Source organism: Amblyomma mixtum, chromosome 10 (assembly GCF_055824585.1).
Source record: "Amblyomma mixtum isolate Tamu chromosome 10, ASM5582458v1, whole genome shotgun sequence".
NCBI classification, from domain to species: Eukaryota; Metazoa; Arthropoda; class Arachnida; order Ixodida; family Ixodidae; genus Amblyomma; species Amblyomma mixtum.
Genome location: NC_143021.1, coordinates 29,435,665 through 29,507,287, shown reverse-complemented (window position 1 = coordinate 29,507,287; position 71,623 = coordinate 29,435,665). Strand labels below are relative to the sequence as shown.

Here is a 71,623-nt window from a genome sequence, read left to right as displayed (position 1 = left end):
TTTTCGAAAATTTTGCTGGTGCGTCCTATACAAGGGTGCGTCTTATATGCGAATTTTTCATCTTTTTTTGCGCGTTCATCGATTACTCCAGTTCATGCTCAAGCTTTTTTCACCTAAAAAATATCACTACCAATAACGCGGTTGTAACACGGTTAATACTTCAATACCGGGACCGCCGTGCGCGACATTCTAGGTGATCTATATTATGAAACGGCGGGGATGACGACTTCCGGGATCACAAACGCGCGGCTATTTCGGAGGCCCCAAGCAAAAGTAGTGAGAAGCGCCAAAAGATGGTGACAATCGCGCTTCTCGCCATTGTCAAGACAAGCCGGCGTTCTTTTTTAGTCACCCTTTGCAACTTTTTTTTGCTCCGTGTACGTAGTGCATGTTTCAGCCGAGTTGCTTCCAGAAATGGGTGAACCTTTTGATAGCGCATCTGAAGATGAAGACTTCGAAGGTTTCAAGTAGAATAAAATGTTATGGACATATGGGGAGCTGTATCGTTTTTCCGTTCTTTTTTGCTAGAACGTGGACGAGTATGGCATGAGTGTTGCCTTTTTCGATCACTTAGCGTTGCTTAAGAATTGCTCACAGGTACGGTGCATTTCGCGATAGTCGCGCAAGCGTATTTAATTAAGCCTCACTGGCCTAACTGGGTAAACTGGGGTGCGTCTTATACACGGGTGCGTCTTATATACGAACTTTTCCAGTGACAGCTTGCATATATGGCAAGTGCGTCTTATACAAGGGTGCGTCTTATACACCGGAAAATACGGTACTTTGTTGATAAACTGGCGCACCACGGAGGCGACAAGGAAGCCCTGTTTGTGCTTATGGCCGACAGGAACGATTAGGAGTGCATGGGAATTGGAACTGTATGCTAGCCGCACACCTAATGCTTGATAGTCAACAAAAAGTTTTCTCTGCGCTGGAGCACCAAAACTGTAGCGATATAAGCAATTAGCGCGTTTCAAGCGTCGGCACAATTAACGTGAATGTCAAACTAAATGTCATTACAATTCATCAATGTTCTCCCTTTGACAACGTAAATACTTCCTGCAACACAGCCACGCTGTGGAAGTATGCTCGACAATGTTTTTTTAGCGACCGAAGCGCGGCTCTATGCAGGCGCGGCCGCGGAGCTACCGCAGCCCCGCAGTCCCCAAAGAAACGCCCGCACCATAGGGCGCCAGTCGGCGGAAAATGGCCGCGGCGGGGAGCGGCTCTGGTGCCACTCGTGGATGCTTTGGCCGCTCGCCGACAGATGGTGTGAGGGCTATTGGGGCCTTAAAGTCACTGGAACTCTACTTTAGGGACCTTCGGTAGCGCCGCTGGCACTTGTCGCAGCACGTTCGGGCGCCTCTCTTCCATGAGTCGTTTGCACGTTGCGTTCTTGACAGACATGCATACGTGAGTGCAATCGGGAAAAAGTGCTTCGTTCCGCGCTGCACAACGGGTTACGAAAGCTGTACCCAGAAACTGTCTCTCTTTTTTTTGCTCCGAAAGATGAAGAACGCTTGAACCTGTGGCGTCGAATTTTACTCCAAGAGAGGCAAAAAGGGACTAGAAAATGTTGAGGCAACCGTAGAGTTCACGCTAAGGCTTAATAATCTTTTTGATGCTCTGAACCGAAAACATCCAAAGGAGGGCATTACTGTTGGAAGCAGAGATTTAAGGGTCCTGGCATCATCGCTGCATTGGTTAAATAAATGGTAAAAAGACGTAGTATCAGGAAAAATATAAAGAAAAAGTTTCCTAACTGTCGTGTCCGGTCGCTGTGTTGAATGCAGCGAAGACGCACACGGTACTTTAAGACTTCGTTTATTTAAAGCCGATGAGGGTGCGACCAGCGTCGACCGAGGCAGGAGCCGAACTGGCCGCCCGAAGAAAGGAGGGAGCTGAGAAGCGTCCACGGGAGGGAGTGGCTTCCCAGAACAGGAGGAGGGTGCGGGGGCGCACCGTGGGGGGGCATCTGGTGACAGCGTGCGACGAGGGGCAAGTGTCGTTAGGAGGAGGATTGAGTGGTCGTTAGGAGGAGGATCGAGTGGTCGTTAGGAGGAGGACGCGGGGGCGCACACACACAAAAGCAATATGGGGACACAACACTTCCTTCCCCCTTAGAAAGTTGCCTGGTATCGTGCAGGGGGTCGGCGCTCACGCGTGGAGGCGCGCTGGCTTTGTGCGCTCGGGGGAGAAACACTTGTAGGCTGGCTGTTGTTCGCTGTGTCTCCTGGGTCTGTCCTGGGCGAAGTCTCTTCTTCCGGGAAGAGATGCCAGGCTATGTGGGAAGATGGTGCACGTGTTCTCTCCGCTGGCGGACAGCTCTCAGACGGCGTCGTAAATCTACGCAGCTGGTTGAGATGTCGGCGTGCTACTGTGCCATGTATGTTGACGAGCCAAGAGCGCAGGCCTATGCGTCTGACAATTGTAGCTTCCTCCCAGCGTGGCTTTTTCAGAAACTGTCGGGCGAGGACGCGCTGCCCCTCATTAAGCGTGCCGCAGCGCGGAATTGCTTTTTCTTCCCGGAACGTCTCTGCCTTTGGCTCGGGGAGGATGGCTGTGAGCTGGGTTCGCATTTCACGCTCGAACATCATTTTCGAGGGGGTCTCGCCTGTTGTGCTCTGAACCGTCGTGTGCTGCTTGAAGAGAAAGCGCGCAAGGCGGCGCTGCAGCGAGCCTGTCTGATCTCTTTCAAGGGCGCGTTTTAGCTCGGCTACGTAGCGCTCGGCTTGTCCGTTTGTCGCTGGGTGGTAGGGGGCCGATGTAACTGAGGAGATCCCGTTGTCGCGATAAAACTTGAGGATCTCCGCAGACACAAACGGTGTTCCGTTGTCCGACACTACCTTGCGCGGCAGGCCGAACGTTGCAAATAGTGATCGGAGGTTGTCAATGACTGCTGCCGAAGTCGTCTGTCCCATTTGCCTTATCTCAAGCCACTTTGTGTAGGCATCTACGACCACAAGGAAAGTGCAGCCCTCAATTGGTCCTGCAAAATCAATGTGCAGTGTGTGCCATGGTGTGTCTGGCTTTTCCCATTCTGGGACAGGAGCTTTCGGCGGGGCGCTCCGGCTGCTCTGGCAAGGCTTGCATTCTCGCACCACTGTTTCGATGTCGTTGTCAATGCCAGGCCACCACATGTAGCTTCTGGCACACTTTTTCATTGCAACGATGCCCCGATGTCCGGCGTGGATGAGAGACATAGCTTGTGCGCGTAGTTCTCTCGGCATCACAACTCGGGACCCAAATATGATGCAGCCGCGATGGGTGCTCAACTCTGTAGCTCGCCTGCGGTAAGCGTCGAAGTTGTCCCCTTTGAGTTTATGCACGTTGCCTTGTTGAACAGCTGTGTAAACTAGCCGGAGAGCTGCGAACTTCTGCGTAGATGCTGCAACTGTGCCTGCTGTAAGCGGAGGTTCTGGCAGTGCTTCGAACATCAGAACGTCTCCTGGTGGAAATGGTTCGTCAACAGTTGCGTCTAGTGGCAGACGGCTTAGCGCATCGGCGTTTTGATGTTTACTGCCATTGCGGTAGACCAGAGCGTAGTCGTACGCTGAGAGTTTGATGGAATGCTGCGTCGGCTCGATGACACCTTGCTGCTCCAGTTTGTCCAACTCTTTTTCAACTGAATCTCGGAGAGCAAACGGCACCGGCCTGGCCTTCAGAAATTTGGGTTGCGCGTTGTCCAACAACTCCAGTGTGACCGGGGGCCCTTCGTTTCCTGGAATCTCTTCCGAGAATACTCTTTCGTATTTCTCTTGCAGTTGCTCAACCATGTTCTGGCTCGGCGTCTGGTGTATGCCGCATATCATCACGCCTAGTGGAGAAAACCAGTTTCTCCCTAGAAGGCTTGATCCTGTGCCCTTCACAACAAGCAGAGGTAGCGTATGGGTCTGGCCGTTGTAGTTAACCTGCACGTTGGCAGAGCCCAATAGTGGCAGATTCTGTCCTGACCACGTTCGCAGGTGCGTGTCGTCTTGTTGCAGGGCGGGTGCGTCAGATGGCCATGAAGTTCGGAACGTGTCCTCACTGATCAGAGTACAGGCTGCGCCGGAGTCCACCTCGAACTTAATCAGCTGGTGATGTACGCTTACTTCTGTAAAAATCTTCGGTCGCGTGCCGAGATTCATGGTGTTCAGGTCGTACAACACAGATGGTGTTGCTGATGTTGTTCCATGGAGATCAGATAGCGGCGTATTCTCTGAGGTGTTGACGCTGTGATTAGGCTGGGAAGGTGACTTTATCTTGGCAAGTCTCCGTTTCGTAATGCATGCTCTTTCGATATGCCCTCGCTTGTGGCAAAAATTACACGTGGCTGACTGGAATCGACATCCCTGGGGGTTGTGTTGGTCGTCACACCGCCAGCAGCGTTGTGCCTTTTTGACCGATTTTACAACAACAGAAGGCTTGCGCACCTGGTTGCTTGTCTGGTGTACCGGCTCGGTGTTCCGGCGAATCCCTCTCTGCTGGTGACCGGCGCTCTCCGCTCGAACGGCGATGTCGTAAGCTTTGCTGAATGTGAGGTCCTTCTCAGCGAACAGGCGCTGCTGCAGTGACTCGTCACTCAGTCCGCACACAAATCTGTCGCGTAACATCACGTCCAAGGGAAGCATGGTGGTGTTAGCAGAAGAAGCTGCGTCTCCCTCCTGCCCGGTAGCTGTTGTCGACAGCGTTCCAAAATTGCAGTCGGCAGCGAGCTTCTTGAGCGCGGCTACGTAGGCGCTCACAGTTTCTCCTCCCAGTTGATCTCGTCGTTGGAAGCGAGCCCGGCTGTAGACCTCGGATGGCCTTGGGTCGTAGTGCTTTTGCAGCGCTTTTACGATGTCGTCGTAAGACACTGCCGCTGGTGTGCTTGGCTGAATAAGGGCGCAGACAGTATCGTAGGTCTGCTCCCCGCACAGCGTCAGCAGGTTGGCCCTCTTCAAGGCTGGGTCTGTGATGTTGTTAGCTTCAAAGTAGAACTGAAGGCGTCCAACCCACGATGACCACGATGAGCCGTTGAATTCTGGTATCTGATTGGGAAACCCTCGCGTAGCCATGGCTTGTCAATAGCGTTGCGTAGCGCGGGTCGAATCCACTTTCTCGTCGCCACTGTCGTGTCCGGTCGCTGTGTTGAATGCAGCGAAGACGCACACGGTACTTTAAGACTTCGTTTATTTAAAGCCGATGAGGGTGCGACCAGCGTCGACCGAGGCAGGAGCCGAACTGGCCGCCCGAAGAAAGGAGGGAGCTGAGAAGCGTCCACGGGAGGGAGTGGCTTCCCAGAACAGGAGGAGGGTGCGGGGGCGCACCGTGGGGGGGCATCTGGTGACAGCGTGCGACGAGGGGCAAGTGTCGTTAGGAGGAGGATTGAGTGGTCGTTAGGAGGAGGATCGAGTGGTCGTTAGGAGGAGGACGCGGGGGCGCACACACACAAAATCAATATGGGGACACAACACTAACTGAGCAAACCGCTGAAGGCCTCCGTGTGACTATTTTGTCCACTTTGGAATTATCGAGGCACCTGGTGGTCAGGCTTTTAAATCACGACTGATTGACAGTGTACAAATCTCTAATATGTGCCAATTCATAAGTCTGTTTTTCATGAGCATTTCACTTGATGTAGCGCAGAAAAAAAGAGTGTGGCAGCAGCTTATGCAATCAAAACTGTCCACAGAGCATGTTGAGCATAACGAGTCTTGATGAAAAAGAAGAAAAAAATATTGAGAAAACCTTTGCCATTGCTTTTTTTCTCTTTTTGCTTAACAGTGTTAAGTCAATATTGACAAATGCTTGGCAGTATTCAGTTTAAGTGGGATGTTGGTTTCCACTGCAGTCAGAAAAATACAGTGGTCTTGAAGCACCTCATAGGCAATGACAGTGTCTGTTGTTGATTTTGCGCATGGTCCTTTTCGATCCGGATATCAGTGGTACGAAACTGGATGTGTTCTCAATGCTATTGTTGCAGAGCTGCTCGCGAAATCGGCGTTATTGGTGTTAAGCGGTTGTTCAGCGGCGCTTCCTGGGTCAGCCGCAGCAGTTTGTTTAACAAGACATTCTCGAAGCTTTGAGAAGATCTCGTCGATGCACTTGCATGTGTCTGTCTGCTACCACCTTCATTTGCCTGTGACTGCTTGCTACAGACATGACTACTTGCAGACTGCAAAATAAGCCCCCTAGAGCTGGTAAAGCTACGCTAGGAACAAAGACGATGGTAACAACATCACTGCACAGGGTAGCAATTCTTGCTCCGTCGTCGTCCCTTAGCACAGTTTCGACATGCCAATTTGCCATCGGTGCACCCCACAGTACGCTATGATCAAGTTCTGTGAAATTTACAGAAAGCAACAACGGGAAAAGAAGCAGGTTGTATAGGCATATCTAGTGCATGCTGTACAGATAGCTTCCTGCCTTGTTATAGCCTGGCCCCTCTGTTTTTAGCCCTTCATCACCCAGCACCTATGGCCCTACTTGTGTAATTGGCATGTGCTGCAAATCACCAAACACATTTCATACGCTTGACCCTGCTAGATTATTTTGGCCCATGAAGTTGTTTGATTCCATTCGGCAAGGTTTTAGAAGACATAAATGCAATAGCCAACTTTTTCTTGTTCTTCACGACATGCACCTTGACTGCAACATCCCCCTATGATGCTTCTGTTCTTTGCTTTGAAAAAGCATGCGATTCCCCTATTTATGTAAGGCTGGTTCTCTCGTGCTTTAACTTGCATCCAATAGCTCTAATCTGGATCCAAGCTTAAACAGCCAGCCTTCGGCAGATTTCCCTTGCCAATTCTTATGTATCTTGCCTTTTCCTGCAATCTCGGACGTCCGCCAAGGCACTCCTTTGCGCCTCAGCTTTTTATTCCTTGCATTATTACCGTCCCTTCAGTGTTTTGTCACATGCCTTCACTGACAGCCATATGGGGTCTGCCATATTGCAATCAATACCAGCATTTCAGTTCTCCAAAACAACAATTAGCATGCCCTGCGTTGGCCTGTTTGCTAATGTTACTAAGAATGCACTAATATTGTTTTTTTATTGCCAGCATTACATTTTTGTTGTGTCCCCTTATTGCTTTTGTGTGTGTGCGCCCCCTCCTAACGACCACTCGCATTCCCCTCCTAACGACAGTTCGCATCCTCCTCCTAACGACCACTCAATCCTCCTCCTAACGACCACTCAATCCTCCTCCTAACGACACTTGCCCCTCGTCGCACGCTGTCGCCAGAGGCCCCCCCACGGTGCGCCCCCGCACCCTCCTCCTGTTCTGGGAAGCCACTCCCTCCCGTGGACGCTTCTCCACTCCCTCCTTTCTTCGGGCGGCCAGTTCGGCTCCTGCCTCGGTCGACGCTGGTCGCGCCCTCATCGGCTCTAAATAAACGAAGTCTAAAAGTACCGTGTGCGTCTTTCGCTGCATTCAACACAGCGACCGGACACGACAGTGGCGACGAGAAAGTGGATTCGACCCGCGCTACGCAACGCTATTGACAAGCCATGGCTACGCGAGGGTTTCCCAATCAGATACCAGAGTTCAACGGCTCATCGTGGTCATCGTGGGTTGGACGCCTTCAGTTCTACTTTGAAGCTAACAACATCACAGACCCAGCCTTGAAGAGGGCCAACCTGCTGACGCTGTGCGGGGAGCAGACCTACGATACTGTCTGCGCCCTTATTCAGCCAAGCACACCAGCGGCAGTGTCTTACGACGACATCGTAAAAGCGCTGCAAAAGCACTACGACCCAAGGCCATCCGAGGTCTACAGCCGGGCTCGCTTCCAACGACGAGATCAACTGGGAGGAGAAACTGTGAGCGCCTACGTAGCCGCGCTCAAGAAGCTCGCTGCCGACTGCAATTTTGGAACGCTGTCGACAACAGCTACCGGGCAGGAGGGAGACGCAGCTTCTTCTGCTAACACCACCATGCTTCCCTTGGACGTGATGTTACGCGACAGATTTGTGTGCGGACTGAGTGACGAGTCACTGCAGCAGCGCCTGTTCGCTGAGAAGGACCTCACATTCAGCAAAGCTTACGACATCGCCGTTCGAGCGGAGAGCGCCGGTCACCAGCAGAGAGTGATTCGCCGGAACATCGAGCCGGTACACCAGACAAGCAACCAGGTGCGCAAGCCTTCTGTTGTTGTAAAATCGGTCAAAAAGGCACAACGCTGCTGGCGGTGTGACGACCAACACAACCCCCAGGGATGTCGATTCCAGTCAGCCACGTGTAATTTTTGCCACAAGCGAGGGCATATCGAAAGAGCATGCATTACGAAACGGAGACTTGCCAAGATAAAGTCACCTTCCCAGCCTAATCACAGCGTCAACGCCTCAGAGAATACGCCGCTATCTGATCTCCATGGAACAACATCAGCAACACCATCTGTGTTGTACGACCTGAACACCATGAATCTCGGCACGCGACCGAAGATTTTTACAGAAGTAAGCGTACATCACCAGCTGATTAAGTTCGAGGTGGACTCCGGCGCAGCCTGTACTCTGATCAGTGAGGACACGTTCCGAACTTCATGGCCATCTGACGCACCCGCCCTGCAACAAGACGACACGCACCTGCGAACGTGGTCAGGACAGAATCTGCCACTATTGGGCTCTGCCAACGTGCAGGTTAACTACAACGGCCAGACCCATACGCTACCTCTGCTTGTTGTGAAGGGCACAGGATCAAGCCTTCTAGGGAGAAACTGGTTTTCTCCACTAGGCGTGATGATATGCGGCATACACCAGACGCCGAGCCAGAAAATGGTTGAGCAACTGCAAGAGAAATACGAAAGAGTATTCTCGGAAGAGATTCCAGGAAACGAAGGGCCCCCGGTCACACTGGAGTTGTTGGACAACGCGCAACCCAAATTTCTGAAGGCCAGGCCGGTGCCGTTTGCTCTCCGAGATTCAGTTGAAAAAGAGTTGGACAAACTGGAGCAGCAAGGTGTCATCGAGCCGACGCAGCATTCCATCAAACTCTCAGCGTACGACTACGCTCTGGTCTACCGCAATGGGAGTAAACATCAAAACGCCGATGCGCTAAGCCGTCTGCCACTAGACGCAACTGTTGACGAACCATTTCCACCAGGAGACGTTCTGATGTTCGAAGCACTGCCAGAACCTCCGCTTACAGCAGGCACAGTTGCAGCATCTACGCAGAAGTGCGCAGCTCTCCGGCTAGTTTACACAGCTGTTCAACAAGGCAACGTGCATAAACTCAAAGGGGACAACTTCGACGCTTACCGCAGGCGAGCTACAGAGTTGAGCACCCATCGCGGCTGCATCATATTTGGGTCCCGAGTTGTGATGCCGAGAGAACTACGCGCACAAGCTATGTCTCTCATCCACGCCGGACATCGGGGCATCGTTGCAATAAAAAAGTGTGCCAGAAGCTACATGTGGTGGCCTGGCATTGACAACGACATCGAAACAGTGGTGCGAGAATGCAAGCCTTGCCAGAGCAGCCGGAGCGCCCCGCCGAAAGCTCCTGTCCCAGAATGGGAAAAGCCAGACACACCATGGCACACACTGCACATTGATTTTGCAGGACCAATTGAGGGCTGCACTTTCCTTGTGGTCGTAGACGCCTACACAAAGTGGCTTGAGATAAGGCAAATGGGACAGACGACTTCGGCAGCAGTCATTGACAACCTCCGATCACTATTTGCAACGTTCGGCCTGCCGCGCAAGGTAGTGTCGGACAACGGAACACCGTTTGTGTCTGCGGAGATTCTCAAGTTTTATCGCGACAACGGGATCTCCTCAGTTACATCGGCCCCCTACCACCCAGCGACAAACGGACAAGCCGAGCGCTACGTAGCCGAGCTAAAACGCGCCCTTGAAAGAGATCAGACAGGCTCGCTGCAGCGCCGCCTTGCGCGCTTTCTCTTCAAGCAGCACACGACGGTTCAGAGCACAACAGGCGAGACCCCCTCGAAAATGATGTTCGAGCGTGAAATGCGAACCCAGCTCACAGCCATCCTCCCCGAGCCAAAGGCAGAGACGTTCCGGGAAGAAAAAGCAATTCCGCGCTGCGGCACGCTTAATGAGGGGCAGCGCGTCCTCGCCCGACAGTTTCTGAAAAAGCCACGCTGGGAGGAAGCTACAATTGTCAGACGCATAGGCCTGCGCTCTTGGCTCGTCAACATACATGGCACAGTAGCACGCCGACATCTCAACCAGCTGCGTAGATTTACGACGCCGTCTGAGAGCTGTCCGCCAGCGGAGAGAACACGTGCACCATTTTCCCACATAGCCTGGCACCTCTTCCCGGAAGAAGAGACTTCGCCCAGGACAGACCTAGGAGACACAGCGAACAACAGCCAGCCTACAAGTGTTTCTCCCCCGAGCGCACAAAGCCAGCGCGCCTCCACGCGTGAGCGCCGACCCCCTGCACGATACCAGGCAACTTTCTAAGGGGGAAGGAAGTGTTGTGTCCCCTTATTGCTTTTGTGTGTGTGCGCCCCCTCCTAACGACCACTCGCATTCCCCTCCTAACGACAGTTCGCATCCTCCTCCTAACGACCACTCAATCCTCCTCCTAACGACCACTCAATCCTCCTCCTAACGACACTTGCCCCTCGTCGCACGCTGTCGCCAGAGGCCCCCCCACGGTGCGCCCCCGCACCCTCCTCCTGTTCTGGGAAGCCACTCCCTCCCGTGGACGCTTCTCCACTCCCTCCTTTCTTCGGGCGGCCAGTTCGGCTCCTGCCTCGGTCGACGCTGCTCGCACCCTCATCGGCTCTAAATAAACGAAGTCTAAAAGTACCGTGTGCGTCTTTCGCTGCATTCAACACAGCGACCGGACACGACAATTTTGCCAACTTATAAGTCCTTCCGATAAAGGTATATTCACTGTATAGTGGTTCAAATACCTAATAATCCTCATACACCCACCCACAACCAATGATATTTACACTCGACGTGTCCTTAGTATCACCGTCTTCCAAGTTGCTTGCGTTCAAATCCCCTGTGTGGCATCAGCTTGTGTATTAGAATGGCACATGCCACAAAATCTAAATTAACTAGAATCCTAGAATGAGTTCAGACCTGAGGCACTTGTTTTATTCTCTCAGACTATTTTTGAAGCTCCAGTGTAACAGCACTAAAAGTGAATCTTTAAATTTCTGCATGTCGTGCAGAAACTGCAGATTTTTTTAAACTGTTTATTGTCACATAACCAACTAATCTGTTCTGAGTCATGGTTCTTTCTGCACTAGTCGCACAAGCAGTGTTGTGCCTCAGTTAGCTCATGCCACTGCATTTCAAGATTCATTTTTGTTTTTGCCACAAAATTCTGGAATGGCCTTCCAACTCACAGGGCTTACTAACCTCTTGTCCTTTGAGCTATTCACTGCAGAAATCCAAGCAGTAAATGATGATGTTCATCCACTGAATTAGGTAAATACCCCAAAGTGAATATTTGTGATAAGGGAGTAATTACTCATTAGCATCCACTCAAGTGAAGCCATAAAACTACAAAGAAAACATACAAAGTTTTCCTTCGTAGCGGTATGGCTGTACTTGGATGCTAATGGTTAATTACTTCTTATTAGTATAAATTAGTACTGTTCAGGTACAATAAATGTTAAAATAAGTTATTGTAATAAAGTGCTTAGCCACTTGCTCAGCTCATGAAACCAATACAATGCTATCTTATGTGTAAGAACTATCCTCACAATCTATTTCAAGTAATATTGGGGCAGATTTACACAACAGTTTTGTCGGACGGTATACAGTTGCATTTAGGCTAACTTGCACACTGCACAAGCTAGGTCTAGCCAGCTAAACTCGTGCACTGAAAAGCTAAGCATGCATTACTGTGCCTATCTGTGTCAGTCTTTCCTTGGCGTTTCTCTCTTATCGTATCCTCAGCTAAGCAAGACATCGACTTCATAACATGGCTCAGTGAGAATGTTGCAAATGCATACATATGCATGTTAGTTTTATACATTCAGGATAGTGTTTACAGGACTGCTGGTTCATCTTAAACACAAAAGCCGTCGACTTCAAGTTGCAGTATAGAGATGCAAGAAACGACAAAAGCCATCACTGCTTTTCTGTTTTTCTTCGGCATTCTTCGGCCTAACTTCATATTGCTATTTTCCAAATTTCTGTTGCCTGTCAATGCCTCAGTTAATTTCTTTTTTTGAAAGCAGACTGGCAGTGATATAGGTATATTTTGCTGAACATGTTGATAGTCAGCAACTAATAGCACTCTAAAATTCAACATATGTTAAGTGGTATGAACATCACTTAACAGTTAGCAATGTTCACTTTTGCTTGCTACCTTGGAAAGTGGTCATCGTTCCATTCAGCCATTCTACATTTTACTGATCAGTGAAAATAACTTTAGACATTGCTTTAAGGCTGTATCAGAGAACATAATAAGGGAGTAATTACTCATTGACATCCACCCAAGCGCAGCCATACGGCTACAAAGGAAAGCTATACAGCTTTCTCAGAAACCTCGCAGTTAAAGAAAAATTCGTCCTGGTCCGGGGTTCGAACCCGGGACCACCGCTACACCGGAGCAGTCGCTCTACCAATTGAGCTAACCGGGACGGCAAGCTTATGGTAGGGCGAGAGCGAATTGATCAATAACTCGAAGTGGGAACAGTGTTGGTCAAATGTTTAGGGGAATCCCCCAAGGTGGAGTAAATTTGTAATAAGGGAGTAATTACTCATTGACATCCACCCAAGCGCAGCCATACGGCTACAAAGGAAAGCTATACAGCTTTCTCAGAAACCTCGCAGTTAAAGAAAAATTCGTCCTGGTCCGGGGTTCGAAGCCGGGACCACCGCTACACCGGAGCAGTCGCTCTACCAATTGAGCTAACCGGGACGGCAAGCTTATGGTAGGGCGAGAGCGAATTGATCAATGACTGGAACATTTGACCAACACTGTTCCCACTTCGAGTTATTGATCAATTCGCTCTCGCCCTACCATAAGCTTGCCGTCCCGGTTAGCTCAATTGGTAGAGCGACTGCTCCGGTGTAGCGGTGGTCCCGGGTTCGAACCCCGGACCAGGACGAATTTTTCTTTAACTGCGAGGTTTCTGAGAAAGCTGTATAGCTTTCCTTTGTAGCCGTATGGCTGCGCTTGGGTGGATGTCAATGAGTAATTACTCCCTTATTACAAATTTACTCCACCTTGGGGGATTCCCCTAAACATTTGACTATCAGAGAACATATGCATATATACCTGTCAAATACTTAAACGGCTTATTTGTAATTTCATTTTATAGCACGACATATCTCCCTTACTGCAAAATCCAATTTTACAAATTCTACTTGAGGTGTTAGTGTTTGCTCGAGATAACCAGATAATATGACCATCGTACCTTGTTCCCCTGACTACACAAGTATTCTTTCTCAGCCTAAGCCGGGAGCCGTGGCCATGTAAACCCTCCAAATTGGTTCTTGCATTTACTGAACCTGTAATTCAGTTTACTGGCTCCGACATCTCATTATATTTATATTGATGAGAATGGCATGCACACACTTCTATGCAATACGAAGGCACCAACTTTGCTTTGCATTCACAGCGACATTTGAGAATGCTTTGGAGTTGCACAGAGTATATGCCAGCTTGTTTTGTACATGGCAACAATGATATGGCCTTCAGCAGAACTTTTCATAGTTGTTTTGAACACTGCATTCTGGCTTGTGTAACTGCAATATGAGCCCAAAGGAATGCTAAACCACAACTTGATGGCCCGCTGCCACTGTGCAGAACAAAGCAATGCCCTTTTAGCCCAGTGATGCACGTCTAAGCCCCTTTGCAGGCACAGAGTGCTATTTCTATGTTGGCCTTAATAAGGGCGTGAAAAACATGACAAAAATAAATAATTATTGTTGCATTTTCACTGTTCTGTGAAATGCATAACTGCTTTAATTACAACCGATTTTACCTGTTCCAATTAGCTGGAAACATAACTTCTCATGTCCATTAGCATTTGTGTTTGACAGCAGTGTTGTGCTAAGTTGTGAATGTTAAACGCATGCACAATTAACACACACCCCCACACGCACGCACGCACGCACCTTATATATTGAATAGGTAAGCATGTCTTTTGCAGTAACAGTATAGGGAGCCAAGGAGAAGGCCGTTGACATATTACAGTGACTGTGCAAATTGCTTGGGAAAGGCTGCAAGTGCAATTATTTTTTTTCTCTGTCAGCAATGCAAAAACACTGAAGTGTGCTGTTTTGAATAACTGACTAAAAATTTTAAGTATGCAATCGTAACTATTTTAAAAAGTGGGATTATGCCGATAGTAAGTACGGACGGTTGTTAGCAGCCTGTACTGCAGTGTGGCCCGATCGAGCATTCGCAGTAAGAATCGCGTCGTCGCAGCGAAATCGTCAGGGCAGCGTAACTTTCAGAGCAGGCAGCATTGTTATTTTGGGGCCGGAAATCGCGGTCCGTTGTGAGAACGTATCGTCGAACGGGGACGCGATGTGACGTGTTTTTCAATCTCTTGGTTAGAAATGATCCAAACACGTATCGTTTCCGACAGCATCGCTTCAGATGAGCAGACTCGCCTTCGATCTTGCAAAGTTTTGTCGCGAATTGTTTCGCGGCCGTCAGGGTCGTCTGAACCGAGATTCGTGCCGTTCCAGCCCGAATCACAGCCGACCACGAGTCTACCTTCGACGAAAATCCCGCAGCAAAAGAAACGTTGACGCAACGGATATTGTCTTGAATACGCCGCATTTAATATGGGTAATTTCTACCGCAAGATATCTGCGTGTTTCGCTACAAACACATGCCTGTACCGCTGCAGGCGATTAGGCGGCCGGCACTGCCGGGAGCCCCAATCGGAACGTTCGAACCATCCGTCTCGTCCGCCAGCAGCAACAGTGATCGTACAACACCATTCCGCCCCACGCCCGAGCGGAGGCTGAAAAAGAGCGGTTCGCTCGCTGGCGGATCCGCCCGAAAAACGATCGTACAACGGCCTTTAGACGACCTCGTCCAGCCACCTAGCTTATTCTTCCACCGTGTCTGGGACAGACCGCCCTCTCCATTGTGGCGCGGCTGGCTAGTGCAGGGCAATGAGAACCGGCCGAGGCCATTGGCTGGAAGGGGGTCCTTTTGGGGGAAAAATCCGCTGCGTTCTTAAATTGCATCCCTCTATAGTACTTCCACTTCACGTCCCGTGAGTGCAGAGCTTACGAATCAATAAGCGCTTTCGAAGACTGAACATTCGGCACACAACAGCGAGCTATGCGATCAAACGAATCACATCTACAGCAAATCGGCATAGGTCGGCACACGCACTCATGAGTGCACTAATCCACTCACTCACACTCACGTCTGTGAGTGGTCGTGAGTGGGAGTGGATGCGAGTGTGGTAGTTTTCAGTGCGAGTGTGAGTGCACATGAGTGTGAGTGAGTGGATGTGAGCGCGAGTAGAGGTGAGTGGACATGATTTATGAGTGGATGTGAGGATACCCGCTCAGCTATTTTCATGTTGTTGACAGCTGAGGGAAGCAAATATTCACTACTGAGGACTCTCTAGGCAGCATAAGGCATCTGCCAATGTCTTTGGACAACCGAAGCAGAGGATTCCGCTGGCACGGGATGGACAATCTTTCGTTGCTTTGGCAGTTCATCGTTGGCACCGGTGCAGGCCCTTCGCGAACGCAATGACCCGCTACAAGTTTTGTGAGATCCTTTATCGAATTTCGCATTGCCAGCCCTGAAAAAATAGATAGATGTCTCTTGCCGCGCTCCCCGCACGGCTCGATCGCATGCAGTGGACTCTTAGTTATGTGCCCAGGTATGCGCATTGCAGAGCTCTGCTCTGGTTGCAATTTGTTGATTGGGCCGGACCCGCGCGAAAACCTGACCTACTCGGGCCAGCTCTTGAACTGCACAAGCTCGGAAACGACGCGAAAACCCAGTGCGTTTTTCGGTAACTCAAGAGAGTTCTTGTTTCTGCCATGTACTTGAAGGAGCGCGTTGTCGCGAATTAAGCATGTGGTTTTTATTTTTTGTGTCCATAGCATCAGGCATGGTGATACCTTCGACGCCAAAGAGATGTGCAAAATGGTAATATTTTATGTTTTAATTTGCGCCAGAACTGGTTCTTTCGTGCCGATGGTGGTAGTGATGTTCTTGGTGCTGTGCATTGTCTACCGCGTCTGGGTTCACGATACAGGAATGTCCATTGAGTTTTTTGTTGTTCTGCCCTCTGGACAACTGCAGAGAAGCGGATGAGTCACACACGCTGCCCAGTGGGATAAGGGGAGCCGGACAGGGGAGGATTCCGAGAATACGGGAAAGGTCAAACCCCCTGCGGGAACGTACACGTCAGGCCGCATCACACTGTGCACGTTCTTGCGGCAAGGCGGATCAGCGTCGCGTGGCTTTTGTCCCATGTCTATGGCGGCGCGCGTTGACAGCTTGAGGTGCGGTCAACTGGACATTGCCAGGCTAGCTGCAGGCATGCAGACAGTTTCTAAGTGACGGTACTGAAAAGACGGGCCTTGAGATGACTTTCCTCGAACCTGGGTTTACCAGAGGTTGAAACAAACTATACCGTCGTAAAGCGAGAACGCTCGCGAAGCTCATGGGGGAAGGCAGAATCCTCCGAATTCTTGATGGCGGAAAGTGCACATATTTATACAGTGTGTGTCGAGATGAGTTATTTTCTTTCCAAAATAAATTATTGGCTGTTGTCCTTTCCCAATTGATGATTTCCATTCCCTAATGATTCACTGGGTGGATATTTGAGCAGTTACCTGATTGGTTACTGCCCCCAACGAGGCAGGAACATAGGGTTTAAAACCAACTGTTTAGGGCTGGACCGATGGCTGGTTTCGTCATGTAAAACTACAAATCAGTCAAATGTATATAAGTTTTCTCCTTGCTTGTATCTTTCTTTATTTAATTAATTGTTAATAAAATTATAACCTCACCACAAGTGCGGGAGCATCCTTCAATAATCGTCATCGACGCAATTTCCCTCTACATGATGGAGAGGGAAACCCCTCTGTGATGAAACGTTGCGGCGATTTTCGGCAGTGGATATTTATTTATTTATTAATTTATTCGATACTGTCAATCCCATCAGGGATCGTAACAGGGAGGGCATTCAAAGTACAGAGGCACACACAAAAAAATAGCAATGGTAATTAATCAAAGTACATAAAAAATATAACACGAGATTATACATTAGAAGATACGAATAACAAATAAACCAGAGTGAGGAGCATGTGACATGATTTTGGCGGACAATAATACCACAAGTGAAAACACAAACGGAAGGAATAACTTGGTAATGACATATATGAACTCAATAAATACTAAGATATAAGTAGTTGATTTTCCACACCTGTGCTAAAGGAATTCAATGATGAGGTGGCAACCAAATTGGCCGCACCCTCTTTGATTGGTTGGACGTACAGTTTGAACTTATTTTTATGTACGCTGGAAAGGATAATAAAAGAATGTCTCCGAGTAGTGTCACCGTTTCGCTCGAGAAAAAGAAAACTACGAAAAAAAGGGCGACAGTTTTCGTTTCGGTAAAATTATCGTGCAAGAGAGTGCTCCTGTAAACTGCCAATACCGAGATGGCAGCGAAGAAAAAAACGTCCCACCGACGCCACAGCCAAAAATGTGACCAGAGGAGAACAGAAAACTCAGGGCTGAAGAGAGAAGAGGGTGTGGGTTTCTAAGTGGACACAGGCCACCACCCACCGCGGGTTCGAGCTTCGCGCGAGCCAAGGGCCCCGATCAGCCGTCACCACACACACACTGGGACACCGATGCAGTGCACTCAACCTCCGCTGGGAGGAGAGCGATTCGCCGCAAAGAAATAGGCCTCCAAGTTCACAAGGAGACGTTTATTCACGTCGTCCTTCAGCAGTACACACACACTCAATCGTCACCCCGTCCCGGGGGCGCGCGAGGAGCAAGGCTCCGCTGCGCGCACGAAGCGACTCGAGCAATGCGCGCCGCTAGCACGCCGCTGCAGGAGAATGTCCCCGCGGCAGTACTGTGATCTCCCTCTCATGTCGACCGTTGGGCCGGTTGCGAGAGAGAGTGGGCAATAAACACAAGGTACGCCTGTCGGAGGTCGCTGGACCCCGCTGGACAGGCTCGAGCCGCTGCAGGTCAGAGGACACGTGCGGGCGAGCTCGAGTATATGCACTAGTCCGAGCGGCAAAGGCGGGCAGGGACAAACAGTAGCGTACGCACCTTACGCGGTCTCGGAGGGATCTCTCTCTGGGCCCCGCTCGGACGGTCGCGCGGTGCGCGGCCGCCCAAAGCTGGTCCCGAATTGCCGCCAAAAGGCGCCAATGGAAAAGGCCCTTGGGGAGCCGGGGCGGAGCTGTGGCCAAATGACAGTGATTAGTCACTTAGCCGCCTCTCCACCGCCTGAGGCGGGAGCAAGAAAAAGAGGAGAAACAACGCGGGAAGCCGGCACAGCCGCGCAAAGGCGACGGCGTTAAGCCAGGATTCCCACAAGGGGCAGGAGCTTTTCATAAACAGATCGAAGGGTGCTGGCATGTTCGGCACTGGACTATTCTTGTAGAACAGGAAAGCGTTGAAAATTAAGTACCCCACGCTTCCCCCGGAGTCCAATAAAAGAAAACTTTTTTTTTTGTCGTCATGAAAAGCTCCCGTCAGCGTCATGCAATGCCTCCTTAGGTGCCTAGGTGAGAGAAGGTTGGGGCGGGGGGCACTGCAGTTGAAATGGGCTCATTCTCATGGGGAACCCTGCGCACGCATATGGACACCGTTCAAAAACTTGTCTAAGCATCTTAGCAGACGCTGAACAGGCACTCATCGTCTCAGCAGAGAGCGCGGCAGCACACGTGCGTAGCATTCGGTGCACGGAATATCCGTGATGAGGGACCACTGTCTTCGAGCATCGAAACTGTGAAAACTAGCCAAATAGCCCGACAGAACCTGGGCGGCTCGCCACCACATCTTTGCGACCCAGGCTATGCTAGGGGAGCTGCGAAGGCATTCGGCCGCGGTAGTAAATCTCTCTTCTCCTCTCTTGTCAGCAAACGAGGAAAGAGTGGGTGAACGTGAATGTGAGTGAGTGAACATGAGGGGGGCTGAATGGTTGTGAGCGCGAGTGAGTCATTGTGAGTGCGAGTGGTAATGAGTGCGACTGGTAATGAGTGTTGCATGCAACAACAACAACAAAGTGGAGCAGGTTGACCTCTTAGAGACCTCGGGGTTGCCCCCTTCGGTTTTGCTGGAGGTGTGTGAATCCTTGGGGAAAAAAATGAAAAAGTGTTAAGAAAAGCCCGCACGCCCAGTGGAAGAGGATATGAGGAAGATCGAAGTGGTCCCCTACTTTCACAACACGTCACATGGGCCGAAAAAAGTGGCTCAAAAATTTGGTATCACTGATGCTTTCTGTCCCGCGAAAGCTATCCGGTTTTTGCGCCCAAATTTCTGGTGGCCAGCAGCAGACTGGCGCTTGCATCACAAAGCATCAGACGAAGTTCACGAAGCATCAGACGAAGTTACTCCATTCCGTTGCCCTGCGGCGAAATATGTATCGGGCAAACTGGAGCTTGCCTAAATGAGCGTTTAAGGCAGCACTGATCAACTTTGGGCTCGGGCACGGCAAGCAATTTATCCTTGCATGTGAAGGAGTGCTACTAATCCACTCGGTTCCAGCCAGTTAGTATTATCGATCGGGGGAAATCAAGACGTGAGCGTGAGCTGCTGGAGTATTTTTAATCAGGAAAAACAAGCAAATATGCGTAAGCTACCCTTCAATCATAACCACTGAAAAGGAGTTTTAATTGTTATCTTCATAAAGCTTTCCCTCACATTGTCCAATGTGTGCGCTTGCTTTGCAGGGAGTATGCAGAAATGCGGCTCAATTTCTAACAAAAAGTGTTCAGTTTAAGTTAAGGACAGCGCAGCGGGCTATGGAAAGAACAATGATAGGTGTAGCGTTAAGAGATCGGAAATGGGCGGAGTGGGGGAGAGAAGAAACGCGTGTTAATGATATCCTAGTTGGAATCAAGAGGAAGAAGGGGGCTTGGGCGTAATCCGAAGGCATTAACGGTAACGGAGTGGATTCCAAGAGAAGGCAAGCGTAGCAGGCGGCGGCAGAAAGTTAGGTGGGCGGATGAGATTAGGAATTTTGCGGGCATACGGTGGCCGCAACTGGCAAAGGACAGGGTTCATTGGAGAGACATGCGTGAGGCCTTTGCCCCGCAGTGGGCGCAGTCAGGCTGATGATGACGATGAAGTCCAGCGGTGTTGTTTGTGTGCCTCCTCTTTCTCGTCTTGCGTCTGTTTCGCTGGTTCCATGTTTGCGTATGCAAATCAGTCGTCCTTGTAGTTGTAAGCGACAAACCCCGGGTATATTCTAGCGCATTTTGCGGAACCGACACACCACTGTACACATCTACCACATTCAAACCTGTGGGAACGTGAGCTCTCGGCCAGTGCAGGCGAAGGACGAGTTCATTCAGCCGCTCCCGTCTTGAGGGCAGTCTTTTTTGTTATCCAGCTGATAGGATGTACAGCACCGAAGGAAAAGGCCTCAAAACCAGTTTGCATTGACCGCGGAAGTTGCGTTACCTTTCTCTGTCTACCCCTGCCTTGTGATGGAATATTTAACCTGGAGGAGTGATGACGTCATTATGAAGGGCCATATTTGTGCCAGGGCTTGTCTGACGAGGGCGAGTTTTTGCTGAACAAGCCAACTAATGGTGTCCGGTCAAAAAAGAAAGCGCAGAAGCCATACGCTGCTGGTTGTTGCTAATAGCTGAGCCTCTATATTAAGGCGGAAGCCTTTAATGTCTCATTGTTGTAAGCAGCAGTTGTCGACAGAAAATGTCACGCTTTTCAATTGGTGGAAACGGTCGTGACGTCACAGTGCGCGAATTTCAAACGGGGCCAATTGCACTTTGGCTAGTAACCATACAACCAATTGAAGGGATCGTATAGTGATGCTCCAAGTAAGTGGGACTGAGCTTAGTTAATTGCTTAATAACCCAATTAGTCTAATTAGCTTTACTAGTCAGGCCATATAAATAAATAAAAGCGATTAAGAAATTGGTCGAGCTCAGTAATCGAACCCCGGTCTTCGGCGTGAGAGAGGAGCACGCTATCCACTCCACCATGCCAGCTTTTTTTTTCTTTATTCTCGATGGTTTGGAATGAACAAAGGAGCGTCTAGTGAATACGGTGTCTTCACTCACTCTCATCCTCCTCCATTCCCTTCCGGCGAGGTTTAGGTGTCCACCGACAAATGAGAGACAGACACATTTCCTTTCCTCAAAAACCAATTTACCGACGAGCGAGGCGTAGAACCGAATGGGCGATAGCGTTCTATGGACTCCTTGGCAGCGTTGCAAGACGCTGTCGCGTTCCACTCTTAGGGGCGAAGCTTAACATCTTAACCACACATCAGTGACCGCACTTTAGGTCAAAAAAGTGCACCCCCCACCCCCTGAATTTTGACGGGTGTCCACCGAGATATGTGAGACAGTTACTGCGTAATTTCCTTTCCTCAAATACAATTTTCATTTTCTTCATTACGGCTCCTCTTTATCTATCTTCTTTCACTACCACCTCCCTTCCTCTACGGTGCGGTTCAGGTGTCCACCGAGATGACAGAGAATTACTGCGCCATTTCCTTTCCTCAAAGGCAAGGCATCACGCCGAACGGGTGGTGGTGTTCCGTGGACTCCCTGGCAGCGCTACAACGCGCTGTCGCGTTCCACTCCTAAAGGCGAAGCTTAAGCGTCATTAATTAGCAGTTAATTAGTATTCAGGCTTTAATCAGCAATTAACAGGTAATTAGTGATTTGTCATCACTTAGTAATTAGTACTCAAATATATGTGACGCCACCAGTGCCACAGAAACAGCGAAAGTGGTGCGGAAAACGCTTCCGCCTCTACCCCGCTTTAGACAGTCAAAGTGCCCCATGAATTTTTTTCGTATTCGGGAGGAAGGCAGACAGGCACAGAAGGGCGGACGCGGTGGTTGCTGCATCTCGAAACTCAACGCTCCATTTTTTAGCCTTCTGAGGCGACAAAATCGTAGAACCTCGTCCTATTGATGGTGCTCACTATCTTATCACACAGTATCACGACCGCCCGCTGTGAACTTGCAATCTCCGCAAGCTAATGAAGAACGCGTACTGGAAGCGGTTTAACAGTTTTCAGAATAGCCAAGGAATTGCGCACAGTGATAACTAAAAAATGAGAACACCCTAGTTAAGATACCAGGGTCTTCCAGCGCTCGTCGTCTCTTAACACTCGGAATAGCCCACTTGCTATCAGTTCTACGTGATTCACTGCGCAGATTAGTCGGACTTGGTCTAGTGAGAAGGCATAGCCGATCCCATCACTGGGGTCAGTTTTCTGTGGCACTGCAGCCAAAGCTGGGAAAGAGACCGGCCTTTGTCCCCTCTCCCTGTCAATGCGCCACGTAGCGCTCAGAAAACGGTGGTCGTTTCCGCTGGCTCCCGGCAACGAAGCTTCTGTTTCCGACAGATAGGTCACCGCCACATTTTCCTCACTTGTCTAATTGTACAATTGCAAGGATTTGGTGAGGTACTTCTCTAATCGGTAGGGAAGGGTTATAATCTCTTCTATAAACGTGTTGGCCTTGTCAACATCTTCACGACTATATTCTGCCGTGGAATGACATTTGTACTTCGAAGCTCTAACCCTGACTGCGGACAGCAGTACCCTGAATGGCTTTACGATGTATTTGGTATGCGGCGAGGTGTACGACGAACTCGCGCTTTTCTCTAATGCGTACACACGTAAGTAAGAGCGAACTGAAAAAACAAAAAAAACTCTGCTCTGCTACATTATTAAATGGCGGTATTTCTAGAACACACCCCTGCACAGGGCAACAAAGAACAAATATACCGGACAACGAACCATCGCGTTTTACCAACTAGTCTTATGCTGCAGCCATATAACCAGCAGAGCAGTCTTAAATAATCAACGCTGAGATAAAACAACAAAACTTTCGCTACGGTAGGAAGTCGTGAATCCAAACAAAGCAGCAGGCATACCAAACAATTCTCTACAAAAGCATTTTTCAACGGGCAAGACTTCTTGAACGCAATCTTTGCATACACTGCAAGATTTCAATGAAAAATAATAGGCGGACACCTCAGCTCCGCCTCAAGGGTATGACACGATAGCGTAGTGGGTTAGGCTTACCGCTCTGAGCTGTCTGACAGATTTTTCGATCGTTTAAATTAATTGTTCAATTTCAGTCAAAATTTCTTCCTCTAATTAGCATCAAGCTTTGCGTTTTAATTCTGGGCATTTTGACACCTTTGAAGCCCGTTTTCCTAATTTTTCGTTTTCTTAATTAAGCGGTTAATTATTATGATTTCATTAACTCGTCCACGCCTATCACACACGTGTCAATCATCAATCACTAGAACCACACACTGCCATGATGCATTTTTTTAATTTTTTTTTTCACAGCGCACGATTATTTTTGACACGCATTGCCGACTACGCGGACGGCTTTTCGACCGAACGAGCTGTATACGCTGTCGCGTTAAGGTGGCGGTCCCACTCTGACGGTGAGCGGGAACCATTTTTGGTGATGTTTGTACGTCGACTGTACCTCGCTCGTTCGCTTCATAAATATGGTTCAGATATCTCCGAAAAGCTAGTTTTCTCTGCTTTCAAAAGATGCATTTGGTTTAACGATAGCTGCAAATTTGTTTCAACTGTAAAAGAAAACGCAAAGGTGAAAACTGGCAGTTGAGCTCAACTTGTCTCAGGAAATGCAAAACTGTGAAAAACCTCTTGCACCTAGAAAAAAACCTTTCGAGATACTTAGAGATCTGATGCTAGTGAACGTTTTTAAGCATTTAGAAGTACCTGTATAGGTTAGTTTATTAGCCACGCATGCTTGAAAAGCATAGAAAACAGGACAATGTAATCTGCAATAACTTTTGAGATATGCATTGCACTGCGGCGACTTTTTGTACAGTTTGAGATCGTCTAATCGCTCTTCTATTCTGAAGATTTCATCCATCTGCCTTAACTAGTTTAAAAGTTATTACTGATCAAAGTTAGCGTTTTTTCGAAATAGTTAAAAACGGAATGCAATACTGTTCAAGTAACCAGCACGTGGCAGTTCTGAGATTTTGCGTGAAGAAACTTAATACTTCGCTCTACGCGGCTAAGCATCGCCTTTACTCTACGGCTTTTGGGGAATGTGCAATGTCTAGTTGATTTTAGCTACCTTTTTTGCTCTCCTTATCAAGGGCACAAAGTCTTGAAACGTTCCGCGGCTTCTTTTTTTCTGCCAAATATACTCTTAAAATGTCGGTCTCTCATTCTTTTAATCAACTTGTAACGATTACCAACAACAAAGTCCACAAAATACAAACAATAATAGCAATAACGCAGGGACATGCGATAAATGTAGGCAAATGTAGTAAGTAGCGCCATCTACACCAACGCACGTGTACTAAATAATCACAGTTCAAAAAAATAACGAGTGTGGCGCTGCTAAACATTTAAAATCAGGAGGTGTTCATGAGAGGGAACGATATCTCTACGATGTTTGCACGTTTCCCTCCATTTTGCCCTCTAGTGTGTGTCGAACTTCCAAGCAGATTTCCTCCATATTGCTTTGCTGGATTGTTTTGTAGAGTAAAGCCACACAACGCGGGTCAGAGCCGAGTTTTGCGTGTGTGCGCGCTGCCCGTTCTGCGCATGCGCGAAAACTGCGTGACGTCACGAGAGGCGCAGGTGCGTCGCCTCCTCGCCACAGCCGGTGCGAGCTCCTCGCTGCCGGCGCCGCCGGCGTGCACTCCTCTCCGACGCGTGACCTTTAGCCGGAGCAGCGCCTCCTCTAGGAGGCGCTGGCCGGAGCCGTGTTTACGACAGTTGCGCCGCGCGCTACTGCGCATGCGCGAGGAGGGTGCGCGGAGAAAAGACGGTCGCGCTCGACATGTAAGCTCTGGTAAGCTAACGAGAGTCGAGCCGCTGCCAAACGGCGCAGAAGACTGCAAAATTTAAATTCTTCCGTTCCCGAGCTTGTCGCCTGGCAATTCGCCGTCGAGCAGCGTATGAGCAATCGAGCCAAGGCGAAACGTGCGGCCGAAACACCGGAGCGCTTTACGCTACGTATATCCAGGCATAGCAGAGCTAAGCCACTGCCAATTTTTTTTCACCTGACGCTACGAAACGCATTCAGGGCGTCATATTATTTTTCGAGGGCAGCTTTGGCATTGCTAAAGCGACAGGAAAGGGAAAGAGACAGGCTTTCGCTTCGTGCTGCCGGTTGTTCGTTGTTCTGGCTAGCGCTGTGGAGGGGAAGTTGGAGAGCGCTCGATTTGCCTGCACTTACTGCACCAGTTCGGCAAAGTTCTGCGGTGCGGTGGTTGTGTACCGCTAGTTCCGGCACTTTGAGCGCAGTTTGGCACTGTCTGCTTCCAAAACGGATGGTCGAGTGCAGGCCTGGTCGTCGCTAGCCTTTGAGATGCCAGTGAATTGCAGCCAACTGTTTACAGCCTACATCAGCGGCTGCCAACATCTCGTATCTCATGAAGAAATGTTCAAACAGCACATCACAATAACATGTTGCCATGAACCAGCCTCGATCCGTTTCTTTGGAGAACTCGAGCAGCTTTCTAGCTTGTCGACGAGTGAAAATTACTTGAGTCTCCGCCGTTTATCACAACCAGCAAACCATCATCTGCTTCCATGGCGGCTGCAGCTGCACTATTTCAGCACTAGCCATCGAGAAGGTGCAGTTTTCCTGAACTAGACTCGCACTTTTTTCAAACGAATGCCGTGGTTCAGAGGGCGCCATGTTCCACCGCTGAAATGAATCCATGTGGCATATAAGTCGGGTACAACTCAAGAACGAAGCAGCACATGCCCATCAAAGGAGACCGCCCAGCCAAGCGCGTCGACCGAACAGTTTTCTGTTCGGTCTCCACAGGTGCGCCGCGACAGCACCGGTGGAGACTGAAGCCGCCACGGCCGTCTGATGCCGAACATGACCCACCGAGAGCACTCAGCGCTTTTGCGCAAAAAAACGCTCTCGCGCGGACATATGCGAAAGAGGCGCCCCAGCTCCCTCCCCCATGTAGTGGCCAGTGCAGCAGAGACAACAGACGGGGGCGCCACACCTACTGATTCCTACCACACCTACCTTCTCCTTTCTCCCTGTCTTTTCACACTTTTATTTCTATCCTACCTGTCAGCTCGTTATCCCTTTCCTTACTGGTGCCCCTGCTCAGGTGCTCCTAGAGACCACGGCAGATGCGGGGGCAGCAAAACCTTTTCCTTTCTTTTTGTGTTATTATTATTTTAATTAACTACTACTGGCTATGCAGCTAAGGCTATGCGCAGCCTTATCCCGAACAAAGGACATTCCACTCTCGGCGACACGGGGACAAAACGCCGTCTCCTTCCCTCTCTTTCGCAGACTTGGCTGCATGCACAGCCACAGAAATCGACGTGACTGGCTGGGGGGCTCCCCTGAGTTGTATGTGCCGCTTCGTTCTTTAGTTGTAACCGAAGTTCCCTCTTTCGGAACTGGCACAAAGGACCGCCCTCTTCTCTTTCCAGCTGAGCCAAAAGGTGCACGCCCCTCCTGCAGGTGGGGTAGACTAGCGCCGCAGGAAAAGGAGTTCTCGGAAAATGATTACAAGCATGTTATAAGCGCTGTTTGCATGACGGGTTGAGTTGAGGATTTTAGCTGAAAACCGGTTACTGGGTTCGTGTAAACACCTAAAAGTCGGGTCCGGGAGTCGAGGGAGCGAGTCCAGTCAACTACACTGCAGGGGGTGGGTTGACTCACTCGACGCCAACAGCAGATAGCATGTAAACCGGATGGAGTCGGAGTCGGGTTAGTGGAAGGGGAGGTGCTAAATGCGAACCTGTTATTCGCTTGCGCCGTAGCGCCTCCGCGGCAGCCGTGCATGCCGCAATCTTCCAGGTTGCCACTGCCCTGTCCCGCTGCACCGCTCGGCGCTTGGTGCCGCTACAGTTGAACCGGTCTCGACTCGCTAAAATCGAGTTCATGTAAACACGCAGTCGTCAAGTGTGGCTGACCTTTCTCAACTCGATCTCCTGGCTCGACCCGCCGAAGTCGGGTTCATGTAAACGAGGCTAGAGTTGCCAGACAATAGCTGGTGTGAAAATAGCAGCTGCTCCTTCAGTTTCCTGGTACGCGCGCGTGGAACGCACGCATACACACCCACGCGCGCGCGCGCTTTTTCCATCTTTGATTCAACTAAAATCGGGGCAAATCGACGCAAGGCAAGAAAGATATACATTTCAGCACGCGATGGAAAATTCTGGAGGGAATAAGCAACCTAATGATGTAACTGGATGCAAGAAAGACGTACGTCTAGCATAAATAAGAGCACGCAGTTGAGGGTCCAAACGGGAGAGGGGAGGGGGTCGCCCTAATGGCCTACAGAACTATCGCTTTGTAGCCGACCTCTTTTTTTTTTGGCAGCGTTCCTGCACATTCCCCCCCCCCCCCCCCCCCCCCCACTTTCTTCGTACAGCGCCTCGTGAATGGTATGCATCTCTACTGCATTTTTGTGAACCTTGGCAAAATTCTGTCTAAGTTGATCGGAATTGGTTGCAAGGTGCCCCCGAATGTACGACGAATATTTTCTTCTGAGGTGAACACATTCCGACACCCTGCGGTTCTAACCCTCTCAATAGCAATTCACGTCTCTTGCGCAATGTCGATTCATCTGAAGGGTAAACAGAAATTGACAATTGCCCACTTCTCTCTACCTTTTTCTTTACCAACCATAGTTTATAAGGTTGGACAGGCATCCGCCGAGTGTTGACTAAATTGTATAGCTGTCTTTGTTATAGTTTTCTTATCATAGATGTAATATCATTTGATAAAAAAAATATATTTTTTTGAGCGCTAGAGTTGGTAGGTCACACTCTAGACCAGGAGTGTTCCGACTACTACTAATATTACTATGCATCAACAGTGACGAAGTGATTGCACGCGCAAAAGACGAGGGCAGGCAGAAGGAAGGACACAAGAAAGGAACCGATTTCAACTATAAGTTTCATTGAAAAAAAAACAAAAAACAAAAACGCTAGAAATATATACATGGGACATAAACATAAATAATTTGCTTGATATCACACCTTTCTTATTTTTGGCGTCCGCTTTCTCTTTTCGCTTACTTAGTAATTTGCGCTGTGCAATTATGTCGACAATTATCACTAACTCTCCCAAGTTTCCACTGTATCGACGTTGTGCCTTTTGCGGTGCCGGCTGGACAGCATTATTTTTTTTCTTTTTCTTTGCTCCCGCTAATATATGTCACGACAGATAAAACTCAAGAACGAAACGGCACATACCCTCAAAGGAGGCCCTCCAGATAGTAACATCGACGGTACAGCTTTCTGTGGCTACTCAACCAAGGGAAGGAAACGGTCCTCTGTTCCCGTGCTGGGCATCACCCCACCTCTGACGCCGTTTAGACAAAGACGGTACCCTCTTTGTCCCGGCTCTCCAACTTTTTCCCTTCATCCTTCCCGAACCATAGACCGAATAAAGGAAGCCCCACTCGCTTTGGCAAGGGACAGGCAGAGAAAGAAGCATGCCGAACCACCCCAGCCACCACCTCCCCCCACGCACGACGGCAGCCGGGTTTGCCATGGTTCGTTTGTAATCCTCTGAAGGCAGGCGCAGCAACAAAAGAAAAGCCTTCACGCAGCGCGGGTCAAGAAAGGACCGGACACAGCTCAACATCTCAACCAAAACCAGTCTGGAGTCGCTCGGGGCCAAGACGGGTAGACACTTTCTCAGTGATGGATCAGTGTCGTAGCCTGGTGGCAGAATCTGAACTACTCGCAAGATGGCGGCAGTGGAACCGCCACTAGGGTGGCTAGACTACCGCCACCTTAATACATCCGCAGATCTCCCCCGAGCAGGATTGCTTTTTTTTTTTTTGCTACTAACGTTCTTGCTGTCGTCAAAAACGTCTAAACTTCTCGATGCTAGTCACGGAAAAAACGGACGTTTCGGACGGAGCCTGTCGTTTTTCAAGACTGAAGAAACAGGGTTCTTGCTTCTCTTCTTAAAGGATTTGCATCTGCGCAGGTGTCGCACATATGAACCAAAACAACAAGCAAACGGTGCGGGAGAGAAGAACAGCTGAAAAGAAAGAAATATACATAAAAAAATAAAATAACAACTGAAGGTTAAAAAAAGAAAGAAAACCGGAACTGGAAGGGGGAGAATAGGCGTCGTCGCCCGCCACCCACGTTTGTGATCGCGGGGAGAAAAGACGGGGAAAGAAAAGAAAAAAAAGAGGAAGAATGGGAGGGAAGCAGGGACGGGGTCTCAGTCGCAGCACAACAGCAGCGAGTGAAGCGTATGGAGACAGAGTGGCCGAAGCACAGAATAGATTTCAGATGCAGTCGCGTGTTGTGGACATAAACGAGTAAACAAAATACAACAAAACAAATGTGAAAAGGGCGGAGGACTGCAGCCACGTGTAACTCCTTTGGCACGATAAGTCAAGACGGGCACAGTGGAATAGCCACACATATACGATTTACGAACATGCGCTAAAATGGTGTCCATGCTGCCCGAATTGAGCGCCTCAGTTTACAGTTATGACGCCGCGAACAGTCACTCACTTCCTCGTTTCATCAAAGAACCGTCATCATTTTATTACGAGATTACTGCCATATCTTCGCTTTTCCAGACCTACACATGGGTGCCGCAATATTGCTGCACTACGGCTCATCTCCTTCGGAGAGTGCAAGCCAGCCAAGAACTGGTGCTGCTCTAGGCTGGCACCCTTGCAAAACGAAGACGGCACGTTGCGCTGGCAAAAGGAATCCGAAGGTGCTGCACTCCCTGAACTGATGCAGAAAGTGCAGCAAAACAGAAGAAACCTTTCATTGCGAGAAGAATGTTTTAGACCGGCCATTTAACGCTATCAGCATAAACACCGGCCGATAGTCAGCGCTTGTTTGTGTCACTCTTTCGTCTCGTGTCCCGTTTTTGTTGCGCTGTGAGAAAAAAAACAACATTTAGCGCTTCCAACGACACAGCAGCCGCCATTTTACTGCCTATGGAGCAGTGCGAAAAGCCGTCTGCGTGTACAAAATACTATCGAGTCCAGCTCCGGCCGGCACTGCCGATGCTACGCGCTCAACAAAATGCCAAAAAAATGTGGCCAAACGCGAACACCATCTGTTTGTCCAGTACACAAAAATCATTTGTCCGTTAGAAACCCTGGATGCTACAAGACTCCGCGCAACAAACAACACTTTGGCAGGAACTTGTTTTCGCTCACCGTGGAGGTCTGGCCGGCAAGAAGACGTATGACGCGCTGCGCCGAAGTCTTCTTCCAGAGTCCACGTGCGTGCGTCACTGCGGGCGGCACTAAAGACCGACGGACCGTCCGCGCAGAACTGCCGACAACCACTGGGGCGTGAAAGCGCGTGTGGAGAGAGGCCTCCGTAGACCAAAGAAAGGGGAACGAGAGGGAGAAATATCTGGTTTGCGAGGAGGAAGTCCCACGTGCAAAGCCATCCCGGTACCAGCATGGCTCGTCTAGACGCGCTTTCTCCCGCTCTCTCCTTACGGCCTGAGCAGGAGCCGAGAGGACAAAGCTTGCAGGAAGGAAAATTATTCCTTCCTCCATGGGACAAAGCATTTTTTGCTGCGCTGCCCCACCGCTGATCTCCGCGAGAGGGCGCTACGAGCCGACCCTTCCTAACCCTTTCTGCGGCAGCACGGGAACCCATTTTGCGCATTCGGCGCTTACGGGCGCATTTTTTCACGTGTTTGACGGTGTTGGTTTTGTCGCTGTGTTTAGCACGTGAACGAAAGGTCTGCCATGTGCCTCATGCTTCGCGCGTCTTGCTGACAAGGTCACGTTTCTCAGCAAGTTTTTTGCATTGGACTTTTCATGAATATCCGTCTCACAAACTTCTGTAGTGAAGCTGCGCTTAAACGCGTGAACGAAAGGTTTGCCACGTGAAGTAATCTATGCGGCTGCCTCATGCTCTGCGCGCCTTGCTTACATGCTTGTGACGACGAGCAACACAAGCAGTCCGCTGTAGAAACTTCAGCGTACTCAAGAGAATGGTGAACTTCACTATCCAAAGTCGTTGTTTCTAGCTCTCCTGGAAACGATTTCGGCGTTTTTTGAAAAGGCAGTAAGTATCTCCCACGATCCAAAAAATTGGCGGGGGCTTAGCTTTAGTTAAACCCGGTAGGTTGCGAAAGCAAAAGCGCAGCGCCTCCAACTGAAGTAACGCAGTGCGCCGCGTCTACAGGTCACGCGTGGCTACCGGCCGCCACTGCGCGACGACTCAAAGCGTCTTCGGTAATTATGTTATATTTTGTTTGATGTTGTTGCGACTAAGCGAAAGAAAACAATCTGCGGCTGGTATGACGTCACAGCGGCAGTAGCGCCACAGGTGCGCAGCGCGGCAAGCACACCGTAACTGCAGCCGGGCTCTCTGAAGGAGCGAGTTTGTCGCCCATAATCTTCAGCTGGTATGACGTCACAGCGGCAGTAGCGCCAGAGGTGCGCGGCGTAACTGCAGCCGGGCTATCTGAAAGAGCGAGTTGGTCGCCCATATTCACTTCGCTAAAGGTCAAACGTAACTGCGGCCGGGTCACGCGAAGGCTTGAAAGTGCGAGTTGTATTGCTTTCGCAATAAAATTCTCGAAGCCTTGCAACTAATCTTTGAACCACATCTTGAAGATTCCCCTCCTGTTTTGTCCGGAAGGTGTTGACAGAAGTCACGCCAAACGCTGAGCACATCTGATTTCTGAGGAGTTTCTCCGATTTCTTCTCGTCAACTACGGAAAGAAATTGACAAACGAAAATTACCCGACTTGCTTCCTCCACAAGCCAACTCGACAGCACATTTCACGCTGTAAAGGACAACATTCGGAACTGTAAGTCGCACGACAGTGATGTTTATGTCATTATACAAGCAGTGGCTGTTAATGTTTTCTGTTCTTTTAAGTATGTGAAACGATGTCGGAGTTTCAAACAGCAAAGTGTCTTTCTGATCTGGCGTGTTCCGCGCAGTGAGAACAGATGGCGCAGATACATTTGAATGTTTTCAAGGGGCAAGTGCAATTGTTTTCTTCGTACAGAGGGCAAAACGCATGCCTATAGAACAACCAAGATCTGTGTTCCGGAGCTCCCAAAGCCGCTGCGACAAAGAAGGCAAAAAATGGCGATGAAATTCTATGAGTTTAAAAGCAGATGTTTATATCCAGACCCTTTTTAACCAAATCTTATCGCTAGTTATCGTGTGTTACGCCCGAAACCCACTCAGAGCGTGTTCTAGACATGCGTTTTGCCCTCTGTACATTTCCAAGTGCCGACAGAGAGCCTGCCAGCCTTGAAGATGAACACAAATTTTTCATAACCCTGGTTTCTCAGTGAAATATCTTGCTTTACTTTTATTCTTGTTCAGTGCTCGGAGCAGCCGTTGAGCAACATGTGCAAAGTATCCGAACCAGCGCGCGCCGAGGGCTACATTTCAAGCTGAGAGGGTTACTATGAGAGGGTTCAACGTTACTAGACTAGCTTCAGTTGTCAAATTCCGCGGCGCTGCGCGGAACCGCCACCGGCCCGCACCTTCGTGGTGCTGCAGTCGCACCCAGCTTCACTTCTCAACTAACCGGCTAGGAGAACGGGCTGGACGAAGTACGCGGTGCAGCGTTGGCGTGTTTTGCGGGTGCTCGTTCACGGCGGATTTCAGCAAGCATGCCATCTACGGAGATTTAGTCTTCGCCGCATGTGTTAACATCAGCAAACGATGCCGACGTGCTGCGTTCCGGGCTGCAAAAGCGGCTACCGGAACGATGTTAACAGTTCGGAGCGCCATTTTTTCTGTGCCCCAAGCAATGAGACGCTTCGCTCGGCGTGGAACTGAGCGATTCCTCGTGCCGACCGGGAACTCTCTGCAAAATCCAAGGTGTGTGATTTGCACTTCCATGAGCAGGATATCTTGAAGAGTTATGTGCACGTTATAAACGGACAGACAGTTGAGGTGCCACGAGGCAAGTGGACGCTTGCCGAGGGTGCGGTGCCGAAATTGTTCCCGAACCTTCCTTCGTACCTTTCGAAGCCGCCGGAAAAAAAACGAAAATGAAGGGAGCAAAACACTGCACAAGCAGGTCTCACGAGGTCACCTTCAAGTGGCGGTCAATGTGAAGACGCAGAAGAAATGCAAATCGTTTGTAGCTCAGGTTCCGGTCTGGAAGCTTTGAAGGAAGTCTCTTTAAGTGATATGAAAGGCGTTCGGTTACCGTCGTTGTGGCGGATGCCGAGTCTTGAGGACGCCAATGGCAAATATGTCGTGTTTTTCACTCTGAAAACACAACAAAGGCTCCCGCAAATTGAAAAATGCGTTGCAGTGGGGACTGACAACAATGCCACGGCAAGTGCTCTCGACCGTGTGGTCGTGGCATTCAAGAGCTTTAACATTCGCACATTGGATGACCTAGCGGCTCTAATAGAGAGAGTTGACGAGCTCAATGTCTGTCCGGGGCTAATACCCCTGCCACACGGCAAATTTAATGTCATTCCCATCGAATGTCATTCGTTCGACCTAATGTCATTAGTTTTTGCACGCTGCTACACGGCCAAAACTAATGTCATTTTCAATTGATGGCAGTTGCGATGGACAAACACTGGCGCAGAGAAAATATCTCAATATATGTTTCATTATGTTGCGAAAGTTGAGCAAAAAACAGGTTAAATATCCTTCCTGCGCTTTCTATGCCTTTTTATGCACATTTGCATTTGTACTGACTTGTCAATCATGACTAGCCATCACGAGTTCCATCCAAGCCAAAACAAGGCCACTACTCGGACATGCAAATGGCGGGCCACACGATGGACAGCGCACCTGCTGAGGACGTTAACTTGCGACGGCGGCAGCAGAAGGTTATTGCTGCTCTTCTGTGCTTGCGAGCACAGCGGCGCGCCAGGCTAGCGCAGTGCCGAAGCAAGCTAGCGCAGCTAAGGTCGGCCATACGCTCCCAAGAGGCTGCTACAAGCGACTTCGAGCAGCAACTCCGAGCCAACGCCGCCGCGATTTGTGCTGCGATTGCCGCAAGCTCGCCAGCTGTGCAGAGAGAGCGATGGGCCTTCCAGCGCAAGGAAAGATGGTTCGAGGAGACGCTGCCGGGCCTGGGCGACTTTCATTTTCGCCAGTCGCTGCGCGTCACGCCTGCCACATTCCGCTATGTTGTCGACGCGCTGCGGTGTGTGCTTGAGCGTACAACTACGAACATGCGGGAGGCCATTCCGGTGGAAAAACGTGTGGCGATTGGACTTTACCGGCTACGGTCGAGCGCCGAGGACCAGACAATCGCTCACCTGTTCGGTGTGGGGCGTTCCACTGTGAACATCATTGGCAAGCAGTTTTTTGCTGCAGTCATTGAAGTATTAGAGGCACGGTGGATCCGTACGGTCAGCGGTGAAGAGATGGCAGATCACATCCGCGAGTTTTACGCCCTAAGCGGCTTCCCGCAGGCAATCGGTGCCTTGGATGGATGCCACATCCCAATCTCGCCGCCACAAGAACACGCTGCTGACTATTACAACTATAAAGGATGGTAAGTGTCTTCCGGCTGTTGTTAATTTCAAACTTCATGTAAACGGGAAACGTCCAGCCCGCCGCTGTGGCTCAGTGATTATGGCGCTCGGCTGGTGACCCGAAAGACGGGTTCGATCCCGGCCGCGGTGGTCGAGTATCTATGGAGGCGAAATTCTAGACACCTATGTACTGTGCGATGTCAGTGCACGTTAAAGAACCCCAGATGGTTGAAATTTCTTGAGCCCTTCACTACGGCGTCTCTCATAGCCAGAGTCGCTTTGGGACAAGCCCTCATATACCACGAACAGTTTCCCTGAGCCCTGTTGACATCCTGTTTTTTCAATTTGCAATTTACAAAGTTTTGGAGTGCTCAAACGGACATGCAGAGATCACCTTGTTTCATTGAAGTGTAAATGACTTTGGTAGTTACTGCTGTCGAAGCATTGAAATGCATAGTGTTTGACTTTTTTTTCTTTGTCATGCAGGCACAGCATCATACTCCTGGCCATCGTAGACCATCGATACCTCTTCAGGCATATAAACATCGGGAGCCCGGGAAGATGTCACGACGCCTTTGTGTATGGCCGGTCAAAACTGTGCCGATACATCAAGAGCGACAGCTTCCAGTCTCCGGTGGCGGTGATTGAGGGAACGAAAGTGCCGCCGGTGGTTCTTTGTGACCAAGCGTTCCCATTGTCGGCTAACTTGTTGAAGCCATATGCAAACGCCTCGGGGCCCCATCAAGCAGCATTCAATTACAACTTGTCAAAAACAAGGAGGATTGTGGAGAACGCATTCGGCCGACTGAAAGCCCGCTTCAGATATACAATGAAGCGCATGGAATGCAAACTGCCAGCAGCGAAGCGGGCAATCAGAGCCGCATGTGTTCTCCACAACATTTGCGAGGCTCTCAATGACCCCGTGGAGCAGCAGTGGGTGCAAGAGGCACATCAGTTTGATGCGCTGTACGCACAGCCTGTGCATAGCACTGATGCAGCCAGTGGCCACGGACATGAAATAAGGGCAGCCCTTGCCACCTATTTCACGAAGAGGAGCCAGCATGCTCAGTGAGGGTTGCACAAGCAGCAGAAAAGAAATGTGTGCGGTGTGGTGTGTGTGCAAGAATACTGTGTTCACTCATTAAGGATTGGTTGGTTGGTTTATTGGGGTTTAACGTCCCAATGCAAAGGTCTCCGGAAATGTCGACCACCTGGGGTTCTTTAACGTGCACTGACATCGCACGGTACCCGGGCCTCTAGAACTTCTCCTCCAAAGAAATTTGGACGCCGCGGACGGGATTGAACCCGCGTCTTTCGGGTCAGCAGCCGAGGGCCGTAATCTTGGTCGATGGTACTCCTCCCAGCGGACCCGTTACTCGACCCCACCTTATCGCCCCGACGCTGCAGACTCAAGCTCTTTCTCGTGACCCTTGGACACATCAATACCCACCACCGACGTCCCGCCGCCCCGCTTCAGCCGCTCACCATCTCCGCAGCGCCGCCAGTCCCGTTCGTCGCAACGACTGCGTGCTTCCTCTCCCGGCCCCTACGGACGATCACAGGTGGAAAACTAGTTTCTGCAGCGTCCAGAGGTGATGGTGCAGATACGACCCGGCTCCAAAATCCTCGTTTAGTTCTTCGTGCCCCGTGCAATTTACTGACCATACAAGCCGATGGCGTTGCCGTCTCTGCTCTGGTTGACACGGGCGCCCACATTTCTGTGATGAGTTCCGACCTACGATTCCGCCTCCGCAAAGTACTGACGCCTGCTCCTACAGCCGTTGTTCGAGTTGCCGATGGCACAACGTCCCCAGTCCTCGGCCTGTGTGCTGCTCGTGTGACGATTTCTGACCGCCAAACCACCGTGCTCTTTACCGTTCTGAATCAGTGCCCTCATGACATCATACTCGGCCTTGATTTCCTTAGTGAGCACGCAGCCCTTATTGACTGTGCTACAAGTGTTGTTGAGTTGGACCTACCGCACCTCTCAGAACCACCTGCCCCAGTTGTGCACAGTCTCTGTACTGCCGAGTTCACCCGCTTACCACCTGAAGCCGCTACTTACGTATTGTTTAAATCTGTTCCACCTCTTCCTAACGGCCAGTATATCATCACCCCTGTCCTTGATTTGCCCGTCACAAAGAATGTTGCCCTTGCCCATACGGTTGTCGCAGTCTCGGCAAACAGCGCGTGGTTACCTGTTCTCAACTTCAGTACGCACGTCCAGACGCTTCCTCAAGGCATGTGCCTCGCCACACTGTCCCCTACCGATGAATACGTGATCTCTGCAGTCACAAACTGTGTATCGTCCTCTCTCTGGACGATCATGTCACAGCTCTTTCGAGACCTGACCACTTTGCCAATATGATCGCTTCAGATCTCTCTGCCGAGCAAGCCGAGGCGCTTACCCATCTTCTGGCATCTTTTCAGGACATATTTGATTTCAATGACCGCCCTTTAGCTCGTACGGCTATTGTGAAGCATCGTATCAACACTGGTGACGCCGCTCCTCTGCACCGCCAGCCTTATAGGGTGTCCAGTTCCGAACGCCAAGTGATACAACAGGAAGTCGAAAAGCTGCTCGCTAAGGACATAATCGAACCGTCGTCCAGTCCTTGGGCCTCTCCAGTCGTCCTTGTTAAAAAGAAAGACGGCAGTTGGCGTTTCTGCATCGACTACTGCCACCTGAACCGCATCACAAGAAGAGACGTGTACCCACTCCCTAGGATTGATGACGCTCTCGACTGTCTCCACGGATCTCAATACTTTTCTTCCATTGACCTTCGTTCCGGTTATTGGCAGATCGCCGTTGACGAGCAAGACCGCGAAAAGACAGCTTTCGTCACACCTGACGGTTTATACCAGTTCAAAGTGATGCCGTTCGGACTTTGTAATGCACCAGCTACTTTCGAACGGATGATGGACTCACTCCTTCGCGGATTTAAGTGGACTACGTGTCTGTGCTACCTTGACGATGTTGTTGTCTTCTCGCCCACATTTGCCTCGCACCTTGAACGTCTCGGGAGTATCGTGACTGTCTTTCGTACGGCTGGACTCCAGCTCAACTCGTCCAAATGCCATTTCGGCCGCCGGCAACTCACCATTCTGGGACATCTCGTCGACGCCTCCGGTGTACGTCCTGATCCAGCTAAAATTGCAGCGGTGCAACAGTTCCCTCCTCTAAATTCTCAGAAAGACGTGCGCAGTTTTCTTGGGCTGTGCTGCTACTTTCGCTGTTTTACTCAAGATTTTGCCCTTATCGCTCGTCCACTCACTGACCTCCTGAAGACGGACACAGACTTTACCTGGGGCTCTGATCAACAAAATGCGTTTTCCACGCTTGTCCGCCTGCTCACCGATGTCACGTATGAAGTTGCTCCTCATACACCTGCACCCTCTTCATGTACACCACCCGCCGACATTGTTCACGTTATGCGCCTCAAGCCCTACCACGCCGCTCCTCTATCACCGGCCTAACGCCGGGACGGCGCTCATGCCACCAGGGGTCATGCTACGACGAAGAGGAAGTGGAAGTCGAAGTGGCCTCCCGCGTGGAAGGGTCGCATGAAGAAGAGGAGGTTGATGGTGCTTCCTGCTGGCGTTGGTGCTTCCTGCTGCTCGCCGCTAGGAACTATTCACCTACCGCTTGTAAATAAATGTAAATAGTACTTCCCGGTAGCAATATGTAAATAGATTTATTGCCCCAGTGTACCTCTCCCCCTGTCCTTTCTACTATCCCCTCACCTCTTTCGTTTCACTTCTACGCACTGCCTGCTATCCTTTATTTCCGCTGCCCCAGTTCACGTGCTTCCAGACACGTGGGCAGATGGCGGGGCTAGCAACAATCTTTTCCCTTCCATATGCAATGTTCAATAAAACCACTACTACTACTGCTTGTGACCGTATATATGAAATCATCATGCAACATGAAAATAAACAAGGCACTGCAAAGTTTATTTTTTGCATAATTCGGCAAGCACCGAAATGAGGCGTTCTTCTCTTTCTGCAGCCTTGTCCTCTCTTGCGTTCGCTGCCTCCTGCACCTTGATCTCACGCTCTCGGAGCTCGAACTCTTTTTGCTTAGAGTTCTCGTACGCTATGCGTAACTTTTTTTGTTCTTCGATCAGTTGGCCAAGAAAAATGTCTTGAGGCCTTCTTGGCCGTGGATTTCGAGGCTGCTGGCGACGTGGAGAGGGACTGCCTTGGGGACTCTGTGCGGGTGGCCCGGGCGAGCTCACCGTGTCAGTTTCAGACACAAGGCTCCCAGAGCCAGACAGCTGCAGCTGTGATGGGCTGCTTGACTCCAGCTCGTCATCCACGGCTTCTTGGCGGCCATGCACCATACTATGGAAAAGCTTGAACAATAACACAGGCATCAAACATCAGTATGCGCAGTATAAAGTAGTATGTGCAAGCCGAGACGCACGATGCTAAGTGTAAATGCCACACTTATATTGTATACGTCATGTAAAAGACAGCATAACTGTAACAGTATGAGGACAATCTTGCTTGCCAGGCATACATCTAGTAACCTGTGTAACATTGTGGTGAACTATGTATAATGAAGCAACACAATTACAATGAAAGCAGACTGTATTGATGTTTACTGAGCATGAAGTGTAATTGCTTCCTCTGCATTAAGTGATTTTAACTGAATGTGTAGCATCCTCAAATAGAAAGACAAGCAAAGAAAGACATAGCTTCATAAGTATGCTCATCCAGGGAACAGATATATAGTCTGCACTAGCTTTCTCTGCAAACAAAACTAAAATGTTGCCATCTGCAGCACCAGTACCATTTCAATTGCATGAACACATGGTAACAATATACAATATCCCTTGTAAATGTAATGGTATTTTTCTTACTTCTTCAGCAGTGGCCTCCTGACAGCCTGTTTCTTCTGCCAGTGCGATGTCGTTGGCAGGCAGCGTTCCCAGGAACTTGTGCAAGTCCCAATAATACTTCCAGGCTATTCCGCCCTGCCCTGTAGTCTTTTTGCTCAGCTCCCTGGAAGAAAAGAAAGTTTTACTTGAGTACTTAAAAGGTTACTATGCTCCGCATGCCGATTTTTTTTTTTTTTACGAGGAAGCTGCTAGCAAACTAGCGTAGGATGGTTAAATTTTGAAGGAAATCGAAACGTGGCTGCCGCGGCCGGGATCAAACCCGCGTCCTCAGGCTCTGCAGTCCAGCGCCCAAATCAGTTAACCACCGCGGCGGGGCGGACTGGGGCAATAAAAGCGGCGCTGTCGGTTACGACGACAAAAAATGCTGGTTCAGTGCACGTCCACAACGATCATAAGTTCGAGGCTTGCGCGCGGCAGTACCTGCCAAAATACCTCAAAAAAGAGAGAATGCTTACCTGTATTTGTTTCCCAGATTTTCTATTTTTGTTTTGATGGCCTTCAGCGGCTTGTCGATGCCCTCAGCACAGAGGGCTTCTTGGATGGCCGCATAAACTTTGGCATTGCGCTTTGTGCGGCGCAAGTCGCACAGGTGGTCTTGCCACACTCTTATGAGTGCAAACGTTTCGGACTCTGTCCACTGTGCTCTATTTCTGCCTTCGGCCATCGCAAACAAAACAAAACAGAACTTCGCGGACAGCAGCTGGGCACCGTTTTGAACTGTCGCGGCAGCACACATGCGCAGATGGCCACAGCGATTAGCACAACAACAAACATGGTCGCCCATGGTCGCCCGACAACTTGGCTGGTTGTTCACGAGAGTAGTAGTTTTATTTTTGCAAAGCTATTCAGACTATTCACACAAATAAAGAAATAACTACAAAGTTACACGAGAAAAATATTATTAAGAAGCTTCAGAAACTTTTGTAACTAATTTTGAGTCGATATCTTCACCGAGTCTCTGGTTCGAGATAATACATTTGCTCGGACGTCGCAGGCGAATGTGTTCAGGGAACTCATTCGATACCGAATGTCGTTTCCATCGAATGACATTAGATTTTCTCGTGTGGCAGCAAACTAATGTCGTTTTGAACGAATGTCATTCGATGGGAATGACATTAAATTTGCCGTGTGGCAGGGGTATAAGAGCACTGAAAGTTACAAGCTTTCCACGCAGGTGCAAGGTACTTTCTTCTGAAGCGATGTGCAAGCCATGGCAAAAGAAAATGAAAGAGCTGAAAATGCAGATGCTTCAGAAGCAAAAAAAGGCGTCGCACAGACAGAAAAGGATAAAAAATCTTCAAAAAAAAGCACTAAGAGCCGCAACTTTTAAAGTTGGTAGCATATACAGTAACTCTAGAGAGGGGGGGGGGGGGGGGGGGCTTGCAGCGCCCCCGGAGTGTTGCGGTGATAGGTAGGAACTGACCCTCATGCTCAGGCCGTCAGAGAGAGCGAGCGAGCACGTGGAGACCGGCCGAGGTTAGGCTGACCTTGCTCAACTCGATCCACCGCAGTCGGGTGGATACAATACCGCCCTCTCTCCCATCCACTCTCCCCCCTCCCGCACTTACCCACCCCGACTTCGCCCAAGATGGGGGCGGCTGGACCCCTCTGCTGGGAGCAAGGGGTGAAGCGTCATCGTCCAGCCGGACTTGATGCCGTACGTGCAAACAGTAGCGCATTGGATCCGCGAGATACGCTGGGAGCAGTACGCTGCGGGAGATGCGATTCGCTACTGTCATATACATACAAATGCGTTTCGTGTCTACCTCCCGAGGAATGAGCATGTGAGGCGCATTGTATACGATAAAGATGCATCAATTCGTTTCCACGGATCGCAACTTTTAAAAACCGTGTTTCAGAGTTGAGATCCTTTGTTTGAAGTATGAGCCCGCGCGTTCGTACATTACCATTTCAAAAACTTTCGCAAAAGAACAAATCAATGACACAGGTCCAAAATTATCCCCATCACAAGCATCGCCAGACTTGAATACGGAAACTACTACTGACAGCTTCAAACGAAAAAAAAAACACCAGTTCGCAAGGTTAAGTTCAACATATATGACGAAACAGTATCAAAAATTCCATTGGATTCATTGATTATGAAGCTGGGATTTTCATCGACTCCCGTTGAAAGTTTTGACTTAATTAAGCTCATGAACTGCCGAAAGAACATCATGCTCAGCGACGCTGATAATGCCAAACAGTCAGCGCTGTCTACAAAAGTGATAACAGCACTTGTGTTATCAGGACGCACAAAACAAGAGTTCAAGGATCAGCGAAAGCTTGGTATACGTCTTTCTGTTTGAAACAGATTCCATCATGTATCTTTAGCCCCGCACCTTATCATTTCTTTACTTCGGCACTAAAGCACCAAAACTGTTAGCTTCTGTCTTAGTGTCTCAGTTTCAGTTTATTTCCCACAACAAGTACAGGGCATGTACGAGGTGTGGCGAGGGTGACGGGATAAAAGCTGCGTCAAGGGCAGCTTGACTGGCCCCGTCTCCCCGAACAACATGGCAGGAAGCACGACAGTTCAGAAGGACATAAAATATATATGATGGGAAGAATAACAAGGAACAAATGGAAAAAAATATACGAACAAGACAAGTGCAAAAACAGTGAATGAGTGCATTAGTTAAAAAATACAATCAGATCTTACACTACAGGTTAGTTAATAATGTCGAATAATTTTTTCTTGGTTAGAACCCGCAACTGCTCTTCCGTGAAGTTTGTGTATTAAGGTTAATCGCGTGCAAATGCTTCTTTCACAATTGGTCTGCATAATGAATACATTTTATATAAATACTCACTTTCTAATTTTACAAACAGTTTGTAATACCGCTGTTTTTTCTTCAAGTAATGTCTCAAATGGCAAGAAAACCATGAAGGGAATGTAGAAGTCCTAGGATGGCTTCTTGGTATTTATTTGTTCACTATTCCCTATACAAGTGATAGGGAATAGTGATAGCTCAACGACTGATTCAACATTCTGGATCTCAAAGAATCGAGGCCAGTCGCAATTCTGGTGTTCATTTTACAGCGCACCTAAATTTTTCTGGTAAGTACCTCATGCACTGGACGAAAAGACAAAAAGAATGGCGGATGTGAACTTTGAATATTCAAAAATCAATTTTCCCCTCTATACTCCGTTTCATACATCATGTGCAACGCTGTGAAGATTACGGAAGTAGTCTGCAAAAAAAAATAAAGAGAGGTGTATCACTCCGTGCTGTTCTGCGCCCGTGAGTCTTCACTTCCGGCCACCGCAGTGTTCGGACGTGCGATCATGGGCTCCGTAGGAGCGGCTTCAGCGGCCTTGTCTGGCCGCGGAAACAGGGTTACTGAACAGGAAAGTTTCTACCAGGTTGTTCTGCCAGGTCTGCCTACAGGGCGTTTTGTTTTAAATACCGTTTTTTTGCACGCCGACATCACGGCCCGCCCTTACCGGGTGGAAGATTTCCGAGACGCGTTAGCCCAGCATGCGCTGCTCCCTGACGTTATCGCCCAGGGGCGTATCGCATGAGCCACGTCTGGGCTATCACACTGAAGGATGCCGATGCAGCGCGGAAGATTGCAGGCGTCGGTGAGCTGCTCGTGAAGGAACGCCGCTGCTTAAGGCCGATTCACACGACGGACCGTTCGCCCGCGGCCCGCGCACTACGTATTCATGCGTCAGCACATTGAGAGGCGCGCTGCCGGCCGCGGCCTCTCACGGCCGGCAGCGCGCCCCTCAAAGTGCTGACGCATGAGCACGTAGTGCGCGGGCCGCGGGCGAACGGTCCGTCGTGTGAATCGGCTTTTAGTGATCGACCCGAGGAACCAGGACGTGCGCCTCAAGCTCCATTGGCTGCTCCATAACGTGCCCGACGAGGACGCGCGTGTCGCTCTTGCGCCATACGGAAATGTCGCAGAAGTGGCCCGGGAACGCTGGCTCGTGAAAGGCGTCTCAGAGAAGAGGTCGACCGCAAGGCTCGACACCCTGAAGTTGAAGACCGGTGTTAAACTTGACGATTTGCCTCACCAGCTGAACGTCGGCGGTGAGTTGGCACTCGTTGTGGTACCCGGAAGACCCCCTTTGTGTCTTCGCTGCCGAAGTACGGGCCACATTCGTCGGGAGTGCCGAGTCCCGCGTTGCGGAACCTGTCGGCGTTTTGGCCATGAAGAAGGCCAGTGTTCTCGCACTTACGCGAACATCGCAGGACCTGGGACCAGTGATGATGCGTCCGAGCATCTGATGGATGAAGCGGACGCGGAAGAGGCAGCCAAAACAACTGGGCAACCAGTTGTGAAAGATGGACCTACGTTGACGCCTCTTCAAAAAAAAGGTGACGACGACGACCAGTCAAGTAGCAGCTGCAGCATCAGTGGCGCATGGCTCTCGACAAGACGACAGTGGCAAGGTGACAGACGCAACGGAAGTCGCGTTCGACACCCCGAGCAGCGCGGAGAGTGATGACAACGTCGCCATGGACACAAGCAAGGAAGAGGCCGCTGTAACAGCTGTGAAGCGGTCGCATGACGAGAGCGTAGGCGAGAAGATGCCGCCTGATGGGGGCAATGATGAACCGCCGCCGAAGACGTCGGGAGTCAGACGCTCGACGCTAAGGCCACGGCCGAACTCTTCGGCCGACACGCGGCAGGCGGGTAAACCGCCTCCGTAGCTCTAGTGAGACCGTGTTGGTGTGAATGTCAACTCTTCGTCGATCATCTTCAAGATGATCCGGCAGCGGCGATGTGTCTGTGTTCGAAAAAAACAAAAAATCGGGGTTGCTCCTCCGACGTGCTTCCAATCGCCACTGGACGTTTCTTTGGGAAGCCGCATGGTCATGCGGACGATGCGGACCGTCCACCGACGTAAGCCACACCGACCACGGAGGTAGGAACGCGACGGCCAGAAGCGTGTTTTCTCTCTCTATAACACATGGTATTAAGGCGAAAGCCTTTAATGTCTCATCGTTGTAAGCAGCAGTTGACGACACAAATGTCACGCTTTTCAATTGGTCAAAACGGTCGAGACGTCACAGTGCGCGAATTTCAAACGGGGCCAATAGTACTTTGGCTAGTAACCATGCAACCAATTGAAGGGATCGTACAGTGTTGCTCCAAGTAAGTGGGACTGAGTTTAGTTAATTGCTTAATTACCCAATTAGCCTAATTAACTTTTCTAGTCAAGCCATATAAATAAATAAAACCGAGTAGCAAATTGGTCGAGCTCGGGAATCGAACCCCGGTCTTCGGCGTGCGCGACGAGCATGCTATCCACTCCGCCATGCCAGCTCGATGGTTTGGGATGAACAACGGCGCGTCTAGTGAATACGGTGTCTTCGCTCACTCTCATCCTCCTCCCTTCCCTTCCGGTGAGGTTCAGGTGTCCACCGAGATATGAGACAGATACATTTCCTTTCCTCAAAAACAAATTTACCGACGACCGAGGCGTAGAACCGAATGGGCGATGGCGTTCTATGGACTCCCTGCTAGCATTGCACGACGCTGTCGCGTTCCACGAAGCTTAACATCTTAACCACACATCAGTGACCACACCTTAAGTCAAAAAAGTGCCCCCCTGAATTTTGACGGGTGTCCACCGAGATATGTGAGACAGTTACTGCGTGATTTCCGTTCCTGAAATACAATTTTCATTTTTTTCAATACGGGCCCTCTTTGTCTTCTTTCACTCCCACTTCCTCCCTTCCTCTACGGTGCGGTTCAGGTGTCCACCGAGATGACGCAGAATTACTGCGCCATTTACTTTCCTCAAAAAGCGTTGCGTTCAAAGGGCAAGGCATCGCGCCGAACGGGTGCTGGCGTTCCGTGGACTCCCTGGCAGCGCTACAACACGCTGTCGCGTTCCACTCCTAAAGGCGAAACTTAAGCGTAATTAATTAGCACTTAATTAGTATTCATGCATTAATCAGTAATTACCCATTAATTAGTGATTGGTCATCACTCAGTAATTAGTACTCAATTACATGTGACGCCACCAGTGCCACAGAAGCAGCGAAAGTGGTGCGGAAAACGCTTTCGCCTCTACGCACTTTAGACAGTCAAAGTGCCCCCATGAAATTTTTAAGCTGGACACACCACTTCGTGTAGCCACACTGAATGTCAGAGGGCTTGGAGCAAGAAGGCAACAGTACCAGCTTCACCGCCTCCTTTTAGACAATGATCTAGACCTGACAGCAGTCCAAGAGTCTAAGATAGAGTCAGAGGAACATGCTGGCCGCATGGTGGTTCCTTTTCAGGCAAATTTTCATGTGTGCGTTTGCCATTCTGTAGGTGCATCTGGTGGATGCCTATTATTTATTCGCAACACTTTGGGTATAGGCGTGGAGTCGGTTTTTTCTTGTGAAAGTGGCCGTCTTTTGGTTGTTGATTTCATCTTTTCGAAATTATGTTGGCGTGTTATTTGTGTATATGCTCCGAATGTGGAAAGAGAGCGTCAGAATTTTTTTGAATCCTTGGAGTCATGGTTCAAGTGCAACAAAATTTTGGTTCTTCTTGGGGACTTCAATTGCGTGTGCATGGCTGTTGACAGAGCTAAGTGCAGAAAATTTAGAGATAAGAGTGCTGAAATGCTGAACGCATTTGTTAGTGACTACAGCTTAGAGGATATTGGCAGTGTGTTCTCCACTGGGAGCTGTCCGGAATACACGCACTTTCAGCGCGATAGTCATGCGCGATTGGACAGAGTATATGTGTCAGTTGATCTTGTTCCCTTATGCTCTAGTTATCATGTACAACCAGTGACTTTCAGTGATCATTGTCTTGTGAGTGCCACTTTTGGAAAAAAGAGCAGGAAAGCACGCTTTAACTGGCACCTGTGGAGACTGAATGCCAAACTATTGGAGGATGAAGAGTTCGTGATGAAAATTAAGACTGAATTCGAGAACATTCTTATTGCCCAACCAGTTTCTTTTGCAATGGAATGGGAAAGATTCAAAGAGCAGGTGAAGATTAAAGCAATAGAAAGGAGCAGTGTGATTAGGTATAAAGAGAAAGAAAAAGAAAGAACCCTGCACGCTGAACTGGAATGCTTGCTGAACATGGAAAGCACAGCTCCTGGAATGTTCACGAAAGAAAACAGAGATGTGAAATGCGAACTGGAACGCAATGACACAGAAAAATATAAAGCTGCTGTCGTACGTGCAAGGTCCGTAAAATTGTGGGCAGGCGAAACGCCTACAAAGCGAGCGCTCGCGGACGAAAAACGGTAGGCTTGCCAGAAAGAAATCAGAAAGATGAGATCCGGAGACGCAATTTCCAGCGATCCAGGAGATATTCAGAACGCCTTTGTGGATCACTTCACAGAACTTTTTAGTAACCTGCGCCAGACTGTAGGAGGTTTTCATGTAAACTTCTTACAATTGCTGCCAACACTTGACGATGAAATCAAGCAGCGCCTAGAGCTGCCAATTACCTTGCAGGAGATAGAAAAAGCAATAGACGACCTACCATCTGGGAAAGCCCCTGGGCCAGATGGGTTGAGTGCTATATTCTTCAAAACAATCAAACACTACGTTGCTCAACTGATGCTCAAAGAATTAACAGAAGCTAATGAAAATAATCAAGTTCCATTGTCTTTTACTGCCTCCCACATTGTTTTAATTCCCAAGACTGATGACACGGAGAAACGTATGTTGGTGGAGTCCTATAGACCAATCAGCCTCACAAATGTGGATTACAAGGTGTTCATGAAGATTTTAGCCAGCAGATTTCAAAGTGTAACTCGCCAAGTTAGTAGGGCCGCATCAAACCTGTGGCATCAAAGGTCGCAACATTGCCGAAAATATACATGTTGCACGAAGCGTATTAGAATGCGTTGACGCGCTTGGCAGTCAAGTAGCTAAGATGCAGCTAGATTTAGCAAAAGCTTTCGACCGTGTTTCTCATGACATTCTTTTCTCTATTCTAGAGCATGCCAACCTGGGTAGCGTAATAGCAGAAGGGGTAAAAATGGCTTACGCAAATTGTACGACGCGAATTATAGTTAACGGCGAACTTACCAACAGCCTCATAGTACGCTCGTCGGTGAGACAAGGATGCCCGCTCTCTCCTGCTTTTTGCAGTATATCTCGAGCCGTTGTGCTTGGCCATTCTTAACAGTGACTGCATTTCTGGATTCAAGCTTCAGGCAGCCGAAGTGAAAATCCTTGCATACGCGGACGACATAGCGATATTTTGCACAAACTGAGACAGCAGTCGTGAAGCTACGAACGTGGTCGAAAAGTTCTGCGACCAAACTGGATGTCAGGTAAACTGGGGAAAAAGCTCCGGATATTGGCATGGGGAATGGGATGTTTCACCAGATTTTTTTTCTCGACTGCAATGGACTGACTTGCCGAAGCGGTACTTTGGGGTGCCCCTAAAAAGTTATCGCGATCCCAGCACACACTGGAACGAAGAGACGTTAAAGGCAACAGAGAAAGCGGACGCGTGGCAAGGAAGGCAGCTGTCAATCTTTTCACGTGCCTTTGTGTGCAATGTTTTCTTGATTTCTAAGATTTGGTACGTGATGAATGTGCTCTGTGCGTCGCGCAGCAATATTAAAAAAATCCATCGAGTGTTTGCAGTTTTTCTTTGGGCGTCGACCTGGGAGAAAACCAGGCGAACAAACTTGTTTATTTCAGTCAAAAGCGGTGGCGTTGGACTGGTTCATTTGTTTTTGCGTCAAGTGGTGTCGCGCTTTATTTTCCTTCGTGATCAAAATGACATATTTTTGAGAACTGTTATGCAAATGCGGTTGCAAAGGCTGCTCCCCGGAACCATAGTGTCATCGAGTGGAAACATGTGTGATGCTGTAAACGGATATTTGCGTGAGGTTGTCCTTTCCTTCCGGTTGTTGGAAGTGCGTTTTTCGCTAGAATACCTGTATAACGTTCCCAAAAAGAAGCTGTATAAGGATCTGGTTGATATTATGCTGCCGCCACCTTTGTATCGTGCACCTTACCGTGGAGGCCCAGGGCAGGATATTTTAAAACGGGTGAAAAAGATGCCGGTCCGGCCGACAGTGAAAACATTCTTTTTCAAATTGCACTCTAATACACTATCCGTTAAAGCCTGCCTTCAAGAAAAAGGAATCTTTGTCCCATTGGCAACAAATTGCCTGTTATGTAAGCAGCCGGAGACAATTGAACATGTTTTCCTAGACTGCTTGGACACCATATTTTTCTGGGATGTCCCGCAGAGAACCATCAAGAAAGAACTACCACTGCACCCTTATGGTATCAGATTTCTACCAGTTGGTCGCAAAGAGGTACCCTGTGACTTATTAATGCTTCTTGGCCTCCACAGCTTGTGGAAAACGCGAATGCAAGTAAGGCATGCGGATATAAACACTCGTAGTACACGTGAGAACTGTGTTGAAAGTGCTGTTTATCTGCGGGAATGTTACCAGGCGCAGCGTGACCGACCCCAGTGGGTAACACTACTAGATGATCTAGTGAAACGTAAGAAATTTTAACTTCACCCGCATCAGCTCAAGTGTAGCTGAAGTGTTCTTATTGTTTTCATGTCAATCTCGAAAATAAAGAGAAAAAAAAGCTGTTCTGTGGCCGTGTGGTCTAACGCGTCGCCCCGGAGAGTCGACAAGCAACGGGGTGCATGGGTTCAAATTCCGCGTGGTGAAAGTTTTTTTTTTTTCGCACATTTTTTTTTTCTTTTTTTTTCTCGCAAGTTGCATTTCGCGTGGCTTCAAAAAGAGAAATCTTGTTTTGTTCACAATCGTTTGTATTATGCAATGTTCTAAAAAAAACTGCATGCATCTGTTCATTGATTCATACCGCGTTAATGTGAGCTGTCCGAAATTCGTTGTCAATGAGCTTGCACCGGCTTTTGGTCAGCAGTGGCGGCTTTCTTCCAGATTCTGCAGAATTGTGACTATACTTTTTAGACGCAAGCTAGAGATTTGAGCGAAAGATGACGTTCTTTCGTCGGATTTAATTAATCAGCACAGTGGTGAGTCCTCCTCCATGGCCCGATTAACAAGTGGCCGTCTGCAACTTTTGATTTCGCTGTTGCCGAGGAACCCACTCTTTTCTGGGGCTCTCTTAAGTTATCTGGCATGTTATGAATTGTTCCGTGCAGCCGGTTAGCGGCTGATACAGACTTCGCCAAAAGAGTCTGGGACCGACTTTGGCACTGTGCTGTAGAGTAGCGCGAATGACTTGGCGAGAGCAATTATTTTTTACTGATCGCAAAGTTCAGAATCAAGATGTCTTAATTTAAAATGCTGGTTTAGAATTTAGAATACAGGAGCGCAGAAAACATCATCTAGACTTCTTAATCGCCTATTTTCTGACTGTGTATGTGTAACATTCTTGTGCATATCTGCAATTATTTTGTTTCTGTTAAGATATCTTTCGTTCTTAAGCAAAGCGCGATTTCCTTTCTCATTGAAGATAGCTCTATAACTTGGCTATTATATGCGGCAAAAGAGCAGTATATTTAATCTGATGGGCAAATTATTTTTACACACACCACCTCGATATGGCCTGTTTCCCGTGTTACGTTAAATTTAGAACATAGTGTTGATTCACACAGTGACAGAAAATAGTCCTGCCTCAAGAGTTAGATTTGTTGTCGTGCACATACGTACATGAAGGCAATACAGAGGCAAGTCAGCTTGTCTCTATTTCCCTGCTCTCCTAGAAGAGCAGCAGCTGCTCAGGCAGGATTTTCATGCAGCCAGGTAAACAGAGTCCCAAGCTGTGGGAGCGTGAAGTAAGAATGCAGAAAAAGTTGTACAACGCTAGGAAAAAATATTCGATAAATGAGACAGGACAATAAAAAATGTTGACCCCGCAGTGTTAGCGAGAAATGGTTTATTCTGGAAACAGCCAGTGGCCCCCTTGCCCGAAGGCTCAGCCAATCCCGTTGTTAAACCTTTCAGGAAAGCATCCTGAGGTGACTTCACAGTCTTGTGCTGCCAGACGTATTCTTTTGTGTGCCCTGCGTTGACCCAGGTTTCATCTAGGTAGACGATGCACCTGTAAATGCGAAATAACCGAGTGCATGAGTTAATGCTTGTAAGTAAACGAACATACTGCAGCATGTAAGCAGGCAACGCACTGCAACAAACACACTGCTGACCACTGTCTCACAAACAGCCGCTCAAAGAAAATCGAGAAAAAGAATTATCTCGGCTTTACTGCTCCCTTGTTCGGGCTTATATTTCGTGCCCAGGCGGCATTTCGTAGCCAGTTTATATTCACTGTACGTTTGCATGGGTTACTTGACTAATTCGCTAACATCTGAAATCTCTTTCCTTGTGGCGACTGCGAACAAAAATTCCCAACGTTCGCAGCAGTATCGCCAGTAACTCGCACCACCGGAGCAACTGGCAGTGTACAGTGGGTATTTTTTCGTTTCTAACGGTGACGACGAGATGGCACTACCCATTGCGGTGCTACGACATTTTTGGCAGTTATGTTGTTTTTGCTTGCCGCACCAATTCGGATTTCGCGATTAAGTCTGACCCATGCAGAGACGTGCCCCACCCAAACGTAGCGCAAAACTGGCCGTGAAACGTCACCTGTGCGCAAAAGGTCCGCGACAGCAACGTGGTTAAGACGATTTCTTTTAAATGTGTCATTCTCAAGCAGCACCCACTGTTGCGACTACGAGGTTGAAACGCTAACATCAAGCTCTATGTGAAGCCAGTCTAAACGTGCTGCGTAAGAAAATAAGCAAGGAACGACTCGTACGTGCCCTGTTCTAGGAATGCCTTGATCGCCCGCAGGTACGTGCGACGCCAGGCAATGATGTCACTTCGCTCGATCAGAGCAAGGTTCCGTTTTCTTTTTTCACATGTGAATCCGATGTCCTTCATCAACCTCCACAACGTCGTTTTCTTGAAGTTCGGCAGGTCGTCGTCCTCATTGCCAGCCTTTAGCACACTGCCCAGTGTTGGCACTTCCCTCTTCGCGAACATACTGTGCACTTTCAGACGGATGGCATGGACTGTGAAGCTGTCATTCTTTACAGTTCGCGAGCTTGAAATCTTCACGTCGCGAGGTTTTTTCTTCGGAGACGCCACAGGCCAACACAGACGCTCCGCCTTGAGTTTGGCAACGCTACGGGGACATACTCCGGTGTCCTCGCTCACAGCACTCAGTACTTCCCGAACAGACTTCTCCGGAAAACGGATCCTGGTACGGGAGTACACATTTTCAATTACTATCTTGGCGTGCCTTGACAGCTTGGGTGCACGAACCTTCGAGAAAATGCGTACAGGAGCCGGGTCCGCTGAGCAGGACGCCATTTTCTCAAAAGTGAAAGGGAGCCAGACGGAAAGAGTAAACGCGGCCAGGGTTGCGAAGACAGCGAAAACGTGAAATGGAAAAATACGACAAGCGCAAAATACAAAATCACAAATCTCGATCGATTCGCTCGCAATAGCAGCGTTTTTTGTCACGCTGATGACAAAAGCATTATCCACAAAGCCTGCCGGCAAAGCATTTGTTGTTTTTCGCTTGCCACAAGCGACGCACTATTTTGTGTCACGGATGCAGGTTGCGCAAAAAGGAGCGCTAGCTTTGGCAGCGTTGCACCTGATGTATGAAACGGAGTATCGTATCCAAAGAATTATCCGTGAAAACGGCAGGATCCGAATTTGGCGCAAAGTAATCACAGGCGACGAGATAGTGCGAACTCTCACGTGTTGGAACTTCCAACCACAAACATTCTTCGCATATCTCGAGGTCTGGTCTTCTAAATGCGCTTAATAAACAACGGAAGCTATCAGAACACCACCCACCCACGTGTTTAACCAGCTCATAATGCATTCTACAGGCTTTGACAACAACTTGCCCGTCAGAGAAACAAGAGGCACTTGCACTCGATGAGTCTATAGCCATGTTTCCGTCACGCATCTCATGAATCAGATTAGTATGCATTCGCGAAGAGCATTTCCCTTTTAGTTCGGAGCACTGTTCTTTTGATGTTAGAACTTAATTTCTTGTGCAATTCTCGGATATGGTTAGATCACTGTTAGGATGACTCAAAGAGCCGGGAGGAATACAGGTTTCCACCGGAAGAGTGAAATAGGCAACCATATAAGGACACGCACGCTTGAGGTTTCCTCCCAAGTTCGAACCAATTCCCGTCCAGAGAAACATGGAAGGAGCAATACGTATTGTACCTCGTTTTCAGTCTTGTACGCGTAATAACCTTGTCCCCTACTATATCCGCAAAGTTCCTGTATCTCCAACGCTGTTGTATAGCTGGATTCGGGCGAGAAACAAATAGGGTTTTCTTTGCTGGGTAATTTGGGCGCTTCTTTAAACATCGCTGCCTACTGCTTTGCTGCGCCAAACAACACTCGATGAAGGGAAGGCTGGCTCACCGTTTTTGTCGGATGTGAGGCCTGGGGCGGCGGGTAACTATTCTTGGCAGCGGAGTTTGCCCCCACAACAGACACGTACTAGTTGCGACATTCCAGACAGTCGAAGAGCGAGCACTCAGGCCACTCACAGCATCAGGCAGGAGCGCAAATCTCGGATCGAAGCTGTCGCACCTCAGCGACCAACGCATCCATTCGACTAGCCATTTTTTTTTTTTTGCACCATCCGAACAACATTCGATGAAGCACTGACGGAAGCGGTGTCTTGAAGATCACGGAAAGAGCGAATTGCCTCGTGAAGCGTTTCCGCGTCGCCAGTAATGCAGATAAGCTCTGTAGTCGAAGCATCGCGCTGTATCACGCAGGCAACACTTTATCACTAGTTGGTCCCGGATTCCATGAGGTGTTCCTCGGCATGTATGTTGATGCAATTGCAGTCAAAATGCTGCTTACAACACGCGCACGACAATAATTGCTGCCTCCCACGAATGGGCTGGGAGCAGCACGCACAAGCGTCCATCTGCGTCGGGCGCCATCTTGTTCAATATGAGCGAGAGCAGTCCTGCCTAGAGCGCGCCGACGGGGCTCTGCGGAGCGAGTCCGCGCGAACTAACGTTAGGCAGTGGGTTTGAGTTATGCGTCCAGCGCGCATGCGCGGCAGGAACAGAGGAATGCTGCTCATCGCTTCCTTGTTCAGCCCTCGCCTTGCGACATCGTTTCGCACCGCCAGGGCACGCTGCCTGTGCCGCTGTGACGGTGGCGAGGGCGTCGACATGCCGCCGTGTTTCACGAGTGTAACGAGACGGCTCAGCAAGCAATCGCGACTGACAATGGATGATCGCGCGTTTCTCCATGTGCCCCACTCGCCGCGGCCATCATGTATTTCGGTCTCTATCTTCGCTACGTATTTATATAAGAGGGACGGTGCACTTCGCGGGTTTCAGAGCTGCCAACTTGCCTGATTCTGAGTCTTAATCTTATGCCGCTGCGAGTGTAGCGGAGTAAAAGACTCCTCAACGATATTTCGATTGGCGTCTGTAACACTCTGAACTCAAGTGCGTTTTCTCTGAAATCAGGAAAAAAAAAGTCCAGAACGTGGTTTGAAGAAAGAATGGCACATTTATTTCAAACAAAACAACCAACTAATCCCAATTCTCGCACTCTTAGCCCCGTACGTGTTTGAAACGCGCGATCACCCGCTATCACTTGCTCTTGCTTGCATACCTGCCTCGACATTTCAATTTCGCCTCCATCGGAGGTAAAATTTCGACGGAGGGGAAATGCTAGAGGCCTGTGTACTGTGCGATGTCACTGGACGTTAAAGAACCCCGGGATGTCGAAATTATCCGGAGCCCTTCATTATGGCGTCCCTCATAAGCCGCGTTTACATGAATGCGACAGCAGCGCATCGCATCAACTTTTTAGCGCATCGTGTTCATGTAAACAATGATAATGCGCTAGGAAAGCGCTTCGCATCAGTGCGCCAGATGGGGGTAGATCTAAAATGGCAAGTCGAATTCAGCGGTGAATGGAAACAGGTTTGGAGGTGTCCCTCCTCCTTCTTGTGGTGTCTATACAATACCCCCCCCCCCCCCCCCACCCGCGCCGGATAACAAAACAGACTTGGCTCAAGATGGGGGTCACGGACCCCTCTGCCATGTGCAATGGGCGAAGGGTCACTGTCCCACCGGACTTGATACTGTGTGTGTAAACAGTAGCGCATCGGCTCCACGGGATACGCTAGGAAATGCGATGCGCTGCTGTCGCATTCATGTAAACGCGGCTATAGCCTGAGTCGCTTTGACACGTTAAATCTCTATAAACCACACCAAACCGCCTCGCGTGAAACGGGATGGTTTTCCGGACGCTGTTGCATATCATCCAGCGCGTCTCTGGCAGAGTGTCTTTTTAAATAAAATAAATGAACAAACTTTAAAGACACTGTAGGTAACGCGCATGTTTGTTAATTTTGTTGGAATTTTTTAACTCTCATGGGTCCCGAGTTTCAATTCAATACACGTAATCTTACGCACACAAAGCGGTGACGATGCGGTCGAAGCTGTGTCGGTCATATGGCGTTTCTTCCACCAAACGGTGCAGACCGACACGTGAACTAGATAACGGTTTGCCATCCACTTTTGGGCAAACAAATGGAAGAAATGTTTTACGGAACCACTTCACTGCAAAATAAAAGTTTCTATTCCACCCTGACTGCCTTAAAGGCGCGGTAAGTTGGATTAAAGAGTCTCTGAAAAGGGCGCTCGAGGTTGCCTATAATGCGCGTGCATTATGTAGAGTACAGGCTACCGAGTGGTGTGCCGCGTAGAGGGCCTCCTCAAAAACGAGCCAATCATTTACAGTACATATTTTAAACTCTCCCTTCCACGCTTCGCACCGACCTGCGGTGAAGAGCTTTCGCCCAAATCTGTGCGCAGTGCGCCACGCAGCGATCGTTGCGTCGCAGCCGCAGCGAAGTGCTGTGATTGGTTCACCGTGGCGTCTCTTTCTGACGTCACGCAGCTCCCATGGCCGCGGCCGGAAGCTCCGCCCCCTCTCCCTGCGCGCTTTGCAGCCGGCGCGGGAGCGCCGATATTTCAGCGCGCAAAAAGTGACGAGGGAGGGGAAGGCGCCAATACGCGTTAATTCAAATTTTGACTACAACTGACTCAGCTTCCACAAAACGACAGCCTGAGAGTTTCCAGTAAACACCTGCACACTAGCTGCAATCGTTAGAAAGTTTATAAATTATTATTTTATCACCAGGTTAAAGGCAATCTTTAAGTAACTTTTCCTGTCCCTTGTCACATTCATAAAAAGCGACACACAAAATAGCTTCCATAAGCTGCGCGTAGTCCATCAGATGCAATCCAAAGTAGAAGCATTTTACGTTTAAATTACGGCTCGTTTATTGCCAGGAAAATTGCGCTGTATAGTAATACGTATTGGTTTGATTGTTTTTTTTTAGCGTGTGGTTTCTTGCGAAACATGCCCCCGAAAATATTCGCGGGCACGTGCACACTACACGTGCACACAAGCTGTAATGGTTAGAAAGTTTAAGATTGGTTTATGGTTTATGGGGTTTAACGTCCCAAAGCGACTAAGACGCCGTAGTGAAGGGCTCCGGAAATTTCGACCACCTGGGGTTCTTTAGCGTGCACTGACATCGCACAGTACACGGGCCTCTAGAATTTCTCCTCCAAAGAAATTCTAGCCGCCGCGGCCGGGATCGAACCCGCGTCTTTTGGGTCAGCAGCCGAGCACCATAGCCACTGAGGCACCGCGGCGGCACAAAAGAGAAAGTTTAAGAATCATTTTACTTAATTGCTCGGTGAAAGTCGATTGTCTTCTCGCTTTTTCTGGGCCTGGTCACGTAAAAAGTGTAATAAAGATAGGATTCGTGTGCTGCATGCAGTGAATCAGATGAAATACAAAAGCAACCACACTAAATCAAGGGAGCCCGGCGTCACCTACTGACTCTATCAATTGGCCACCAGTACCTGTCAGAGACGTTGCCGCACTATCAATGTGCAACGCCTACGGCTGACCCAGACAACAGCCAAAATCCGGACCATATCCAAAATCTTGAACAGACTGCGATGCTTACTTCTTTATGGATGTCCTCCGTGCTCTGCTTTCTAGCCTGCCCACGCCAGCAGAACACAACGGACTGCAAGTAGTGGTCGCGCTGCATCCAATTATTGCGGCTCAACTTAACTGCAGCCATCATCCGAGAACCTACACATGAATGGACACTGCGGAACGGAAGGAAACCGCACTGTTTTCCTACCTAACAGCGACTGCAGTCCTCGCCCCTTCTCTCTTTCCCTTTAAATATACCCTCATCCCTCTTCCCTGTTGCAGGTTAGCCAACCGGAACACCCTAGGCACTTCACAGGACCTGCGTTTGAAATATAAGCGTGTGGTTTAAACGTTCCCTTTTGCGTCCTTTAGCACTTTTTGACCCGCGTCCTCCTTACTGCGCTGTTGCGACCACTATGAAAAAGTTCCAAGCCAGGACATTTATTTTAGATTAATTTCTGCAATTTCTGGCCAGTCAATGTGCACTTATTTACTCAATATAAATGTATTCGTTAATAAAACAGACTGAGAGGCTGGGGCACGCAGCAGGCAAATACTTTTTTTATTCGTTGTTTAGACGTTCGCGATAAGCATGCGTCAACGTGTAGCTGTCTGGCATGCTGGATCACCCTGGCGATCGAAAGTGCCTGCTTGAAAGATGGATGAATCGTGTATTGCGACCTCTTTTGACGCACCTGAAGCCAACGGTTAGAAATTGTCAAAAAGACCGAGCATCGCTCTAATTGGTGCTGAAACATTATTCAGAGCAGCTACTTTCTCTTATGAGCGTGGGGAGAGAGCAGTTAACGAAAAGAACACCGATTGCGTGAGGTATATAAAGGCATCACTTTATTGGTATCACAAAATGATCATTATCACAGCAGGCATGTTGCCGGTTCCATTCTAGGATATGGTCCCGCAAAAATTTCTACAACTAAGCCTAACGGCAAAGCGCATTAATCATTCATAGCTGTTACAGCTTTGGTTCAGCCATTTCTTACTGCATTGGGCCGTTGACTCTATATCGTCAACCGTAAGAGAAAGCCTCGGCGTGCCAATACGAATCAGAGAAATATGACCTGGCCACACGTAGTGTTCCACCCTGTCTCAGTCTTCCCTTGCGTACTCAAATCTCCCCTAACACGGAGAGGGGAATTTAATACTCTCCAATTTTATACCGACCAACTAGGGCAGGTGATGGCCAATGAACTGAACTTAAATTACGAAAATAAATGAAATCACTTAAGTTATGCGAATTCAATTAGCTCAGTAATTAAGGCCTTACGGCTGACGATGGGATACCATGGCACAATGCATGCCTATATGGGTAAACCAACTGAAACAGCTTTCGCCTTTAAGGAATAAGAATGTAAGCTCATGGCAGGACCAAGTGATCATGATATTTAGACAATGCATAGACGTACCACATATTTTTACTGGAACACGTGAACGACATTCAGTACGGCACCATTCTACTCCGGTGAAACAAGCACGTCGCTCAAGCGCAGGAAATGCCTGATGCGACGAAGGCAAAGTTCGGGCAGGTCAGCCAGATGCGTCTTGCCGTCATCCCTGGCGCTGCACTCTATGCCGTCACGCACTACGCCTGCGAGGCGCATGAACTCTGTGAAGTCTTGCAGTCCGAGCACGCACCGAGCAATGAGCTTCTTAGCTTGAGCTTCGTCGACAAACGTCGTCGCCTGAAGCTCGTCTACTAAGGTCGGGGAGGTGAAGACCTTTTCGAAGGCCTCTGCAGTGTACTTCACATGGGTGCCGGCGACGAAGCGAGCAGCGCGCTTTGCCAAGGCTCGGTTCCTGTGTAGGATGTCATGGATGTCCAGGCGCTCTCTAATCCCATCACGGCCACTATGAAGACAGCGTAGGTCCTGCAGAGCGTAGTTATCCGCAAGCTCCGTCTTTGAGAGCTCTGCGATGAAAGCGGTGGAAGCTCTGAGACTGGGAGCGCGTAATGTGAAACTACGCAGGGCTCGACTTCGGAGCAGGAGGCTGGCGAGCGGTGCCACGTCACAGGAATTCTGCCCCGAGAAAATGAAGCTCATGCTTCTGATGCTCGTATTTCGGCACACGGCGTCGCATATAGCGGGCCCGCACACATTCCAGCAGTGGTTACGGCGCGGCAATTCCAGACAGCGCCAGGTGTGTGATGCTAGTTGCGCTCTGGATCAGCTGAACGATCGGCGTTGAGGCTGGCTCTGTCGCGCCGTTAAAGCTCGAAATCGAGTACACCCGTAGCGTGATGTGCGTGAGGTTTTTGGACACGGTCGCTGTGTCCACAGCGGTCTGGAGCAGGCCGAGAGGTACTGCGTACGAGGGGCTGCGTGTGTCTGGGTAGTACACCAAGCAGGGGCCCTTGACGACGACTCTGTCTTGCAGGCCACATTCAGAGAGCATTTTGCAGATTTCCCAACTATGGCGACTGAGGTCTTCGAGGTTGATCTTCTTCAGCGATTTGTTCGCGGTCACCGCTCGACAAAATTGCTGGCACGCTAAGATGCTGAAGCCGCACATTGAGAATGTCAGTTCCGTGATGGAGGTGTCATTTTCTAGCAGAGCGGAGATCCAGGGCTTTACACAGTCATCGTTGTGCCGAAAGTTGCGCCATCGGCATTCATTCCAATGGAATCCTTCAACTACTTCGTCATCATGGCTGTAGCTGCACGTGAAGCTGAAGTGCCTGAGTGTCTTGTTGGTGCGCAGAAGCTTCTTTATCGCTGTGGCGTACTGCAACCTGAACGTGCTCACCTCTAGCTTGAGTCTAACCAGCCCCTTGTGAGTAGCCAGGGCATCGCAAATAGTCAAGACGTCCATACCCGGGCCACAATTAGGGTCTTTAATAAACACCGATCTCAGGGACGTATTCAGCCTCAGGTACATTCCAAGAGCGGCATGCGGGTTGACTATGCCGCATGGTGTGCTGCCACAGATGAGAATCCTTGACGAGAGTGACAGGTCTCTGATGCTCCTGTTTCGCAACAGCCCTGCTAGGAGGGTGCTGGCGTCCTCAGGGAACACACGGACCTCCAAAGCTATGAGCGTCTCCAAGGTAGCTGTTTCCGCGAAAAGAGGCACAAGATCGGCAATCACGGGTCCGTGGAAGCCCACGGACAGCTCGAGCGATTTGAACCGTGTCAAGGAAATTGGAGTCGCTGCAAGCCAGCCGCAGACAACGACTCCCGGCGACCTCAAGTCCAACGAAAGCCTCTTCAGCCCCAGCGCGTCGCGAACTGCGGAAGAGATAATATTTTCATGGCCGGTGAGGATATGGCCATTGATGGTGACTTCCGCAACGCACCGGTGCTTAGTCAGCAGATGGTACAGAAGTGTCGCGGCTTGGCGCTTGTCTTTCGTCCTGATGAGGCTTCTCGTGCATAGGACGTCACTCGCCTGAACGAGGATGAGCTTCGAGCCTGCGTCCTCTTGTAGTTCCAGCCCGACGGCCCAGAAGAAGCTGTTCCAAGCTTTCATGTTGGTTACGATGTGACACAGATGACCTTCCCGGCTCGTACATGGTCGACGATGGTCCACTATTAGACCGCCGTACCGGCTGCAGACACCGTCCATCTGTTCCAATGGCAGTGACGGGGCCTTTGTCGCGTGGATGTCTTCGGGTACATCAACGCTGTCGGGCGCTTCCTCGTTTTCACACACCTCGACGTCTATGAGTTCCTCGACGTCTATGAGTTCCTCGACGTCTATGAGTTCCTCGACACCTGGGCATGCCCCGACTTCGGCAGGCGCCTCGCCATCGGCGGGCACCTGCTCGTCTTCGGGTACTTCTTTGTGGTTGGGAATATCAGCCACCTCGGGAACTTGCACCTCCACAGGAACGTGAATCTCTTCGGACTCTGGAACCTTTTTGGGCGCCACAACCTCCTCTTGGTCAGTTTTGATGGCAGCGCTTACATCGGGACGCTTGCGTTTGGGCATGATGGCAGTCCCGTCCGGATGGAACTGACCTGCACGAAAAGCATCACTACACACTAAAACACTAAACACGTTTACGAGTGAACTCACCCAGGCTGGTGACATGATGAAAGAGGGAAACGTGCTGAGTGGCATGGGTTGTGACGAAGGCCGTGCTCAAGTTTTTATGTGAAACAGACCAGGATACCCGTCTGAGCACTACCTACAAGGTTTACACAGTTTAGTCTGTGTATGGTTTGACATGCGTGAGAGTGCACATTTGTGTCACTATGGAGCCCCTACTGCAGTATGTGTTAATTGCATACGTCGGTGTGTGTGTTCAAGACATGAATTTCACGCGCGTCTACTCACCGCGATGCGTATGCCAACCAATGTGCATGGGTGTGTAGACATCACCCATAAAATTCATTCTTTAATATCATCATCAACCTTCATTCGCCCTTTCCCTTTCCTCCCCTTCGCTTTCCCCAGTGTGGAGTAGCAGACCAGGCCCATGTTACTATCGGCTGACCTCTCCACCTTTCCGCATTAAAATTCCTTTCCCCCTCTCTGTACAGCATCTTGAAATAAATCATGCAGCATGCATGTTTTACAGTAACGCGTCCGCAGTTGCCATGATGCCCTGCCTTCGTCTGATTATTCAAACAGGCGTGTCCCACAACGGCCTAGTTGGAGTGTAACGCTGCCTGGAAAACATGTTGGCATCATAATCCTGAACATGGGGCAAGCTAAGAGATTTCTCAATTCGTTCAGCGCCTTCTTCCCCTACCCTGTGGAATAAGATCTATCCCTGCAGTACCAGCATAGAAGAGATCAGACAGAGAACTTGAGACGATGCTTAAAGGTGCACTGAAGAGGAATCTGAACTGGTATTTTTGCCGCTGAAACTCAATCTACATGTCCCGAGGGCTCTTAGAAAATGAGAATTGTTGCTCTGCACGGCCGATTTCCGGAATTTAAATCCGATTTAACGTGCCGGCTCCCGCCTTTCTTTTAATTCCCCGCACACGGTGGGGAATTCTTTTAATTCCCCGCAACTTTTCAAACAGAGCCGTGGCCGCTTGCCGCTTTTCCACCGGCGGAGTGATGCGTAGCTATCGGCGAAATCAGAGTCCATGCGTATTTTTATTTCCGTGGGCCTAACTTGCAGCTATGTAGTCTCCGACTGGCTTTATTTATTCACGGGAAGCGGAAAAAGAAAATAAAAGCGAAAGGACAGTCCCCACGCGACTGCCTGAAGCGTACTCCAAGCGTTGGTAGACCCCTCCCAACGCGTGCGGGAAATCAATATATAAAGGCAGCAGTCGGATGTTAATCCAAATTAAATTATAGAAATCGGACGCTCAGGGCAATAATTCGAAGTTTCTAAGAATGCTCGGAATGTGTAGATCGAGTTCCCGCGGTAAAAAGACGAGTTTAGATTCCTCTTCAGTGTACCTTTAAGTATCATCAAAAAAGTGTCACAAGGATGCGTTCTTAAGTAACCAAAGGAACAGAAAAGAGGAGAAATCATAAATGAAGCCAACAACACACGAGTGTCACGGCGTCGCGCAGAATTTATAATCATCATCATGAGACTACGTCCACTGTAGAAGAAAGGCATCTCCGATGCATCTTCAATTTAAATAGTCGTGTGCCAACTGCGCACAGCTTTTTCCTGCAAACTTATTGATCTCTTCGACCCATCTATCTGATTGTCTGCCGTACCGTGCTACGCCTGCATTCGCTTTGTAAACAGTCCGTTACCGGTAAAGACCCTTGGTAATCCTACCTTCGCATTACATGGCCTGGTTAAGTGCACTTCTCTTTCTTGATTTCGACTGGGTTGTCACTGGCCCGCGTTTGTTCCCTGACCCATTCTGCCCTCTTTCAGTCTCTTAACGTTACGCATTTCTTTTTGATACCTCGCTCAGTTTGCACAATTTAAGCTGGACCCTTTTCGTAAGCTCCCACGCCCCCGCCCCGTAGGTTAGTACCGGTAAGATATATCCGTTATTGAGTTTTCTCTTACGGGGTATTCACGAACTGAGAGAAGCGACCAAATGCGCCCCACCCCATTCTTATATTTATTTCTCTGTCGTGATCCGTATCCGCGGTCACTACCTGCCCTCAGTAAACGTACTGCCTTACCACTTCCAGAGGCTGAATACTAATTGTAAGCTGTCGCTTTCTTCCGAGACTGTTCAGTATTACTTTGGTTTTTGGCGCACTAATTTTCAGAACCACTATTCTGCTCTGCAGGTCTAAGTCACTGATCATACTTTGCAATTCATCCCTTGTGTGACTTAGCAAGGAAATATCAGCGAACCGTAGATTACTAAAGTATTCATAAATTCTTATCCCAACTGTTCTCAATCCAAGCCTCTCAATAGCTCTTGTAAATGGGCGGACAACTTCATGGAGAATCCGGAAATGTTGGGCGATGTTAAGTGTGCACTGATCGCAAGATTAAGGATTAGTTTAAATATCACAAATGAACAAAGACTTATTTGAGACCGAAAAAACAATAGCGCGAAATGGAAACAAACACAAGAAAGACCGACGCAGGACATGCACAAACTTCATGTGACTTCATTTCGTGCGAAGCCAGCAAATATATAGGAAAATAATGCATGCGCAAAAAACAATAACACAGAGCATCAACAAAACCGTTCAAAATATGTCATCTCGGTCTTGAAAAGTATCGCTAACACAATCTATTCCCGTCTTTTTTTATGTCGAAAGCCTCCAAAACCTACCCTGCCTTCGTATCTCTACTCCTGCTCAGAATCATGACCTCCAGAAGTCGTGGTTCACATTTCTTGCAGTGCTTGCATCTGTTTTGCCCCACCGCAAGTTCTGCCGAACGGTTACATACGAAGCATTCGGCGCAGTGCTGTGAAATATTTGTATCTCCTGGTTCTTTTAGCGACCGTGCATACTCAGCAGCACGGTCAATAATGCACCACCGTGTTTGGCCCATATAGGCTTTTCCGCACGTCACTGGTATCTCGCATGCCACACCTGTGCAGCACAGGTGTGGCATACGAGATACCAGTGACCTGTGTCGTGCGGGTTCACGAGCTGCGTAGCAGCGGTAATGAGGGGAAAAAATGAAATAGCAGTGCACAAGAATGTATGCCGTCCTAAACCACACAAGTTGCAAGGATTGCCACGGTCATGAAGCGTCCACTTGAAATGAAAAGCAATTGCTACAAGTGCCCCTCAGACAGTGCTGCCAACCCTAGGGACATTTCCCTGGATCTAAAGAATTTCGCCGATGCTTAAGGGAAATATGATTTTTTGTATAATGTAGGGAAATTTCATTTCTTCGGAGAGTTCTTTTTTTTTCTCTCTGGGAAGACCGTACAAGCTTCTCGATGCCTTTTCTCTACAAGTGACGGAGTCCCGCAGAACACCGACGCGCGCTCGAGTGAAGCCTGTTTCACATGCAAGGGAATACGCCGTGTTGCTGCGGCACAAAGGCTGTTTAGAGCCATCACGACGGCTCTAGAAGTCAGAGCGGCGATGTTCCAACAAGCTGCTATGCGCTGCTCAATGTTCAGTTGCTTGCATGCATGTCAGCCAGCCTTTACTCGGACGTAGTCGGACATGTACGGTCTCTGACGTGGCCAGTGGCACCCGCTGCTGTGATCTGGCGCGCTAGTGCCTTTCCTCAACACGCGCGTCCCTTCTTCACGTTGTGTTTGGAGCTCGCTGCACGACGTGCAATTCTTATATAGGAAGCATATCTGCATGTTTGTTTTGATAACGTCTGGTAATGGGGTAGCTGCATGATAAAAGTTGGTACTGAACTACGCATAAATATCCGTTTTTTCACAATTGAACACTATTTCGTATCAAAGGGAAATGTAGGGAATTTTTGGTTGCAAATTGTAGGATAAACGGCTCTGGAGGTTGGCAACACTGGCCTATAGTACTGCCTGCCACTCACAACAAAAGAATAATACGATAGTAAATTAGCACCCCACGTAGTGGACAACGCAGCAAGGTATGGAAAGAAAAATTATACGTGCGACGTTAGGAGACCGGAAGCGGGCAGAGTAGGTGAGGAAACAAACGCGGGTTACTGGCATCTCAGTCGCAATCAAGAGGTCGGTGGGTGAGAATAGAGAGTTATAGCATATCGTTACCGTGTTTAAGTTCCCCTTTACCGTGTTACCGGACGCCAGACTTCCCGGTTAGCGCTGCGCACGCTAGAGGACGTTTTAGCATACCCTCTCTTGCGTAACAAGTAACAGTAAGGCGAAAACGAATGATGATGATGGCAGGTGCCCCAGCATTACTTACAGACAAAAATACGCATGAATTGCAAGCATTTATTTGCAATGATATGTTACATGCTCTTTAATCATCTTTTTCTCTGCGCATAAAGACGTGCACACTACTTTTCTGCTTACGGCCGGCTCAGCGGCTTTAAAAATACCCTGTCCAGTAGACAAGTTTACTGCACAGAACGCACTAAGCTTGTGTACGCTGCGCTTACTGCGCTGCGAACGCTTTAAAAAAACGCAGCCACACCACCGTCTGTTTGGCGCGCGAAACGCCTCTTTTTTTGGATGTTTGGATGCATGATTTGTCTGTAAACATAGTGGCGCCATCTGGTGACAATAAGCCAAAGCGCTTGAACTCTGGACTGGAGAAACTTTCTTTTTCCGAATTTAGTGGTTAATATGACAAGCACAGCCAGAATATTTTTGTCTTTCAAGGAACAAAATTATCAAAATGGAGGAAAATGTTAAAGCTGGCAAAAAACTACAGTGTTGTCGTTGCTACTTTGGCTACGCACTCGGGTAGTCAGTCTTGACTGCTCTATAATCGCTGAATTATCTCAAAAACATGGACTAGTTCTTATTTAAACCGCAACGTATGAGTGAGCGTATGCGAATTAAGAGCGAATGCCTTCACTTAAAGCGAGAAATGGCGCCGAAGAATGCGGCGTCGATGCTGTATTTGGTCCGATGTGGCCGTGCAAAGCGCCGCCATATTTGTTCACAAGCGGACGCTAACTCTGTCCGCAACGTTGAAGGGACAGTGAGGAGAGCTCTATTAATATTATGCGAAGCATATTATAGAGCTACACCACAGCCCGTCGAGCTCGGCGGTGGAGCTACCATTGACCACGTGACGTTTAGCGCGACCACGTGACACCACGTGACAACATGACGTCACAGTAGAGGAGAGTTGGGCTGCCGGCTCGCGCGGGCGGCCGCGGCGGTGGAGGCTCCACATCAGAGGCGCGGCGGCTGACCACGTGAAAACATGACGTCACAGCAGAGGAGAGATGGGCTGCCGGCTCGCGCGGACGGCCGCGGCGGTGGAGGCTCCACATCAGAGGTGCTGCAGCTGACCACGTGACGCTACAGCAGCGGTATAAAGCTGAGCTTGCCTCGCTCTACGGGCACTTACGAGGCGGCCAGGTGTTGGGATGCCGCCTAGAAGCAGGGCTGATTTGAACGAGAAGCGAAAGCTTCAGCGTGCCACAGAGACCGATGAAGAGCGGGATGAACGTCTGGCTAAGCGGCGTGCTCAATATGCGGCTCGGCAACAACGTTCTACAACAACTGAAGAACAATGCGAGGAACTTTACCAAACCTAGCCATCAATATGCTTCGCATCTGACTAGGCTTAACCTTAGCTAAGCCTCAGCCATTTTTTTTAATAGCAAAATCCGATAGCTCGGCATATCATGGCTTTGTTGCCACTTGGCCGGCAGCGAAAGATGCATTTATTTCTAACAAATTTGGATTCGAAGCTGAAAAAGTTTTTTTCCCGCCGCTCTGATTCAAACTTGGAACTCTCTTATGATGACACAGCAAACAAGGAAACAGTGACTGAGAGTGAGTGGACATGAGGGTGACTGAATGGTTGTGAGCGCGAGTGAGTCTTTGTGAGAGCGAGTGTTAATGAGTGCGAGTGGTAATGAGTGTTACATGCAACAACAACAACAATGTCTGCCGGAGCAGGTCGACCTCCTAAAGACTTCTGGGTTGGCCCCTTCGGTTTTGCTGGACGTGTGTGAATCCTTGGGGAACAAAAATGGAAAAGTGTTCAGAAAAGCCCGCACGCCCAGTGGAAAAGGATAGGAGGAAGATCGAAGTGGTCCCCTACTTTCACGCGTTGCCGACTACGCCGACGGCTTTTCGACCCTAACGAGCTGTGCACGCTATCGCGTAATATGCATCCGCAGATCTCCCCCGAGCAGGATTGTTTTGTTTTTTTTTGCTGCTAACGTTCTTGCTGTCGTCAAACACGTCTAAACTTCTCGATGCTAGCTACGGAAAAAACTTTCGGACGTTTCGGACGGAGCCTCTCGTTTTTCAAGACTGAAGATACTGGGTTCTTGCTCCTCATGCAGGTGTCGCACACATGAACCAAAACAACAAGCGAACAGTGCGGGAGAGAAGAACGGCCCAAAAGAAAAAAAATATATATAAAAAAAATAAAATAACAACAGAAGGTAAAAAAAGAAAGAAAAATGGAACCGGAAGGGGGAGAATAGGCGTCCTCGCCCGCCGCCAACGTTTGCGATCGCGGGGAGGAAAGACGGAGGAAGGAAAGAAAAAAAGAGGAAAAAAAGAGAAAGGACCGGAGGGAAGCAGGGCCGGGGGTCTCAGTCGCAGCACAACGGCAGCAGCGAGTAAAGAGTATGGAGACAGAGTGGCCGAAGCACGGAATAGATTTGAGATGTACTCGCGTGTTGTGGACATAAACGAGTAAACAAAATACAACAAAACAAATGTGAAAAGGGGGGAGGACTGCAGCCACGTGTTACTCCTTCGGCACGTTAAGTTAAGACGTGCACAGTGGAATAGCCACACATATACGATTTACGAACATGCGCTAAAATGGTGCCCATGCTGCTCGAAGTGACCGCCTCAGTTTACAGTTATGACGCCGCGAACAGTCACTGACCTCCTCGTTTCACCAAAGAACTGTCATCATTTTATTACGAGATTACTGCCATATCTTCGCTTTTCCCGACCTACACATGGGCGCCGCCATATTGCTGTACTACGGCTCATCTCCTTCGGAGAGTGCAAGCCAGCCAAGAACTGGTGCTGCTCTAGGTTGGCACCCTTGCAAAACGAAGACGGCACGTTGCACTGGCAAAAAGAATGCGACGGTGCCCCACTCCCTGAACTGATGCAGAAAGTGCAGCAAAACAGAAGAAACCTTTCATTGCGATAAGAATGTTTTATACCGGCCATTTAACGCTAACAGCATAAAAACCGGTCGATAGTCACCGCTTGTTTGTGTCATTCTTTCGCGTCGTGTCCGGTTCTTGTTGCGCTGTGAGCAAAAACATTGGACGCTTCCAACGACACAGCAGCCGCCATTTTACTGTCTGTGGAGCAGTGCGAAAGGCCGCCTGCGTGTATAAAACACTATCGAGTCCAGCTCCGGCCGGCACTGCCAATGCTACGCGCTTAAGAAAATGGCAAAAAAATGTGGCCAAGCACGAACACCATCTGTTTGTCCAGTACACAAACATCATTTGTCCATGAGAAACCTTGGATGCTACAAGAAAATCTCTTAACCACCCAGCGCAACAAATAACACCTTGGTAGGAACTTGTTATCGCTTACCGTGGAGGTCTGGCCTGCAAGAAGACGTATGACGCTCTGTGCAGAAGTCTTCAAGAGTCCACGTGTGAGCGATGCTGCGATGGCGTTAGCGTCTCTACGGGCGGCACTGCTAGCGAGCCGACCGTCACCACAGAAGTACAGACAACAACTGGGCGTGGAAGAGTGTGTGGAGAGAGCCCTCTGAAGAGCGAACCAAGAGGAAGGAGACGGAGAAAGCTCTGGTGTGCGAGGAGGAAGCCCCACGTGCAAAGCCATCCCGGTATCAGCAAGACTACGACAAGAGCGCATGACGGCCGAGGGAGCGAGCTCGTCCGTTCTCCCCCTTCTCGGAAAAAGAGACAGGAGGAGAGACACTCGACCACATGGTACATTGCTCTTCTCTCTTCCAAGGCACAGCTTGTGTCAGCTAGCTAACACAAGCAGTTACCATGGATAGGGATCCCAACCATGCATGAATGGAAGAAGCATACTACATTGATACTGGGAAAAGCATATCAGAAAGGAATCGTTCTATAATTACTCAGGAGGCAGTGCCCTTCTCTTTGAAGCTAGGTCAGGGTGTCTTAGAATGCGCAGCTACAAAAAGAAATTTAACGAAGAAAATTACATATTTGCTGTGTGCGGCACATTTGTAGAAACAATTGAATATTTCATACTCAAATGTGATGGCATCTATCCGGATGTCGATGAGCGCACAGTCACTCTTCCTGAGGCCCTAGGGTTTAGAGATAACGATGATAATGCAAAGAAATCTATGGTGGAAGTTAACAAAAAGCGTTTGGAAGATTGGTGGCTGAAATGCAGAGAGGTGACAGAAGGTTAGAAGTGTAGGAAAAATTATTTGAAGAAAATGCAGAATTGTAGTAATTTACGACACAGATAAACAAAAATAAATAAGAAAAACAGCCGAGCATGGTGGCAGCTGCCTCCACCGCGTTTCAAAGGGGACGCTCCAACCTTCCATCCATCCATCTGATTAGAGAATCGAAAGCGCTGGTTTTTGCAACGTAGATTGCAACGATGAGCGGTAAGTGCCGCGGGACAACGCGCTCGTGCTACGCCAACTGCAGACACGGAAGAGACGGTTTTGGTTGATAGCATCCTCGATCGCACGCGCCGGTGCGCACCGAGGCGCCTTGGTGCGCACCGGGGCGCCTTGGTGCGCACCATCCATCCTCGATGAACTGCACCGGTGCGCACCCGCGGTCCTCGATCACCGGAAGCGCACCCTACCGGGTCAGTTTTTCGTTGCTCCGACTCGCACTCGGAAAACAGGCGGTTCGCAAGGGTGCAATCCTGGCAAGCATTGCGGGACGCGTACTCTGGAAGAGCCGCCTTTAGCCGTACACGGTGGCCCATACTATCTTGCTCGTGTCTGCGCACGGACTCACGCAAAGGAGCAGAGAATACGGATGGTTACCGCTATTGATAAGCTGCTGTCAAGTTCGTCTGATAGCGAAGATAACATGATAATCCACTTGATAGCCTAAACACGGTGATGAACGACAAAAAATTAGTTTATCGGGTCGTCAGGCGCCTCGCCGATACCGGAGTGAGCGTCTGTTTACATTGCACTGCTTGGCATACATAGCTGCAGTGTGCATGGTCTTTGACACGTGAAATGTGGGATTTATTTGCAGTTCCGAAAGCATTTTCGGGTGAGCAGGAGCGTGTGACCGGTGTTGTGGTTTACAATCAAATGCACGCGCCAGAAGAAAGGCACCCTAAAGGCGGCGCTGCATGCACGAGCCCCTCCAGGGTGCAGCTTGTCCTCGATGTTGACCCACGCCGGTGCGCCACCGCCGCGGTGCGCAGGGAACCGCGCTGGTTTCGAGGCGCACTTGGAGCGAGGTGATCTAGGACGCTATGATACAACCACGGAATTTGTGCTACGTAGAAGACGACGAAGAGCAGGCAGTGCCACGACACCATCAAAAAACGAAGCGCATGTCCCAGGAATTCAAGACCAAAAAAAGCACAAGGTCACATCCTTTCATTAGACATATCTAAGCAAACTTTGGTGGCCGTCCTGCGTTTTTTTAGGATGCACTTCGTTCAAGATTTTTGCAGGTCAACCTAAGGTTAAAGTGTGACACTTTATATCACGGTCAGGTATGTAATACAGTTCAGAAATCAGCGCCTCTGCGCAGATACACATGTCCAAGGTTATGCAAGAAGTACCGCAGACGGGCCGCAGCTGTCGAGTGGCGCCGAGTCACCGATCACTTCCCCGCGAATGTGCCTGAACTGCATGCGGCTCTCCGGTTTCATGGAAGCGCTGCTGTCGTTGACTGCTATCCGAGCTTACATCCCGGAATCGAGGGGAACTAAACACGCGACCAACTTTCGTCGCGGCGCCTGTTTTCTCGGCCGGCTCGAGACCAAGGTTACTGGTCAACGATGTTGGTGGCCATCCTCCAGGTGATGTCGGCGGCGTACTAGCGCGCCTGTCCGACGAGGAGGTCGACAATTATGATACCGCGAAAAGAGCACTTTACAGGTACTTTGGCATTCGTGGAGAGGAGGACTCTGAAGTCCGAAGTGGTGGAAGCGGGCAGCGCTCCCATCTGTGTGGGAACGGCCAGCCTAGGAACCCCGCTTGGTTATCTGGGAACACAGCCGTTGCTGAGGGGAGTAACGACAGGGCAGGCCCAAGCCCAGAAAGGAACGCCAGTTCGGCAGCTGCAGGGACAGTATTTATCGACATAGAGGCGGTGAAAAAAAGTTGTAACAACTCGCCGAGGACAAAGCCAAAGCAGCCGTCTCCAGCTCTGAGGCAGAGGTTGCTTTGACGAGTGGGGCCGATGCTTTCCCTCGGGAAGACAGTAGTGAGCTCGCAGGCCAGTGCAGTGAGGGAATCAAAGGAAACTTTCCTTCGATGCGGCTGGCGAACAATAGTAGCCAAGCATTGGAGACTCTTCACTGTAATCAGAGTGACAGTGAGTCACCTGTGTGCGCTGCTGAAACCCCAGGCCAGAACACAGCGTTAACCAAAGAGTGTGGTTCAGGTGGAGTTGCGGGCCAGGTAGCTAGAATCATGGGGTCGGATAGCAAGCAAGCCTCAGGAGACCGAGTTGCTAGGTTCAGCGGAAAGTAAAATGCAGTCGAGACAATTTGGGGCTATGACGTGCAGTGACTCACCCAAAGCGCGAGCCGATAGTTCAAGTAGGAAGTGGGGCTCGGTGCTGAGTCAAACAGCGGACGTGAAAGGTGAGGGCACCGCGAGAAAGGGGAGTGCGCAAGACAGTAGTGCAGTGTTTAAGCATATCTGGACAAGCGATTTTTGTACACAATATATTCCGGTCAAAGATCTGAGAACTCGTGATCGTTTTCTTGTCCCTAGAGTCCGAACTCGCTACGGCCAGCGTCTGCGAAAATATTATGTTCCTTCTGTGCTCAACCGGTTACCTAAAGAAATGTTTTCTGCTAACTCCAAAAAAATAGTGAAAGCTTTTCTTCAGAAACTTCGTTGTTAGTTCCAGCATTCTGTTATGATTCTATGATTTTACGTGTTCTTTATATTTCCGTGTGTTGCATTTTTTACTCCGCTCTTTGAATTTATTTTACTTTTCTATCCCCCACTTTTTCTTTCTGTTTTTTGGCACTTTGTGTGTTCGGTGCATGAGTTGTGTGCCGTCTGCTGCCGGGCGCTGCCACTCAAGCCTTCTAAGGCTTTGGCAGGCCCGCATTTGTATTGGAATGAATGAATAAAAAA

The 71,623-nt window shown here is 49.4% G+C and overlaps 2 protein-coding genes across 2 annotated transcripts; one reads left to right on the top strand and one right to left on the bottom strand.

Moving 5' to 3' along the window:
* Window positions 1–34,016: 34,016 nt before the first annotated feature.
* On the top strand, window positions 34,017–35,624 carry LOC149325480 (uncharacterized). Its single transcript, XM_089564300.1, has 2 exons — window positions 34,017–34,572; window positions 35,039–35,624. Exons 1-2 carry the CDS (start codon window positions 34,247–34,249, stop codon window positions 35,622–35,624), a joined length of 912 nt encoding a protein of 303 aa, XP_089420426.1. The 5' UTR covers window positions 34,017–34,246.
* A 2,881-nt stretch (window positions 35,625–38,505) lies between these two features.
* LOC149325479 (uncharacterized) lies at window positions 38,506–40,120 on the bottom strand. Its single transcript, XM_089564299.1, has 3 exons — window positions 39,912–40,120; window positions 39,418–39,559; window positions 38,506–38,907 (listed from the first exon to the last, which is right to left on the bottom strand). Exons 1-3 carry the CDS (start codon window positions 40,118–40,120, stop codon window positions 38,506–38,508), a joined length of 753 nt encoding a protein of 250 aa, XP_089420425.1.
* Window positions 40,121–71,623: the final 31,503 nt, after the last annotated feature.

What these genes read in the sequence shown, in the direction of transcription:
- LOC149325480 (XM_089564300.1), top strand. Translation starts at nt 34,247, where the DNA reads ATGCGGGAGGCCATTCCGGTGGAAAAACGTGTGGCGATTGGACTTTAC. An exon ending in TATTACAACTATAAAGGATG is followed by an intron (nt 34,573 to 35,038) that starts GTAAGTGTCTTC and finishes TTTGTCATGCAG; the next exon opens with GCACAGCATCATACTCCTGG.
- LOC149325479 (XM_089564299.1), bottom strand. Translation starts at nt 40,120, where the DNA reads ATGGCCGAAGGCAGAAATAGAGCACAGTGGACAGAGTCCGAAACGTTT. An exon ending in AATCTGGGAAACAAATACAG is followed by an intron (nt 39,560 to 39,911) that starts GTAAGCATTCTC and finishes CTTTTCTTCCAG; the next exon opens with GGAGCTGAGCAAAAAGACTA. An exon ending in AGGAGGCCACTGCTGAAGAA is followed by an intron (nt 38,908 to 39,417) that starts GTAAGAAAAATA and finishes TTATTGTTCAAG; the next exon opens with CTTTTCCATAGTATGGTGCA.